The following is a 72,089-nucleotide window of genomic DNA, read 5'->3' as shown; positions in this document are numbered from 1 at the left end:
AACAAGGCAATTTTAATAATAAACATGCATGAATTTGTAAAAATATGACATAAGTATACAATTAAGAAATAACTTTTAGATGAACCGATGACTATGACGTGGCTCAAGACATTACGACCTCTCTCGCTATGGAATTTTTAGGGTCCTTCTCAAAATTATGCCCTAGTTTAATGGGTTGATATTTCTGATTGTTGCCTGCGATGATTGGCTGAAATTACTTTGGAATTTTGAGGGTCCTCCTCAAAATTCTGCCCCAGTTTCCAATTACGGGGCTAAATGAAAATTTTATTGAATTGTGACCGAACCCATAGGGCTGCCTACGTATCCCCTCTTAAACGTGAATCAGGTCAGGCGTAGTTCAATTTACACCATATAAGGAAAGCATGAAAATTACACATAGTAGCATTTGACTGCATCTGAATTAATTGGTTTTGGCCAGACTTCTCCGTCCATTTCTGCAAGTATGAGGGCTCCTCTTGTCAGAACCTGGTGAACCATGTATGGACCCTGCCAATTGGGAGAGAACTTCCCTTTGGCTTCATCTTGATGCGCGAAAATTTTCTTTAACACCAGCTGCCTCGGTGCGAACTATCTCGGCTTGACTCTTTTGTTGAAAGCTTTGGATATTCTGTTCTGATAAAGTTGACCATGGCAAACTGCATTCATTCTCTTTCCATCTATAAGAGCTAGCTGCTCGTAACGACTCTTCACCCATTCTGCATCGTCGAGCTCAGCTTCTTGTATGATCCTTAAGGAAGGAATTTCCACTTCGGCGGGAATGTCGACTTCTGTACCATAAACCATCATATAGAGGGTGACCTAGTTGACGTGCGGACTATGGTTCGATACCCCCAATAAAGCAAATGATAGCTTCTCGTGCTATTACTTATGCTTCTCTATCATTTTCCTTAGTATCTTCTTAATATTCTTATTGGCGGTTTCTACGACTCTATTCAATACTGCAAGGTAGAGTAATAAGGGTCTACCTGGCTCAGGTGGGACTAAGACAGGTGGTGTTGATAGGTATTCCTTAATTCTATCGAAAGGTTTTTGATTGTCATCAGTCCATTCAGTAGCGGCTTCCTTCTTCACATTCTTAAAGATTGGCTCACAGATAATTGTAGATTGTGCTATGAACCGGCTGATGTAGTTAAGCCTCCCCAAGAAACTCATCGCATCCTTCATGTTCTTTGGAGGCGGCAATTCTTGAATAGCTTTGACTTTTGATGGATCCAGTTCTATTCCTCGGTGACTCATAATAAACCCAAGTAATTTTCCAGTAGGAACCCCGAATACACACGTTGCAGGATTCAGTTTCAGGTTGTACCTTCGCAGTCTATTGAAGAACTTCCTCAAATCTTCCATGTGATCAGTGGCCTTCTTGGACTTGATGATAACATCATCTACGTACACCTCTATCTCCTTGTGTATCATATCGTGGAAAATGGTGGTCATGACCCTCATGTAGGTGGCCCCAGCATTCTTCAGGCCGAATGACATCATCTTGTAACAGTATGTTCCCCACGGTGTAATGAAAGCCATTTTCTCAGCATCTTCTTCATCCATCCAGATCAGATGATAATCGGCGAAACAATCTACAAATGACTGCAACTCATGCTTGACGCAATTATCGATCAGGATGTGTATATTTGGCAAAGGGAAGTCATATTTCGGACTGGCCCGGTTGAGATCCCGGTAGTCGACACAGACTCGAACCTTCCCATCCTCTTTTGGTACTGGCATGATGTTTTCTACCCACGTCGGGTATTCTATTACCCTGAGAACCTTAGTTTCGACCTGCTTAGTGACTTCTTTTTTGATTTTCAGACTCATATCAGGCTTGAACTTTTTGAGATTTTGCTTTACCGGCGAACATGTTGGATCGGTTGGCAGTTTGTGAGCCACAATAGACGTACTCAGGTCAGTCATGTCATCATATGACCAGGCAAATATGTCCTCATACTCTCTTAGGAATTTTGTGTATACCTTCTTTTCTGATGGCGATAAGTGGACGCTGATTCGTGTTTCTTTGATGGTTTCTACATCTCCCAGGTTAACAACCTCGGTATCGTCCAGGTTGGACTTGGTTCTATTTTCAAAATTCTCAACTACTTTAACAATCTCCTCTGGTATGTCATCTTCCTCTGAATCTATGTCCGTTTGTTGCGTTGTCTCGTTGCATGTCATAGTTATTTGTTCATCAAGATAAGTAATAGTAATGCTGTATAAGTAAAATAATGAGAGAAAAATAATAAGTGTTGATTCATAAGAAAAGTTAAAATGCTTTGATAAATTGCGTAACTATTTTGGAACATTGGAGATCTTATTGTAGAAATTAAAAATGCAAAAAGAAAATCATTTTATAAATAAAAACAGTGCATGGTGCTTGTTTTAGCCTTGCTACCCCGACACTCGTCGGGCTCTGGTTGTCCTGATAGTCCAGTTATTGAGGCGTGATCCTCTGCTTACAGCCTGTATGGAAGGGCCTTCCCCCCTCCTCATCGAGAACAACACAATAGTCCATGTCATTGTCTTCTAGGAACAAGTTCTTCACTATTGCGAGTGCTTCCTCTTCATCTGACCTATAAATAATATCGGCCAATTGGAAAGTCTGCTTCAAATGTGGTATTGGCTGCTCCAGCGGATAGTAAGGACCACGCCATGGTGGCGACCAGTTGTTGAATTCTTCACAGGTGTACTCATATTTCAAACCGAAAGTGGTGCCATGTTTCTTGAGTTTTATGGGCTTAGTGATTCCTTGGAGGTTCTTGCCGAGCCCTTTGCCAAGTTTATACCTACTCCAATTCAGTATGGTCTCGATCTTGTTATCCTACCATTTATTTTTGTCAACAGCATTTACCCATTCGATATGATGGTAAGTCTCTCCTCCTAGCTTCTTTCTCCCCTCTATTGATGGAATGGTCTGGCGACTGTATATAGGGTGGCTACCGTCACCATGAATGATCACTTCCTAGTGGTTCCACTCGAACTTTACTTCCTGATGCAGTGTTGATGCTACGGCTCCGGTAGCATGAATCCATGGCCGTCCCAACAGCAGATTGTAAGATACTGGCACGTCTATCACTTGGAAATTAACATCGAACTAAGTTGGCCCCATTTGCAAACACAGACTACTCTCCCCAATAATGGACCTTTGGGAACCGTCGAAGGCTTTCACGTTGATGGCTCCGCCCTTTATTTCATGCAATCCGTTGCCTAATTTCTTGAGTGTTACTAGTGGATAAATGTTGAGAATGGAACACCCATCAATCAGGATCTTGGTGATAAAGTAGTCCTCGCATTGCACAGTGATGTGCAGCGTTTATTGTGTCCCAACCCTTCAGGCGGTAGCTCATCCTCATGAAAAGTAATTTTGTGACTTTCCAATACATGTCCTACCATGTTGGCCATTTCCCTGCCAGTGATGTTGCTTGGAACTTATGCTTTACTCAACACCTTCAACAGAGCGTTTTTGTGTGCCTCAGAATTTTGTAGCAAAGAAACGATGGAAATTTGCACCGGTGTTTTGTTCAACTGGTCGATGACCGAGTATTCCTTGGCCTGTATCTTTCTCTAAAGATCGACTGGACCTATCTCAATGATGGGTGACCAATTGGAGGCCTGCTTGCTTGACTTAGCTAGGTGTTCTGGGGTATAGACCCTACCAATTCTCGTCATACCTTGTGCGACGACAGTTTCCTCGAACCTGACCTTGCCCTTCCTCCTGACCTCAGTTGTATAGTCCCATGGTATATCCTTTTTATGGTATGGCATCATGGTCGACATCACCACTAGGATCGGCGGGGCTATCTTTACTCCAAATGGAGCATGTGCCTTAAGTGATAGAACTACAACTTCAAATGGTAGGGGTGTATTTGCTGGAGGCACAAATTCGACCTCAATTGGTGGTGGTGTCTTTGCAGATGACATTGCTTCAAACTCAAGTGGCACGAACATATTTACCTCAGCGTCCCCAGAGGGATGAATCTGGACCACGATCGGATTAAGGGTAACTATTGGTTTCTTTAGGTCATCGCCTTCTGCGATTAAACCAATTGATCCCTCGGGATCCCAATCATCCTCTGCCTCAATCATGATAACACCTCTACCCTTATGGTCTGGTAGAGTGTTATTGCGGACATTCGGAGCAGGTTCCTTTGCCACAATAATCTTATTGTCAATTAAAGTCTGGATCTTGTCTCTTAGGCTTGGTAAACGTGTGCAGGTTGGGAATATCTAGGTGAAGTAGGCTGATATGTGGGAGGTGGAGGTGATTGATAAGCGGGTGGCGGAGTTTGGTAATAGGGTGAGGGTGTTTGGTAGTTCGGGGTAGGCTGATATGTGAGTGGAGGCATTGGGTAGGTTTGGTATTTGATGGGAGATTTGGTTCTTTGTGCAACCATTACGGCTCCTACGTCCCTTTTTCTTGGACACGCCACCAGACTGCCAAGCCTTGTTTCTAGCTTGCAAGGCCTCGAAGTTCGTAACCATACCGCTTTTGATGCCCTCTTCTATCCTTTCACCCAGCTTGATAATGTCAGAAAATTAATGGCTCTCAATCAACATTAGTCGTTCATAATACTGCGGGTCTTAAGCCCGAAAAAAGAATTTGTTCATTTGTTCCTCCTCTAAGGCAGGTCTGACCTTAACAGCTTCGGACCTCCAGCGAGTAGCATACTCACGAAATATTTCTGTGGGCTTCTTCTTTAGATTCTGAATGTAAAACACATCGGTCGCATTCTCTTTGTTGAACCTGAACCTGTCCATGAAGTCGAACGCTATGCCTACCCAGTTCGACCACTTCTTTGGATCTTGGCTAATGTACCGAGACAAAGCATCTCCCTTCAAACTCCTCATGAATAGCTTCATGCGGATTCTCTCATCTTTCCCTACTCCAACCAGCTTGTCACAGTAAGTTCTCAAATAGACCCTTGGATACCCTGTACCATCAAACATTTCGAACTTTAGTAGTTTGTACACCTCGGGCAGTTCAACATCGAGTTGTATGTAAAGATCTTCATAGTTCATTCCTTTACTTCCTTCAATGCCTTGAACTCGGCTAGTCAATTTCTTAAGTTCTTCAGCCATGTTCCTGATGAGCGAGTCTTTATCATCAGACTTGTGTGTGCTTGAGATGGGTTAGGTAGAGTGTGGCATAGTCTCCACATAGATGGGGTGTTATTGTGGGTGGGGAAGTGATCATTTGTTGAGTTTTAGAGTTCTGGGATGAGTAGCGGGGTGTTGTTTGAGGTATGCCAGGTGTTGCAGTGATGGTGAGGAGCGGGATGGTTTTGTTGCTTTGGGATATTTTGTGGAGGTGTAGGGTTCTGAGCATTTAGGAAATAGATATCTGGAGTGGTGAGAAAAAATAACAGATTTGCTAGTTTTCGAACCTGATCAAGTTCTTCCTAGAATTTTAGCAGCTTTTGTTTGAGTTGGGATGCATTTTCTTTTGAAACCTAACTAGCATGACCATGAGTGACCTCTACCCGTTCAGTTGAGTTCTCTTTTCTAACATTATTCAAATCTTCCATCTTCCATTTGTTCTTATATTTGACAGGACTAAGAGAAGGAGTGGGTGGAGGGCCTCTGGATCTCATGGAATAAGATGATGTTTCCAGAGTGCTCAAACTAACCTTTGGTGAGGGGAATAATAAAACAAAAAGTAAAAACAAAAAGATAACAAGTTAGTGAGGATTATAAAAAGCATGTGATATTTAAACACATAGTGCAGAATGTAAAACGTGTCCTAATTTGGGAACCTTTTTATGCTCGAGGTAGGCCTAGCGACAAATTAATTTGGAGAACTTAGAATGCTAAATGCCTCATTTTGTTGATAGAAAATAAGACGAATCCCAAATCTACACTAAATAAATAGGAAATAAATGTCACTACTAGTCATCGACCTTATTACATTTTATAAGGAAAAAAGAAGACTCCTATCTATTTGGTCCCAGAAGGACCTTCCCCAGATTCGGCATCCTTGGCTCTGTCGAACAGCTTTCCTAACTCGCGAAGTCCCAGCAATAAGTAGGATCTGGCTAGATGTCCGCCCTCGTTCCCTTATGCATTTGTGCAGTCCTCGATTCTTTTGAGGAATTTCCTTTCTAGCTCCACTATGCCCTGCTCCAAGTATTCCAGTCCCTTGTTGGCACTGGCAGCCATGTCTTTCCACTCCTTAATCAGCTTTTGGTTGGATTCTTGTATCTCACGGTGCTTACTTTCGCATTGCCGGATCCTCTTGCGTAGTTGATTGTATTTGACCTGTGCCTCGGCTCTTTCATCTATTATCCTGTGACCCCTAACAAACCCTGGCTGGCCCAGACCATTGTAATTATCTTCCAACCATCCTGAATAGTAGGGAGCACAACCGGCATGGTATCTATCTGGCTCGATGGTATCTCTCCCTATGATGATCTTGTAGTGCCATGTATGCTGAGCTTGGCACTTATAAAGACTGTCATTAGCCGGGAAGTCAGCCCGAAAATGACTCATCTTGTCGACCCTGGGTATAACCTGCTTCCTACCAGTTTGCCTCATAACCCGAAGTGGGACGTAAGGGTATGTTCCTCTCAGATCAATAAATATCAGAAATGGTGCATCCCTGGATCAAGCGATGAATTCCTCGGTCGGAAACCACTCGAACATCCATTGTACCTGACCCTCGGTTAGATTATCAAACAGCTCTACCCATCCCCTGGCATCTTCTAGCTGAGCGAACATGTCGGGCATGTAATTCATTCGCCTCGGATGATGGAAGGCTATATGATCATCCCAATCCCTTCTCCGAATCTCTTGTCGGTATTCACTCCTTTGGAGATGCTCCATGAGCTAGAGCTAAACTAGAAAATTGTAGCCTTCGATGTGTTTGTCTCCCTGTTGACACTTCTCTAGGGCTCGGTATATTTTCGCAATGATCATGGGCACAATGCTGAATGGTTGCCCGCCAATTCCTTCCATTAAGGTCTTAGTTACCATAGCCAGTCTAGTGTGGATTCTTGCTTTCTTCATTGGAAACACGATCAACCCCAGGAAAAAAACATGAATACAAAGACGCTTCGGTGAATACGCCCCAATGATGTGATGGCAAATTCATCAGGATAGGTACAGTAGGATTTGTTGTAACCGTACCTCTCATACAAATAGTCAAAGGGTATATAGGATTCTTTTAGACATGTCAGTTCTGGATTCTTCTTCAAACCCGTCATTTTAAGGAAGCCCCTGCCTTTGCGATTCTCAGGCATTAACAAACCCGAAGTTTCCTTGCTATACCGGCCAATCCTCCTATTTCTTCTAGAAAGGGTGTCATTTCAATGTCCCCGAAGCAGAATACAGACCTCCCAGAATAGAGTAGCAGCTTTTATGATCTTGTTGTTGGATTTTATTTCCAGGAGAGAAGGTAGGTTTCCCAAATATTTCCAGATAAGAGTTTGATCGCTAGAGTGAAGATCCTCCCACCAGCTTAGCAATTTTGGGTGGATGTTGGTGACCATGCCGAATCTGGGGACTTCGTGCCTCATATTTCTTCAAAACAATTAAGGTTAGGCCATTACCCTCACCAGAATCGACTATTTAATATCAACAATCGGCATAAAGCTTTTAGTTCTCCAAATAAATGCACAGAACGTGGTAATGTCCATTTAGTTTTAGGGAAACCCAGTGGACTTTGGACAAGGCTATCTTAAAGAGTCATTCTACGGACAACATAACTGACTCGTCTAGGTTTGACCATGATGCATGCACAGTTTAAACAGAGTAAAATTTCTATGGGGTTTTAGACCGGTACTCTTGAGCGGACAACTCAAGGGGGAGAGGCACGGAACCGTCCACTACACCGTTGATCGACTGGTTTTATCGCAAATATGCCATTTCCATATTTATGGGGTGATTATATCGAAAGAGCGCAACCACTCATTATAAGAGTTGCTGTGGGACTTGTTTGGCACGAGTGGAATATGTTGTTGAACATGATTATGCAATAATTAAAAACATGTTGTCACGTATTTGCACGTTTAAGAAAGCAGTAAATACAACAGTTTCATAATTTTAAGCAGTAGTAAATGAAAACAAAAAGACAAGTCAGTTTTTGCAATTGAAAAGGGAATTGAATGCTTAAAGGAATTAAGCAAGTAATTGCACACAAAGAGGTATAAATTTAAAGTAATATTTTGAAATGGTAAAAGTTTAAAAATCTTTAGCAGAGTCGCCATGCTGTCGCGCCCCCCTTTATCTCACGAAATCGGGTTTAGGACATTTGGTGTGGGACAACTCGTTCGTTTTGGGAACTGGGTTTTGCAATTGAAGAGTTGCCACCTAATGATTAAGGTGCATTAGGACACCACTTGAAATTCAATTCTAAGTTTGTTTGAACAACCAGAGATTGGGTAAGGGCTTGAAATTATCTTAAGGGGAAGGTGTTAGGCACCCCTCAGGATCCACTAGTGTGGTTCCCAGCTAGACAATTATTGTGAATTTGGGGTGCAATTAACATATAAGCAGATAAGTCTCAAAAAAAGGAGGGGATTTCAATACACAATGGTCGGAAAGTAAACCAAGTTTGAAAGAGCAATTACAAGAGCTGATTTTAAATAAGTAGTTACAATGCCCAAAAAAGAAGTGGGAAATAAAGAAAGGGGGTCCTAGGTTTAATAAAAATATGGATCATATTAATGCAATATCTGGTAATCAGTCCTCATAAAAGGGGTTACATGTGGCATTAGCGCACCGGTCATCATATCCATATCTACCCTTTCCCACCCCATTAAAGGTACTAAAGCATGGGTTGGTCTCGAACACTATTGCATGCTATTACCCGTCCCATTTTTATCAGTCCCGTAGGGACTTAGGACTACTAATCCTAAAGGGGAGGGATATTAAGATGACTTGAAGTTTCAAAGGTAAAAATCTAAGGCCACATACAAAACATATAAAAGACTGCACATTAAAGGGGAAACACATAAACACATAAGGCTCAAGTATACCTTCTCAAATAAAACACATAACTAACATGACTTGCACATACTTTTTGGGTCTGATTAAAGACCATAAAGATGAGGGAAGTTGATTATTGAGGTAGATTAGTTTATTACATAACTCAGATAAGAAGTCCGAATCAGGCCTGCCTGCTGGTTGTAGCGTTTAACAAAAAACGGATTCAATTTTACAGTTATTACTCTATGGTTTGCCTAAGTGTTTAGATGGGGTCCTATAGGCATGATATCTTATTAATTCAGAATGAGGCGAAATAATACTAACTCAAAACAAATTGTTTGAGATCCTATAGGAATACTTGCTAAACTTCACTAAATAAAGATGGAAAGTTGTTTAAAACTGGTTCAGAATCGAACTGATTTTAAATTGAACTAGTTTCAGATTCTGTAAGTGATGGTATCTAATATTGCTGATTTTAATCCCTATAGTCATGATATCTAACATTGAATGTGAATAGAAACGAACCAGGATTTTACTTGGGAATCCCTATAGGCTTGATTTCTATATGTTACTAATTTTAGACCCTTATAGACATGATACCTAAACGGTGACAAATGTGCAGAATTTCAGATAATCCCTATAGGTATGTTATCTTGATATGAATTGAACAAGCGAGTTCTATAGACATGGTTTCTAAATGTAGTGTGAATATGCAGAATTAGAGCAGTCATATAGGCATGTCTTCTAAATGTGAATTGAACAAGTAGAGAATGCAGTCCTATAGGCATGTTTTCTACCCTTAAGCATGCATAATTTCCCAACCCTTTTCACTAACCAAAGCCCCAATGTTTATTACAAAATATTACAAAGCGAATAATGAATTACATCAGAAAAGTGTAAAAGAAGAGGTTACAACCAGAAAAAGCCTGATTCTTGACTTCCTCTCTGAGTTATGAGATAAACCAACTCAAAATACCATTGATCCAAAGCCTTTGTCAGCTTTGAGTGTGTCAGAGTTTCCTAAGGGCCTCAATAGGACCCCGGGCAGTGCTCACACCGAAGTTTCATAACCATAATAGGGACAAGTGCAGTGTGGAAATGCCAGTCGTCATGTGTCCAAGTTCAGATGGAGCTCATGGGTCCCAAGACAAGGCTCGCATGAGGGGGGCAAAATTTAAGTCTAAGAAAAGAGTGAGAAGTGAAGAAACTGAGTTCTAAGAACTGAAGGAATAAAGGAGAGGGAAAGGGTGATAGGAGTCAGTCATTAACACTTCACAAAATTGATAAATTCACACAAAGGGGCAGGAGATTGGGAATCCATTGCAAGGAGCCTATATACTTAGGCAAGAGTTAATTCTGGGCATGCACAACAATAGGGAGTGCTGTCATGCTTGTAAATCAACCAGAGCACACAACATATAAGGGAAACATGGGGTTTATGATCCTAGGAGGATCAAGTTTGGGTCATGCTCAGTAATGTTCAATGCTGTCATGCCCCAAACTAACCACAAGTATTAATCACATTGGGGTAGGGATTTGGGATTCATAATACATTGATTCAGAACATGAGAAAGGAAATTACAGCATGCTGAGTAATGGTACTGAATTAACTACAAGCAGTGGGCAGACAAGAATGCAAAATCAGTAAGTAAGCATGCTGTTGTTGGTGCTGAAAAACTTAATTAGAACATACCAGTCAAAAAAGCAAAGTGCAGTAAAGAAAATTAGCAGGGATTCGAAATATGGCCTTGGCTTTCAGCCGGTTGAACAGGCCACAGTACAAGTAATAAAGTAAGAGAGAGTGTTTTGAGTGTAAGTGTGAGTTCAGAACTAAACTGTTCGTTGTTTGTGTTAATGAGAGAATATGTATATACAGTAGTTCGAAACCATGCAAAATAAGGCAAAAATTACAATTGTATAGTAATTACGGAACTCGGAACCAATTAGAAACAAAATCAGTACAAGTACTCCCTTAATTTAAGGGAATCAGTTCAAACGGTAAGAATGAGTAACAAATAAGGTAAGAAATCAATGTGTAGACAAGGAGATAATTCGAACATATTAGGCATAGAGTAAACTATTAGTGCTAGGTTCAGAAAAACTCTAATTAGGGAAATAGACAGTAATAATCAAGCAACCAAGGTAAGGGAATCAATCAGATTGAGAAGAAAAGTAGGGATCGAATGTCTAAAGGAAGGTGTTCAAATTAAACCAAGAAACGGGGGAATCAGAATCAATCAAAGAGAATGTCATGTGTCAATATTTTGCATATAAATAAAGTAAGACACAAACGATCAAGAGTCGACATACAAACCTAGCTAACATGAGAGTCAAATAATACTGATTCGATGAGAAAGAGACAAGTTTCGAATAGTCAAGATGAACACAAGCACGTAGAATCAGTGTAGGTTTTTTAGGCTAAGAAACTGAGTAGAAACAAATCAAGGCAAGATAGTCATGAAGAATCACAGAAACTCAAAAATGAGAATTGGCCAGTCATGCTGATACACAGAATCAAACAAAGAACCCCATAAAAATTAGGGCTTTCAACATAGGCGAGTTAAAGAGAAGATAGAAACCCAGAATCAGAAGAATCACTTAAAGGAAACAAGAGATTTCGAAAAGAACTTCTGCACTTAAACGAACAGTCTCAGACCCAAACCCATAAGATTTTCAACAATAGAAAGGTTTTAAAAAGAGGATAACTAGATAGATTGGACAAAACTCAGGCAAACAATCATTCATTTAATAAACAGTTAAAAGAAATTAGGGGTTTTAACATGCAAACTCAGGCAGAATGATAATACGAGCAAACAAAGCAAAACATATCAGAAATCAAAGAAAGGTTTCGAAATAACTTAACAGAACCTTAATCAAAAGGATAAGGAGTTTTAAAAGCGGAGTTTTAAAAGAAACTTCGAGAAAAATACTTAAAAGTTCAAACCAGACATAGATCTAAAACAGATCTAAGAGAAATCGAGAGAATCTTGAAGATTAGGGTTTCAAAAGAACCCCAAGTGGTGAGAAAGGCATTGAATACCATCGATCTAAGCAGGAGAGTCAAGAGTCAGACTCGAATAGCCATGGCTGGCCGGAGAAAGGTCAAAGACGACCGGAGAACAACCATAAACTGAAATCAACCAAGGTCTGGACCGAGCTCTTTCAAGATCTAGCCTTGAAACCATAACAACCGAACACATAGAAGCCATGAAAGGTGGATACACACCTCCGATGACCTTGGAGGCCATGGATTTTGGAGGTTTTAGGGTTGTACTTGAGAGCGGCGGCTAGGATTTGAGAGGGTTTGAGAGAGGATTGAGAGAGAAGGGGATTCAGAGGCGGTGAAGCGTGAATAATGAAAGGGTTTTTTTTTGGGGGGGGGGGACTTTTGGGTTTAATTAGGAAAGGAAGGACGGGAGCCGTTGATCTAAGTGATCAACGGCTGGGATTAAAGCGGTTATGTGGGGATACGGGTATGGTTGGTTTAATTGGGTTAGGGGGTCGGATGTGAATGGATTTGGGCCGGGGTAATTGGGTTTGAATTGGGTCTAAATGGGGTCCGAATTTGGCTATAATTGAAATGCAATTGGGCTAACATTTAAATAGCCAATTTTCCCTATTCGATTTATAAAAAGTAATAAATTAATTTCTGGAAATATATTAAAGGTACTAATATGATTTATAACACATAGTTAACTATTTAAAAATACCAGACCTAATTTTTATGAATATAAACGTAATTAATCCTAAAAGAGGCTAAAATTGCAATTATATGCAATTTAGCTTTAAAAATACCAAATAAATTTGTAAAAGTATGCAAATATTATCCTAGCTATATTGTAGCATAAATATGAGAATCCAATAAATGAATCACCAAAATGATAATTTTGGGAATAACTATTGGGTTTTTATGGATAAAATAGGGCAATAAATTGATTTTTTTTTAAATTAAGGAAAAATAATAAAACATTTTGACATACTTATATATGTATACATTGCTATTTTGAATGTATTTTGCATATAAAAATATACAGAAAAAATTGGGTATCAACAATACATTTACAGACATTTTTAAAAAGAAAAAAAGGATTCTAGCTAGACTAAGTGGAATCCAGTCTTCACCTAATTATCATAAAAGTCATTTCTTAAAAGATTTAGAATCAAATTGACAACTTGAGTACAATAATATTTTAAAATGGAACATGATTTCTGGAAACTAAGATCTAGAATTAATTGGCTCAATGAAGGTGATGCCAATACTAAATATTATTATATTATGGCCTCTAATTGTAAACGTCCTAATGCCATTATGTACTTCACTAATGATAATGGATATTGGATCTCTGAACCTAAAAAAATACTTGATTATACTCTCATCTTCTTTATGAAGGCCTTTAGGACATCCAAAAATTCCTCCCCTAATAACATTATCATAAGTGATCCCTCGTGACTTAATAAGGTTGACCTAAGTAGCCTTCGTAACCCTTTATATAATATGGAAATCACCAAGGCCATATTTTCTTTTAAACATTTTAAGGCTCCAGGCCCGGATGACATTCATCCTTTTTTTACCAGAAATATTGGCATATCATTGGTGACTCTATTACCGTGACGAACCGGTCAGTCGTCTCATGAGTTACCGTTCTGTTTTCCCCATTTATGCTTTTTATGCTTTGGTTATCCATGTTATGTGGTATCGGGTTGGTCTGATCGAGTTCGGAAAGGATTTGGTAAGGTTTGAGACACTTAGTCTCTTTAGAGTGAGTTTAAGTTGAAAACATCAACCGGATGTTGACTTGTGTGGTAGAGGGCTCGGGTATGAGTTCCGATGGTTCGGTTAGCTTCGGGAGGTGATTTATGACTTAGGAGCATGATCGGAATAAGTTTTGGAGGTTCGGAGTAGATTTAGGCTTGAATTGGCGAAGTTGATATTTTGGCAATTTCCGGTTGGTTGGAGAGATTGTGATATAGGGGTCGGAATGGAATTCTGAGAGTTGCAGTAGTTCCGTTGTGTCATTTGGGATGTGTGTGTAAAATTTTCAGGTCATTCGGAGGTGGTTTGGTTGGGTTTTTTATCAAAAGCGAAATTTGGAAGATTTTAAAAAGTTTGGCTTGAATCCGACGTGTTTTGGTTCATTTTATGTTGTTTGAGGTGTTTTGAAGATTGGTACATGTTTGAATAAGATATTAGGATATGTTTGTGTTTTTGGTTGAGGTCCTAGGGGCCTCGGGGTGATTTCGGATGGTTGACGAAAAGTTTGAAACTTTGTTGCAGCTGCTAAATTTGCTGCTTCTGGTATTTTCGCACCTACGGATTGGGGACCGCAGGTGCGATGCGCAGGTGCAATGCGGCAGGTGCGATAAGGGAGGTCGCAGAAGCAAAAATGTCTGGGGAAGGCAGGGACCGTAGATGCGGTTGATGGACCACACTTGCGAAGGCGCATGTGCAGAAGATTGATCGCAGATGCGAGTTTTGGTCGGGTAAGTTATTTCCGCAGAAGCGGATGAATGACCGCAAATGCGGTACCGCAGAAGCGGGTAAATGGGCTGCAGATGCAAAAATGTCTGGGCAGAAGGTATAAATTGTGGCCTTCGCGAATTTTAGCTAATTTCATCATTTTTATCTCGGCTTTGGAGCTTTTTGGACGATTTGAAGGAGGGATTCCAAGGGAACTTCATTGAGGTATGGAATTTCGACCAAAAACTCGTTTCTATGCTATTATTTCACGGATTAGAGCTAGAAATTATGGAAATTAAGGGAAAATTTTTGGGGAAACTAGGGCTTGGAAACTTAGATCTTTGCTTGAGGATTCGAAGGACCATTTGAGGTCGGATTTCAGAACATTTGATATGTATAAACTCGTGGGGAGATAAGGATTCTATTGATGTAAAAATTATCGAATTCCGAGACTGTTGATACCCAATTTTTCCCTAAGTATTTTTTACACTCACAATACTTTCAAAATAACATATATGTGCATACATAAGCATGCCCAAGTGTTTTGATATTTTTCCCAAATTTCTAAATACTTTCAAAACCAATTTATTGTCTATTTTAGCAGTGCAAAATTCAATAATTATTCCCAAAATTATCATTTTGGTGAATAATTTATTTATTTCTCATATTTACACCAAAATATAATTAAGGTGATTTTTTTTGTGCATATTTTTACAAATTTATTTGATATTTAAAAGCTAAATTGCATGTAATTGCAATTATAGCCTATTTTACAATTAACAGCATTTCATTATTATTAAATTATTTCCAGTATTTTTAAATTAATACTTAAACATTATTAATTAGTTCAATGCTTTTAATCTGTTTTAAAAATCTTTTTAATTATTTTATATAAAATAAAAAGGGAGAAATTGGTTATTTAACACATAGCCATTGTCATTTCAATTTTAGCCCAAAATTAAACCCCAATTCCACCCAATTAAACGACCCAATTTCATTTTTTTTTACCCGTCCCCTTGATCCAATTGCTAAACCCGTCCGATTTTTCTTTTAAATCCTGGTCGTTGATCATTTTTTATCAACGGCCATAACATATCATTTCCTTTTTTAATCCCTAACCCCTTAACCCTAGTTCATTTACCCAAAGACAGCTGCCTCCAAAGTCCCTTCGTCTCCCAAAACCTCTCTGGCCCTCCGAAACCCTAACCCTATTCCACCGATCTCCATCTCATTTCCACCGGAATCCATGGCAGCCCATGCCATAGGTGGCTTGTGCTCACTCTCCCTCACCACTAACTTAAGCTATTCGAAGATTGGAGGCCTGACTTCCATGGTCTCCTTTAGATCTGTCTTAGATCTGCAAGATCCATGGCCTCTCTGGCTATTTTCTGGCATGTTCGAAGCAATATGAGTCTCTCCGACTAAAGATCCGACTTTCCTCAAGACCTTCTCATCCTAGGGTCTTCTCTGCCATTTTTAAGGCTTCAAAGGTTCTGTACTCGTCTATCTCTCTCAGATCTGTGACGTGTTGGGTCTTTAATAGACATTTTAGGGCTTTTCCCCAAATTTTTCTTTTCAAAATTTGTTCGAATCAAATTTTAGGGTTTCTGGAAAAACTTCTTTAAACGTTTTCTGACTCATTCACTCTCTCCTATGTGTGTTTATGCTCGCCTGTTTATTTCTTATTATGTTCAAGATTGTTCTCTTATTTCCTTACTGATTTTGCAAGGTTCTTTTCTGTTCTTTGTTCACGTGCTAACTTAGGTCATTGCTTCTCACTCTTTGCTATGTATGTTTAAGTTCATGCTTTGATTTTGTTTCACTTTACTAAGTTTCGTTGATATTCCTGCTCAGCATGTTCTTGCCTACCTTTTGTCTTAAAACTCGTAGTTTCTCTTGCTTCTGTTTGTGTATGTCTGCCTCTCTCAATGACTTTGAACAATTTCTCACCTCTGTTTCTCTTTGAAACCCTAAAATTTGGGGGTTTCCCTTCGAGTAGATGGCACAAAGGTTTTACTTTGGAACCCTAGGTTTCAGACTCGCTGTGAGCCTGGAACTGAATTCAGAATCCTACTTGCCTGTGATTCTGAAATTTTCATTGTTAAGTTTTTCTTTTGTCTGGACTGTATGATTTATATATGAGGAAAAAACTTCCCTTTCAAAGATTTCACCCAGAATTGATTTTGAAATCTCTTTAATCATTCATAGTGATTCATCCCTAATTTCTTTCGATTAAATCCCTTTTACCCTACTAGCTGTTTATTTTGATCCTTTTGCATGTAAAATCCTAGGCTTATGATGATTTCCTTAAATACTTGGTCTTGTGTATCTCTTCTGTGATTCTATACCAACGTTTGAATTATTCTTTCCTTATTTACCTGAGGTTCTTTATGATTACAATTGGATCCGGGATCCTTTTGACTGATTTTCAAACTGATACCTTATTTTTACTTTATAAAGGACACTACTATTACATCTTTTCTTAATTAACAACTATGTACTTGACCTTATTTGTGCACTATATGGTTTCCTTACCTTAATCAAGCCTTAGTAAATTGATATTTTTTCTCCTTGTTCCATCTTGATTAGCCGTTTGACCTAGACCCCTTAATTAAAGGAGCCTAGTTGTCTTAATTGATAATAATTGATTGGTTTCTATGTTTGTGCACTCTTTGCCTGCCTTACTTGCTTTCAAAAAAACTATATAAGGACCTAGTCCTCCCTCTTTCTATCATGAATCAATGCTCAGAAATCAGAAATACACAGACACACACTGAAATACCCACGAACAAAAACACTTTCTTGCAATATTGTTTTAAATTCGGCTTTGCTTGAGATCTTTTGGAACTGCTGTTTACAACTTGGTTCTCTCAAGGCTACTTTTGCTTACTTATTTTCTTTGAAACTGGTATGTCATTTGTTTAAATATTCTGCCTCACCCCTATGTGTTTACTTCACACCTTCAGACTGTTGTTTACTCTACTGCCTATGTTCAGTAATTTGTGTTAAATATTTTTTTCTTCCTTGCTTCTATTTTTGTTATGAATCCTCTACCCCAATCCCCTTCTATGTGCCGAGTTAATTTCTTGGTCTGACAGTATCCTAATTTCTGTCCAGGCCTTGGCTTGATCCACAATGGATCCTAACTCTCAATGCTTGACCAGCAGGCTGGTCAGGGGTGTGCCAGCATCCTGATTGTTGGGCATGACCACTAGCTTGCCCTGTCTCTGTTTGATTCCCTTCCCCCCTTTTGCACTTACACATATTCCTAGAATCTTATGTTCTGCCCCTCTCTCTTGTGCCTTGCTTTGGGACCTTGAGTTCCCTCTGAACTTGGACATCTGAGAGCTAGCATTTCCACACTGCACTATAATCTAAATCTGCAATATATTTGGGGTGTAAGCACTGCCTGGAGTTCTTGAAACTCCTTGGATCTCTGAAACACCCCAGATAAGAGAAGGCTTTGGAAATCTGGATTTCGGAAGTGGTTCAATTTTATATTGTTAGACACTAAGTCTGAATTAGGCTGCTCGGATGTAGCTGATGATTTCTGATGTACTTTTAATTTCTGTCTTATTTTTCATTGGCCTGTAATAATTTGTATAAACTCATGGAGATTTAGTGAAAAGGGGAGGGGATTTACTTTTATGCACAAAGGGTAGAGATCATGCCTATATGATTTAATTTTTTGATCTATGCGATCTCACAAGTAGAAACCATGCTTATAGGATCTAACTTTTTGATTTTTGCAACTATGCGTATAGACACCATGCCTATAGGGATTTGCATTTCTGCATTTATAATGACATTAGGCAAACCGTTAGGTTTAACGATAAGCCAGCATATAGATATCATATTTGTAAGGCTGTTAACATTTGAAAGGTATTAAAATCAGTAACTTGTAGAGATCATGCCTATAGGAACTTCAAATAGGAATTGTTTCACTCGTCTAAAACAGTACCGCCCCTTTTGCTAAAACAAGCGACTTTCTGCATGTTTTCTGAACCCTTAAAACTTTTCTTGCAACCATACCAGTGCATCTTTTTCTTTCTTGATAAATATTCTCAAATTTAGTGCATATTTTCTGGAAACTTACTGCTTTCCTGATAATTTGACAAACATTTTTCAAATCAATCTGAATTCACTTCTTTATACTTATCTGATAAACCTTTTGAATCAGTCTTCAATTCAGTTCTTTTGTTAAAACTTGGCAATTCTTTTTCCTAAACAAGTATGTTATCTGAAACTCATTTTAAACCATTTTCTTTGTATCAAGTCTGCAATCTTTTCTGAAACTTATCTTATTCTCCAACTCCTTTACAATCAGTAGTTCTGTCCCACATTTAAGGTAAAGTTGACTAATTAAAGTGGTTAAGTCTTTGATGACTGCATTCGAGTAAGCCTCATGCGGACTTCCTGTCTAAAAATATGAGTTAAATCAGTCCGTTTATCGCTTTAATTTTAAAGACCAAACCAGTACATGTGAGACATGCTAAACTCTATGGCTTATCTGATTTAAGGGGGTTTACTTGAGCCTTACTTGCTTATCTGCCTCCACTTTTACTTGTATTATGTGTTTTGATTGATGCCTTAGTATTTTGTCCTTTGAAACTCTCAAAGGCCCTAAATCCCTTTCCCTTTAGGATTAGTAGTCCTAAATGCCTCCGGGACTGATAGGAGTGGGATGGGTACTAGCATGCAATAAGTAACTAAACTTTCCACGCTTTAATACCTTAACGGGGTGGGAAGGGTAGAATATGGATATGATGACCGGTGCGCCAATATCACGTGCGACCCCTCTTCTGAGGAGTGATTGCAGGATATTGCATTGATGTGATCCATATTAATTGTAAACCTAGGACCCCCTTCCTTTTATTTGCTTTCATCTTTTCTTGTAAAATTATTCAAATCTCTTTTTTAAAAATTTCTGCCCTCTCTACTTACCTTCGAAAGTTTTCAAGCTGATTGCAATGTTATATGCGAATCCTTATTTAAGCCTTGATTGTTTACTTGTAAAGTCATAATTGTAACATGGACGGGAACCACACTAGTGGATCTTGAGGGGTGCCTCAAACCTTCCCCTCGAGATAATTTCTAGCCCTTACCCGAACTCTGGTCTTCCAACTCAAACTCTTCTAATAAAAAGTGTCCTAATGCACTATAAACATTAGGTGGCGACTCTTCAAATTCCGAAACCCAATTCTCGAAAGGGAATAGAGTTGTCCTTCCCAATGTCGTATACCCGATTTCTGACCCCACGTTTTGAGAAAAAGGGGGCGTCGACAGCATGACGACTCTGCTGGGGATCTTCTTTAGGCTTTTACCATTGCATGTTGCTTGTGACTTTACTATCTCATTAATTGCTTTATTTACTGTCTTTTATTCTTTCACTACGAAACTGACTTGGCTCTTCATGTCTTTTCTTTCCTTTAGCTGCTTTCCTTTACTGCTTTATTTCAATACTGTTGTAATTACTGCAATTATTGTAATCATTTATCTTATGAACATGAAAATACATGTCAATTTGTTTCATTCCTGTAAATTGCATCTTCAACATCATATTCCACTCGTGCCAAACAAATACCATAGCAACGCTTATAATGAGTGGTTGTGCTCTTCCAATATTATCACCCTTTAAATTTGGCAAAGGTGTATTTGCGGTAAAACCAATCGATCAGCGGTGCAGTCGACGGTTCCGTGCCTTTCCCTATTGAGTTGTCCGCATAAGGGTACCTGTCTAACACCCCGATAGAAACCTTACTCTGTCTAACTGTGCATGCATCATGGTCAAACCTAGCCGAGTCAGTTATGTTGTCCACATAATGACTCTATAAGATAGCCTTGTCCAAAGTCAATCGGGTTTCCCTGAAACCCAAACAGACACCTACATGTTCTGTGCATTTATTTGGAGAACTAAATGCTTTTTATGCTAATTATTGGTTTAAATAGTTGAGTCCGGCGGGGTAAGGGTCTAACACTCTGTTTTGCAAAAAATAAGGAACGAAGTCCCCAGAATTTGCATGGTAACCAACATTCATCCAAGGCTGCTAAATTGGTGGGAATATCTCCACTCCAGTAATCAGACACTCGTCCGAAAATACTTAGGGAATCTGCCTTCTCTTCTAGAAATCCAGCCTGACAACAAAATCATAGAGGCTGCAACTCGGTTATGGGATAGTGACAGGTACGTGTTCCACTTCGTGGACCTTGAAATGACTCCTTTGCTCGAAGAAATAGGAGGCTTAACTGGTATTCCTTGGGAGACTCCAGGTTTGCTTATGCGAGAGAATCGAAAGGGTAGGGGTTTCCTTAAGATGATGGGACTGAAGAAGAACCCAGATTTGACCTATTTGAAAGACTCCTATATCCCATTCGACTATCTGTACGAGAGGTACGACCATAGCAAGTCATATCGCACCTACTCAGATGAACTTGCCCTCACCTCACTGGGGCATATTCACAGAAGGGTCTTCGTATTCATGTTTTGTTTCCTGGGGATGATAGTATTCCCTATGAAGAAGGCTAGGATCCATACCAGACTGGCCATGGTAACCAAGACTCTGATGGAAGGAATTGGCGGACAACCTTTCAGTATAGTACCCATGATTGTTGCTGAGATATACCGGGCTCTGGACAAATGTCAGTGAAGGCCAGTCATTTTGAGGGATGCAATTTATTACTTCAGCTCTGGCTCATAGAGCACCTCCAGAAAGGAGAATACCGACAAGAGATTTTACGCAGAGACTGGGATGATCACATTGCCTTCCACCATCCAAGGAGTATGAATTATATGTCTAACATGTTCGCTCAGCCAGAGGATGCTGGAAGATGGGTGGAGCTATTCGAGAATCTAAAAGAAGACCAGGTACAGTGGATGGTCGAATGGTTCCCTACGGAAGAATTCATTGTTCGATCCCGAGACGCACCATTTCTCATACTCATTGGTCTAAGAGGAACTTATCCCTACGTTCCCCTCCGAGCCATGAGGCAGGCGGGAAGAAAGAAAATCATACCAAGGGTCGACAAAATGAGTCACTTTAGGGCTGATTTCCAGGATGATGATAGCCCTCACAAATGCAAGCTCAACACATGTGGCATTGCAAGCTCATTTTGGGGAAGAATCTATTGAGCCAGACAGGTATCACGCTGGTTGCGTGCCGCACTATTCGGGTTGGTTGGAAGATAATCACAATGATATGGGTCAGCTCGGGTTCATTCACGGACACAGAATCATCGACGAGAAAGCTGAAGCACGGGTTAAGTACATTCAACTGCGCAAGAGGATTCGAGAGTGTGAAAGTGAGCGTCGGGAAATACAAGAAGCCCATCAGAAGTTGATCGAGGAATGGAAGGATATGGCTGTCAGCGCCAACAAGCGACTAGGGTATTTGGAGCGGGGTCTAGTGGAGCTAGAAGGAAAGTTCCTCAAGAGGATTTAAGATTGTCGAAATGCTGAAGGGAATGCAGGCGGACATTTGGCCCAAGCTTATCTGCTGCTAGGACTACACGAGCTGGTGAAGCTGTTCGAGGGGGATAAAGATACCAAATCTGGGGAAGGTCCTTATGGGGCCAAGTAGTTAGGAGTCTTTTATTTTGCTTTTAATGATATAATAAGGCCGATGGCCACTAGTGTCATTTTATTATTTAGCGTCGTTTTGGATTCGTCTTATTTTTATCAATAAAATGAGGCATTTAGCATTATAAGTTCTCCAAGGTAATTTGTCGCTAGGCCTACCTCGGGCACAACGAGGCACCCAAATTATGACGCGATTTATATTCTTGCACAATGTGTTTAAATATTGTAATATTTTCTTCTCATAACCCGCACTAACTTGTTACTTTTTTTTGTTTTTCTTTATTTTTTATTCCCCTCCCCAAAGGTTAGCTCGTGCATTCTGGCACCATCATCATACAGTACGAGATCCAAGGGCCCTCCACCTCCTCCTCCTCCGAGTCCTATTCGGAATAAGAACAAATGTAGAATGGGAGATTCAAGTGCCAGAAAGGAAATTGAAAGAATTGAGATTCCTCAGGGTACCCCGGTTGCTAAGGAAACTGCTGCCCAACTTGAGCAGAAACTGTTGAAGTTCCAAGAAGAACTGGATCAAGTTCGGAACATGGCAAATTTATCATTCACTCTCACCGCTCCTGATGTCAACTTTCCAAATGCTCAAAACCCCGTACCTCCACAGAACACCCCACAACCACAGATGTAACTCACTCATGCACAACACTGCAACACATGCCACACTCCACTACTCATTCCTGAACCACTGAACACCACAAACGACCACCCCCACAACACTCCTATCTACGTAGATACCATACCCCACTACACTCAACCAATCTCAAGTGCACCTGATTCTGATGATAAGGACTCTCTTATCAGAAACTTGGTAGCAGAACTCAAGAAGTTGACCAGCCGAGTCTAGGGCATGGAAGGAAATAGAGGCATAGAGGGGCTGAATTATGACCTCAGCATTCAGCCAGATGTTGAACTTCCGGAGGGATAAAAACCTCCCAAGTTCAAAATATTCGATGGCACGGGAGATCCCAGAGTCCATTTAAGGACATATTGTGATAAGCTGGTCGGAGTCGGAAGGAATGAGAAAATCCGTATGAAACTCTTCATGAAAAGCCTGAAGGGGGATGCTTTATCCTGGTACATCAGTCAGGACCCCAAGAAATGGACAAGCTAGGTAGGTATGGCATCGGATTTCATGGATAGGTTCCAATTCAATACAGAGAATGCACCGGATGTATTCTACATCCAGAATCTGAAGAAGAAGCCTATCGAGACATTACGCGAGTATGCTACTCATTGGAGGCTGCTAAGGTCAGGCCGACCTTAGAAGATGAACAAATGAACAGATTCTTCGTTCGGCCTCAGGACCCACAATATTATGAGAGGTTGATGCTGATCGAGGGCCAGAAATTCTCCGATATCATCAAGTTGGGAGAAAGAATTGAGGAAGGCATTAAGAATGGTATGGTTACTAATCTTGAAGAATTACAGGCCACCAACAAGGCTTTATAGTCTGGTGGCACGGCCAAGAAGAAGGATGTCAATGCCGTGATGGTCGCACAGGGAGCCAAATCACCACTAAAATACCACACTTACCCGTCACCTCCACTTACATATCTGCCTATCCCGAATTACCAAGCACCCGCACCCTCTTACCAAAATCCACCACCCGTTTACAAATCATCTCCACCTCCCGCATATCAACCCACTTCACCCAGATACTCTCAACCTCCACCCGTTTACCAAGCTTATAATGCCCAACCCTCTCACTACCAATCACCTCTCACTCACCAAAATTTCCCTAGACCCAGACCAAATTTTGACCGCAGACCTCCCAGACAATATACAGCCATCGCTGAGCCAATTGACCAGCTGTATGAGAAACTTAAAGCTACTGGTTACGTCTCCCCTATCCCTGCCATAACTCCAGAAAATCCTTCCCAGTGGGTCAATCCTAAAAGGACCTGTGCGTACCACTCCGACATGAAGGGACATACCATTGATGAGTGCTGTTTGTTGAAGGACAAGATTCAAACTCTGATCGATAATAAGGTTATCATAGCAAAGGAGCCTGCTCATAATGTCCGCAACAACCCTCTGCCTGATCACAGAGGTGGGGACATTCACATGATCGGGATCAAAGATGACTGGGACCCCAAGGGATCGATAAGACTGATTGCTGAGGATGATGAGCCAAAGAAACCAGCAGCCACACTTAACCCGATTGTTGTGCAGAACTAGCCTTCCTGTGGTGATGAAGTAAACATGTCTATACCTCTCGAATTTGAAGCACCTTCTTCTGCGAAGGTGGCCGGGCCAATTGAGGTTGAGTTTGGGGTTCCAAAGGCACCTATACTCTTTGAAGTTACTGTGTTACCACCAAGGGTACCCATTCCTGTAGCAATGTCAGACATAACATCGTTCCACTCAAATGACATACCATGGGATTACACAATTGAGGCAAGGAGAAAAGGAAAGACCAAGACGGGAGAAGCAATTGCTGCGCAGGGTATGACCAGAACAAGCAGGATTTACACTCAAGAGCACCTAGCTGAGTCCAGTAAGCAAGCCTCGAGACGGACAACTGAAACTTGTCCCGATGATCTTTGGAGGAAATACAAGCTAAGGAGCATTCGGTCGTTGAGCAGTTGAACAAAACACCAGCACAGATCTCCATCCTAGCTCTTCAATAGAGCTCTAACGCACACTAAAATGCCTTGATGAAGATATTGAGCGAAGCTTATGTGCCCAGCAACATAACTGGGGGCGAAATGGCAAATTTGGTAGGACTAATACTGGAAAGCCACAAAATCACCTTCCACGAAGATGAGCTGCCGCCGGAAGGACTTAGTCACAACATGGCCCTACACATCACCGTGCAATATGAGGAATACTTCATCACTAGAGTCTTGATCGATGGAGGCTCCAGCCTCAACATCTGTCCGTTGATAACTCTCAGAACATTGGGAAAGAGACTGCACGAGATCAAAGATGGGGTCATCAATGTCAAAGCCTTCGATGGGTCCCAAGGGTCTACTATCGGAGAGATCAGCCTATGCTTGAAAATGGGGCCAACCTGGTTCGACGTTGACTTTCAAGTGATAGATATCCCAACATCCTACAATTTCCTATTGGGACGACCATGGATCCATGCCGCTGGAGCTGTAGCATCGACCCTGAATCAAGCAGTGAAGTTTGAATGGAATCACCAAGAGGTGATCATTCATGGCGATGGTAGAAACCCCATATATAGTCTCCAGACCATCCCGATGATTGGAGGCAGAAGGAGAGTAGGCGGAGAAACATACCACCACATTGAAAGAGTCAACGCTGTAGACAAAGATAAATGGTGGGATAACAAGATTGAAGGTATCCTGAATTGGTGTGGATACGAACTTGGAAAGGGACTCGGCAAAAACCTCCAGGGAATCGCCAAACCCATCAAGCTGAAGAAACATGGCACTACATTTGGTTTGGGGTATGAGTACACTTGGGAGGAGTTCAATCACTAGTCGCCACCATGGCACGGTCCCTACTACCCACTCGAGCATCCGATACCTCACCTGGAGCAGACTTTCCAGCTGGCAGATACTATATATGGGTCAGAGGAAGATAAAGCATTGGCAGCCATGAAGAATCTGTTTCTGGAGGATGATGATATGGACTGCTGTGTTATTTTCGAGGAGGAAGGGGAGGAAGGCCCTTCTATACAAGTTGTGAACCGAGGAGAGCGCCTCAGCAATTGGTCAATTAAAACCACCAGGGCCCAGAAAGCTTCGGGGTAGCAAGGCTAAACAAAAGCACCATGTATCATATTTTACTTTTTACTAGCTGATTTTATTTTCGCATTGTCTTTAATTCTGAAAAGAGCTCTGATACTCAAAACAATTACGGATTTAATCGAAGCATTTCAGTTTAATATATATCTCGCTCGTATTATTTTTCCATCATTCACTTTATTTTACACAGTATTACTATTACTTGCCTTAACGATGAACCAACGATTGTAACTTGCAACGAGACAAAGCAACAAACGGATATAGGCTCAGAAGAGGATGATATACCAAAAGAGGTCGTTAGAGGAGTTGAGAATTTTGAAAATAGGCCTAAGTCTAACTTGGATGAAACTGAGGTCGCTAATCTGGGAGATGCAGAGAATGTCAAAGAAATGCGCATCAGTGTTCACCTGTCACCATCAGAAAAGAAAGAGTACACAGAATTCCTAAAGGAATATGAAGACATATTCGCCTCCTCATATGATGATATGACTGGTCTCAGCACATCCATGGTAGCTCACAAACTGCCAACAGATCCAACATGCCCGCCGGTAAAGCAGAAGCTCAGGAAATTCAAACCCAACATGAGTTTGAAAATCAAAGAAGAGGTTACCAAGCAAGTCAAAGCCAAGGTTCTCAGGGTAGTAGAATATCTGAAATAGTTAGCCAACATCATGTTAGTGCCAATAAAGGATGGGAAAGTTAGAGTTTGTGTTGACTACCGGGATCTTAATTGAGCCAGTCCCAAAGACGACTTCCCCTTGCCTAACATACACATTCTTATCGACAATTTCGCAAAGTATGAGTTGCAGTCTTTTGTTGATTGTTTCGCTGGGTATCATCAGATATGGATGGATGAGGAAGATGCAGAGAAAACGGCTTTCATCACGCCATGGGGAATGTACTGTTACAAAATGATGCCATTCAGTTTGAAGAACGCTGGTGCCACCTACATGAGAGCCATGACTACCATCTTTCATGACATGATACACAAGGAGATCGAGGTATATGTGGATGACGTCATCATCAAATCCAAGAAATCCAGGGATCACATGGATGACCTAAGAAAGTTCTTCAACAGACTGAGGAGGTACAATCTGAAACTGAATCCCGCCAAGTGTGCATTCGGGGTTCCTGCTGGAAAATTATTGGGTTTCATCGTGAGTCATCAAGGAATAGAATTGGATCCATCAAAGGTCAAAGCTATCCCAGAATTGTCACCGCCAAAGAACAAGAAGGACGTGATGAGTTTCCTGGGAAGACTCAACTATATCAGCCGGTTCATAGCTCAATCCACGATCATTTGTGAACCTATCTTCAAAATGTTGAAGAAGGGCGCTGCCACCAAATGGACTGATGATTGTCAAAAAACTTTTGACAGAATTAAGGAATACCTGTCAACGCCGCCGGTCTTGGTTCTGCATGAGCTAGGATGACCCCTAGTGCTTTACCTTGCGGTATTGGATAGAGCATTCAGTTGTGTTCTGGGACAACATGATGAAACATGGAGAAATAAGCAAGCCATCTACTATCTCAGTAAGAATTTCACACCGTACGAGGCCCGACATTCTCTTTTAGAACGCACTTGTTGTGCTCTGACTTGGGTCGCGCAGAAGTTGAGGCATTACTTCTGTGCTTACACTACTTATCTCATATCTAGAATGGACCCTCTGAAGTATATCTTCCAGAAGCCCATGCCCACTGGCAAGCTCGCCAAGTGGCAGATCCTGCTAAGTGAATTCGACATTGTTTACGTGACCCAAAAAGCAATCAAAGGGCAGGCCTTGGCGGACCATCTCGCCGAGAATCCCGTGGACGGAGAATACGAGCCCTTAAAAACGTATTTTCTTGATGAAGAGGTATCTTTCATAGGAGAAGATATTGCAGAATCCTATGATGGTTGGAGGTTGTTTTTCGACTGAGCTGCAAATTTCAAAGGACTTGGCATAGGAGCAGTCTTAGTATCAGAAATCGGCCAGCACTACCTGGTATCCGCCAAGCTCAGGTTCCCTTGCACCAACAACTGGCCGAATATGAAGCCTGCATCTTGGGGCTCAAAATGGCCATTGACATAAACGTTCTGGAGTTGCTAGTGATCGGGGATTCAGACTTGCTCATACATCAGGTTCTAGAAGAGTGGGCAACCAAGAACTCTAAGATACTTCCCTACTTGCATCACATACATGAGTTCAGGAAAAAGTTCACAAAGACAGAGTTTCAGCATGTCCCAAAGTCCAGAACGAGTTTGCTGCTGCATTAGCTACTTTATCGTCCATGATCCAGCATCCAGATACAAATTTCATTGATCTCATCCAAGTAAAGTTTCATGATCAGTCAGCTTATTGTGCCCACGTTGAGGAAGAAGCGGATTGAAAACCATGGTTCCATGACATCAAGGAGTACTTGACAACAGGGGAATATCCAGGACTTGCCAACGCTACTCAGAAGTGCACACTTCGTAGGCTATCGAGCAACTTCTTTCGCAGTGGAGGAATCCTGTACAGGAGGACTCCCGATTTGGGTTTACTAAGGTGTGTCGAAGCAAAAGAAGCATCCAGGCTATTGGACGAAGTGCATGCAGGGACCTGCGGGCCGCACATGAATGGTTTTGTCTTAGCAAAGAAGATACTCCGAGCAGGGTATTTTTGGATGACTATGGAAACAGACTGTATCCAGTATGTTCGCAAATGCCATCGCTGTCAGATACATGCAGATATGATAAAGGCACCTACAAGCGAGCTTACTGTAACAAGCTCACCGTGGACATTCGCCGCTTGGGGAATGGATGTTATCGGACTTATCGAGCCTGCCACATCAAATGGGCACAGGTTCATCTTAGTGGCAAACGATTATTTTACCAAATGGGTCAAAGCAGCATCATACAAGGCGGTCACTAAGAAGGTTGTGGCGGGTTTCATCCGCAACCACATTGTTTGTAGGTTCGGAGTTCCGGAATCAATCATCACTGATAATGGTTCTAATCTCAACAACGACTTGATGAAAGCAATGTGTGAAACATTCTAAATCAAACACAAGAACTCTACAGCCTACAGGCCTTAGATGAATGGAGCTATGGAAGTAGCTAACAAGAATATCAAGAAGATACTAACGAAGATGGTCGAAAGGCACAAACAATGGCATGAGAAATTATCATTCGCCTTATTGGGATACCGTACAACAGTCTGCACATCGACCAGAGCAGCTCCCTATATGATGGTTTATGGTACAGAGGTAGTCATCCCCGCCGAGATAGAAATTCCCTCCTTAAGGATCATACAAGAAGTAGAGTTGGACGATGCAAAATGGGTAAAAAGTCGCTACGAGCAGTTAGCCCTTATAGATGGGAAAAGAATGAATTCGGTTTGCCACGGTCAGTTGTATCAGAACAGAATATCCAGAGCCTTCAACAAAAGGGTTAAGCCAAGGAAGTTTACACCGGGGCAGCTAGTGTTGAAGAAAATATTCCCACATCAAGATGAAGCCAAGGGGAAGTTCTCTCCCAATTGGCAGGGTCCGTACATGGTTCACCGGGTTCTAACTGGAGGAGCCCTTATTCTTGCAGAGATGGATGGAGAAGTCTGGCCGAAACCAATCAATTCAGATGCAGTAAAACGATATTATGTGTAACCACTTATGTTTCCCTTAATAATGTAATTTGAACTATGCCTGACCTGATTCCCATTTAAGAGGGGATACGTAGGCAGCCCTATGGGTTCGGTCATAATTTAATAAAAATTCCATTTTTTCCCGCTATTGGAGCTGGGGCAAAATTTTGAGGAGGACCCTCAAAATTCCGAAGTTGATTTTAGTCCATGCATCGCTAGAAGCGCCAGCCCTGTAAACTGGGACGGAATTTTGAGGAGGACCCTCAAAATTCCGAAGATGATTTTTAGTCATTCAGCACAGCCGTCAGAGATGTCCGCTCAGCAAACTGGGCAGAATTTTGAGTAGGATCCTCAAAATTCCGGAGCGAAAGAGGTTGCAATGTCTGGAACCACGTCGTAGTCGTTGGTTCATCTAAAGAAAACTATTTTCGATTATATATTTGCTAAAGCATGCATAACTATTATCCAAATTGCTGTTGTTTAGTGACGCTACCCCAATGACACACAACGTCAAGAGCCCGGGGAAGATAAACTAACCTTTCCCCTCACAGAACTCACGATTTTCTTTGGATGCAGGCACTCGACTTGCAATATCGTCAGGTATATTTATGTATGCATACTTTCCCAAGAATGCAACTTCTCAGAATCATCACTTGCCCACAATTGCTATCCATACACAATCTTCCCAACAGTCATATTGTCGTAATCGGCTATCAGCAAAGAGATTTTACTACTAATCATCCTTTTACATTCTTGCACTGCATAAGGCTACTCTTCTACCTTTCGAGACTAAGCATTGTCTCCCTCCTGCATTTCTCTGCATTGCATAAGGCTACCTTTCTGCCTTCCGAGACTAAGCTCTATCTCCATCTGCATTTTGCATAAGGCTACCTTTCTGCCTTCCGAGGTTAAGCTCTACCTCCATCTGCATTTCCTACATTGCATAAGGCTACCTTTCTGCCTTCCGAGGTTAAGCTCTACCTCCATCTGCATTTTCTGCGTTGCATAAGGCTACCTTTCTGCCTTTCGAGACTAAGCTCTATCTCCATCTGCATTTTGCATAAGGCTACCTTTCTGCCTTCCGAGGTTAAGCTCTACCTCCATCTGCATTTCCTGCATTGCACAAGGCTACCTTTCTGCCTTCTGAGGTTATGATCTACCTCCATCTGCATTTTCTGCGTTGCATAAGGCTACCTTTCTGCCTTTCGAGACTAAGCTCTGTCTCCATCTGCATTTTGCATAAGGCTACCTTTCTGCCTTCCGAGGTTAAGCTCTACCTCCATCTGCATTTCCTGCATTGCATAAGGCTACCTTTCTGCCTTCCAAGGTTAAGCTTTACCTCCATCTGCATTTCCTGCATTGCATAAGGCTACCTTTCTGCCTTCCGAGGTTAAGCTTTACCTCTATCTGCATTTCTTGCGTTGCATAAGGCTACCTTTCTGCCTTTCGAGACTAAGCTTTGTCTCCATCTGTATTTTGCATAAGGCTACCTTTCTACCTTCTGAGGTTAAGCTCTACCTCCATCTGCATTTCTTGCATTGCACAAGGCTACCTTTCTACCTTCCGAGACTAAGCTCTGTTTCCATCCTGTGTGGCTGAAATATCGCCACTTTATTTTCTTGCATCGGCTGAAAGACCGCCACCTTATCTCTCTCGCATGGCTGAAATATCGCCACCTTTTACGTCTCGCATCGGCTGAAATATCGCCAAATCCTACATTTCATGGGCTGAAAGATCGCCACCTTCTACATTTCATGGGCTAAAAAATCGCCAAATTGTCCAAAGGCGTTATTGTTTGGAGGTACCATTTGCATAGCCCGAGAACGCCATGCCATGGCCTAAGGACCCCTACTTTACCTTTTGCATATCATTATTCAAAGGCATCATGGTTCGGAGGCATCATTCTCATAGCCCGAGAACATCATTTCATAGCCTGCGAATCCTTTATTATACGCTTCATGGCCCAGTACGTCATGGTCTGAGGACGACATCCTAACCGTCCAAAGACAACATTCATGGTCCGATGGGAACTTGCATCACGTTTAAATTTATGCACAATGTATGTTGGTATTTTTCATTTGCAGGTACACCGGCTATCAACATCCGCCTCAGCAGGAGCGATCCCGCTCCAGTTCTCGCAGCCTATCAGACTTCAACCACTTTTCCCAACCAAACATCATGTCCGTTCTTTTAAAAATCTCCATCGGCATATCCCGTCAATGGATCCTGAACTATACGTTGCCTGATTCCTATAAGACCAGGGATATGTAGGCAGCTCAGGAACCAGAGCTCGGTCAAAACATTTCAAATCGTTTCTTTTCGGGCAAAATTGGCCATCGTATCTTCACCCGACAATTCTTTCATCCTTCCCGGGTAAAGAGGGGCAGCTGTTGATACCCAATTTTTTCCTAAGTATTTTTTACACTCAAAATACTTTCAAAATAATATATATGTGCATACATAAGTATGCCCAAGTGTTTTGGTATTTTTCTTAAATTTCTAAAGACTTTCAAAACCAATTTATTGTTTATTTTAGCAGTGCAAAATTCAATAATTATTCCCAAAATTATCATTTTGGTGAATAATTTATTTATTTCTCATATTTACACCAAAATATAATTATGGTGATATTTGTTTTGAATATTTTTACAAATTTATTTGATATTTAAAAGATAAATTGCATGTAATTGCAATTATAACCTATTTTACAATTAACAATATTTCATTATTATTAAATTATTTCCAGTATTTTTAAATTAATACTTATACCTTATTAATTAGTTCAATGCTTTTAATCTGTTTTAAAAATCTTTTTAATTATTTTATATAAGCCATTGTCATTTCAATTTTAGTCCAAAATTAAACCCCAATACCACCCAATTAAACGACCCAATTTCATTTTTTTTACCCGACCCCTTGTCCCAATTGCTAAACCCATCCTGTTTTTCTTTTAAATCCTGGTCGTTGATCATTTTGATCAACGACCATAACGTATCATTTCCCTTTTTAATCCCTAACCCCCTAACCCTAGTTCTTTTACCCAAAGACAGCCGCCTCCAAACTCCCTTCATCTCCCAAAATCTCTCTGGCCCTCCGAAACCCTAACCCTATTCCACCGATCTTAGTCTCATTTCCACCAGAATCCATGGCAGCCCATGCCATAGGTGGCCTGCGCTCACTCTCCCTCACCACTAAGTTAATCTATTCGAATATTAGAGGCCTGACTTCCATAGTCTCCTTTAGATCTGTCTCAGATCTGCAAGATCCATGGCCTCTCCGGCTATTTTCCGGCATGTTCGAAGCAATATGAGTCTCTCCGACTAAAGATCCAACTTTCCTCAAGACCTTCTCATCCTAGGTTCTGTACTCATCTATCTCTCTCAGATCTGTGACGTGTTGGGTCTTTAATAGACGTTTTAGGGCTTTTCCCCAAATTTTTCTTTTCAAATTTTGTTCGAATCCAATTTTAGGGTTTTTGGAAAACTTTTTTAAAGGTTTTCTGACTCTTTTTCTCTCTCCTATATGTGTTTATGCTCGCCTGTTTATTTCTTATTATGTTCAAGATTGTTCTCTTATTTCCTTACTGATTTTGCAAGGTTCTTTTGTGTTCTTTGTTCACGTGCTAACTTAGGTCATTGCTTCTCACTCTTTGCTATGTATGTTTAAGTTTATGCTTTGATTTTGTTTCACTTTACTAAGTTTCATTGATATTCCTGCTCAGCATGTTCTTGCCTACCTTTGGTCTTAAAACTCGTAGTTTCTCTTGCTTCTGTTTGTGTATGGCTGCCTCTCTCAATGACTTTGAACGATTTCTCACCTCTGTTTCTATTTGAAACCCTAAAATTTGGGGGTTTCCCTTCGAGTAGATGGCACTAGGGTTTCACTTTAGAACCTTAGGTTTCAGACTCGCTGTGAGCCTAGAACTGAATTCGGAATCTTACTTGCCTGTGATTCTGAAATTTTCATTGCTAAGTTTTTCTTTTGTTTGGACTTATGATTTATATATGAGGAAAAAAATTCCCTTTCAAAGATTTCACCCAGAATTGATTTTGAAATCCCTTTAATCATGCTAGTTATTCATCCCTGATTTCTTTCGATTAAATCCCTTTTACCCTACTAGCTGTTTATTTTGATCCTTTTGTGTGCAAAATCCTAGGCTTATGATGATTTCCTTAAATACTTGGTCTTGTGTATCTCTTCTATGTTTTTGTACCAACGTTTGAATTATTCTTTCCTTATTTACCTGAGGTTCTTTATAACCTATACTTGACTGATTTTCAAACTGATACCTTATTTTTACTTTATAAAGGACACCACTATTCCATCTTTTCTTAATTACCAACTATGTACTTGACCTTCTTTGTGCACTATATGGTTTCCTTACCTTAATCAAGCCTTAGTAAATTGATTTTTTTTCTCCTTGTTCCATCTTGATTAGCTGTTTGACCTAGACCCCTTAAATAAAGGACCCTAGTTGTCTTAATTGATACTAACTGATTGGTTTCTATGTTTGTGCACTCTTTTCCTGCCTTACTTGCTTTAAAAAAAACTATATAAGGACCTAGTCCTCCCTCTTTCTATCATGAATCAATGCTCAGAAATCGGAAACACACAGACACAAACTAAAATACACACGAACAAAAACACTTTCTTGCAATACTGTTTTAAATTCGGCTTTGCTTGAGATCTTTTGGAACTGCTGTTTACAACTTGGTTCTCTCAAAGCTACTTTTGCTTACTTATTTTCTTTGAAACTGGTATGTCCTTTGTTTAAATATTCTGCCTCACCCCCTATGTGTTTAATTCACACCTTCAGACTGTTGTTTACTCTACTGCCTATGTTCAGTAATTTGTGTTAAATATTTTTTTCTTCCTTGCTTCTATTTCTGTTATGAATACTCTACCCCTATCCCCTTCTATGTGCCGAGTTAAGTTCTTGGCCTGACAGTATCCTAATTATTGTCCCGGCCTTGGCTTGATCCACAATGGATCTTAACTGTCAATGCTTGACCAGCAGGCTGGTCAGGGGTGTGCCAGCATCCCGATTGTTGGGCATGACCACTATCTTGCCCTGTCTCTCTTTGATTCCCTTCCCCCCTCATACACTTACACATATTTCTAGAATCTTAAGTTCTGCCCCTCTCTCTTGAGCCTTGCTTTGGGACCTTGAGTTCCCTTTGAACTTGGATATCTAAGAGCTGGAATTTCCACACTGCACTATAATCTAAATCTGCAATATATTTGGGGTGTAAGCACTGCCTGGAGTTCCTGAAACTCCTTGGATATCTGAAACACCCCAAATAAGAGAAGGCTTTGGAAATCTGGATTTCGGAAGTGGTTCAATTTTATATTGTTAGACACTAAGTCTGAATTAGGCTGCTCGGATGTAGCTGATGATTTCTGATGTACTTTTAATTTCTGTCTTATTTTTCATTGGCCTTTAATAATTTGTATAAACTCATGGGGATTTAGTGAAAAGGGGAGGGGATATACTTTTATGCACAAATGGTAGAGATCATGCCTATAGGATTTATGTTTTTGATCTATGCGATCTCACAAGTAGAAACCATGCTTATAGGATCTAACTTTCTGATTTTTGCAACTATGCGTATAGACACCATGCCTATAGAGATTTGCATTTCTGCATTTATAATGACATTAGGCAAACTGTTAGGTTTAACGATAAGCCATCATATAGACATCATGTTTGTAAGGCTGTTAACATTTGAAAGGTATTAAAATCAGTAACTTGTAGAGATCATGCCTATATAAACTTCAAATCAGAATTATTTCACTCATCTAAAATAGTACTGCCCCTTTTGCTAAAACAAGCGACTTTCTGCACGTTTTCGGAACCCTTAAAACTTTTCATGCGACCAAACCAGTGCATCTTTTTCCTTCTTGATAAATATTCTCAAAATCAATGCATATTTACTGGAAACTTACTGCTTTCCTGATAATTTGACAAACATTTTTCAAATCAATCTGAATTCACTTCTTTATACTTATCTGATAAACCTTTTGAATCAGTCTTCAATTCAGTTCTTTTGTTAAAACTTGGCAATTCTTTTTCTTAAACAAGTATGTTTCCTGAAAATCGTTTTAATCCATTTTCTTTGTATTAAGTATGTAATCTTTTCTGAAACTTATCTTATTCTGCAACTCCTTTACAATCAGTAGTTTTGTCCCACATTTAAGGTAAAGTTGACTAATTAAAGTGGTTCAGTCTTTGATGACTACATTCGAGTAAGTCTCATGCGGACTTCCTGTTTAAAAATATGAGTTAAATCAGTCCGTTTATCGCTTTAATTTTAAAGACCAAACCAGTACATGTGAGACATGCTAAACTCTGTGGCTTATCTGATTTAAGGAGGTTTACTTGAGCCTTAGTTGCTTATCTGCCTCCACTTTTACTTGTATTATGCGTTTTGATTGATGCCTTAGTATTTTGTCCTTTGAAACTCTCAAAAGGCCCTAAATCCCTTTCCCTTTAGGATTAGTAGTCCTAAATGCCTCCGGGACTGATAGGAGTGGGACGGGTACTAGCATGCAATAAGTAACGAAACTTTCCGTGCTTTAATACCTTAACGGGGTGGGAAGGGTAGAATATGGATATGATGACCGGTGTGCCAATATCACATGCGAACCCACTTCTGAGGAGTGATTGCTGTATATTGCATTGATGTGATCCATATTAATTGTAAACCTAGGACCCCCCCTCCCTTTATTTGCTTTCATCTTTTCGTGTAAAATTATTCAAATCTCTTTTTTAAAAATTTCTGCCCTCTCTACTTACCTTCGAAAGTTTTCAAGCTGATTGCAATGTTATATGCAAATCCTTATTTGTGACTTGATTGTTTACTTGTAAAGTCACAATTGTAACATGGCCGGGAACCACACCAGTGGATCTTGTGGGGTGCCTAACACCTTCCCCTCGAGATAATTTCTAGCCCTTACCCGAAACTATGGTTTTCCAACTCAAACTCTTCTAAAAAAGTGTCCTAATGCACTATAATCATTAGGTGGCGACTCTTCAAATTCCGAAACCCAATTCTCGAAAGGGAATAGAGTTGTCCTTCACAATATCGTATACCCGATTTCTGACCCCACGGTTAGAGGAAAAGGGGGAATCGACAGAGACGTGGTCCCGGGGGTCGGTTTTTGGCAATTTTGAGAGTTTTGGTATTATTTGATAGTTTTCGCTTGGGTTTCGTTCCCTTAGCATATTTTGACACTGTGATTCTGATTTTGGATAGATTTGACATGAGTGAAGGCCGATTCGAGGGGAAAAGGCATCGCAGAGTAGTATTTTCACTGATTTGAGGTAAGTAACCATTGTAAATCTGGAACTGAGGGTACAAACCCCGATATTTGACATGTTTTGATAAATGCGATGACGCACATGCTAGGTGACGAGCGTGTGGGCGTGAACCGGTAGGGATTGTGACTTATCCCGTCCCGTAGCGACTATGAAGCCGCGTATATGATTTGTAATCATATATTATTTCGTACTTTAGTCATTCATACTATATTATGGGCTGTATGCCATGTTTGGGGACTTGTGCCGACCTGTTGAAACCCTTAGGGGCATTTTTACTGTTTTTCCTCACTTTACTCGTTGAAAGCATATCCTTAATCATGTTTTACCTATTTAAATGTTTAAAACTGGTTTTATCAATCCACTTCTAATTGTGAGGACTATTTTGGCTGAGTTCCCTAATTTCTATTGTTGTGCCCGAGAGGCTGTGAGGTTAATGATTGAGAGAGGTTGAGAACCTAATAGTGAGGATATTATATGTATATATTATGGATGGGGCTTCACGCCACAGCGATACATATATGGATCGGGCTACACACCGCAACAATATGTATATTGGATCGGGCTCCACACTGCAGCGATAAATATATATATATATATATATATATATATATATATATATATATGGGATCGGGCTGCGCGCCACAGTGATATGACGCTTGGGCTGTAAGAGCCACTCCGGAGCCTGTACACCCCCCGTGAATGTAGTCGACTATAAATTACTGATCGAGCTACACGACGCAACAATTACTATGATTTCTATTACAATGAGATATTAATGAACTTGAGTGCTGAGAGTGAGTACTGAGTGACGAGAGTGAGTCACGAGTGACTGAGAGGCTGCCCGAGAGGCCATGTTCTGAGTGATACCTTGCCTGAGGGGCCCAATTATGATATTTTCATTGATTTCACTCTTTTTTTAAAAATAGCCTCTGTTGAAAAAATTGCTATGTATATGATATCAAGTGTTTAAACTGAAATTGATGATTTTACGATAAAACTGGTTTTAAACTGAGAAGTTGACCTGTTATCCTACTGTTCATTCAGTTATATAATTTTTAATTGCTTGTCACTACTTTCAGACCTTATTTACTCTAGTTACTTACTGAGTTGGCGTACTCACGTTACTCCCTGCACCTTGTGTGTAGATCCAGGTGCCCGAGTGACAGAGTGAGGGTCCTCAGCTGATCCAGAGGTTGCCAGAGATTTCAAGGTTGCTGCATGGCATTCGCAACCCTATTTTCTCCTTCTTATCTTGTTCTTTTCCGCATTTTTCTAGACTTTTGTTGTATCAGACAGTCAGTTATGTAGTAGAGGCTCTAGACTCGTGACACCAGATATTTGGGGCTGTGTAGTTTTCATGTTTATTTGACTTTCGCATATGTAATTGTGTTTTAAACGCTTATTATGGAAATTTTGGTATTTAAACCTGTGTAAGAAAATGGTTTTATAAAAGAAAATTGTTGTAGTTAATGGTCTGGGTTGGATTGCCTAGTAATGTGATAGGCGCCATCACGACCGCGTTTTTGGGGTCGTGATATGTTGTTATTAGAGCCTAGGTTACATAGGTCTCGCGAGTTATGAGCCGGTCTAGTAGAGTCTCACGGATCGGTACAGAGACGTCCTTATTTATCCTCAAGAGGCTACAAAACCTTTAGGAAAATCTTCATATTCCTGAAACTCTTGTCATGCGAATCTGTTGATCCGAATACTAAACTTTTGTTATTTTATTCTCTCACAAATGGTGAGGACACGTGCTACCGGGAAGGGTGGACGACCACCAGTACCACTAGTTGGGGCCAACAGAGGCCGAGGACGCGGCCGAGGCTATGGTAGGGGCAGAGCAGCTAGGGCAGCACCTGCAGATCCACCAGCTGCCCCCGTTCAGGATCATGTCCCAGTTGTGGACGCTACAACAGCACCAGCTCAGGCATCAGTTTTGGCAATTGTGATTCCAGGTCTTCAGGAGGCTTTAGCTCAAATCTTATCAGTGTGTACCGATTTGGCTTAGGCGGTTTCAGTTACTACGACCATAGCTACTTCTGAAGCCGGGGGAGACACCCAAACTCTTGCTTCTCGCACACCTGAGCAGGTTGTGCAGGGACTCCAGACATCAGGGGCACCTCCAGCCCAGCCGGTTGCACCAGCTCAAGAGTTTGTGATACTAGTTATGTCGGACTACGAGCAACATCGACTAGAGAGGTTTGGTAGACTCTAGCCTCCAACATTTAGCGGTGCAGAGGGTGAGGATGCGTATGGTTTCTTAGATATGTGATAGAGGATGCTTCATACAACGGGGATTCTAGAGACCAGTGGTGTAGCTTTTACCACCTTTCAGTTTTCTAGGGTTGCCTTCACTTGGTGGGAGGCATATGAGAGGCATAGGCTTGTTGGTGCAGCGCCCCTTAGTTGGTAGTAGTTCTCTATTCTTTTTCTAGAGTAGTATGTGCCACAGTCTCGTTGAGAGGAGCTGCATAGGCAGTTCAAGCAGTTGCATCAAGGAGAGATGATTGTGATATAGTATGAGATGCGGTTCTCTAAGTTAGCTCGTCATGCGGTCTGGTTGGTTCCGACAGATAGAGAGAGGATTATGAGGTTTGTTGACGGTCTCACAAATCAGCTTTGGATTCTCATGACTAGGGAGAGGGTGACAGGTGCTACTTTTGAGGAGATTGTTGACATCGGCTATGAGATTGAGTCGGTTCGCTGCCAAGAGCGAGAGGAGAGGGAGGACAAGAGGCCTCGGGGATCTTGTAACTTTAGTGGTGCTCCTTTGAGGGGCCAGTTCCAGCAGGGCAGAGGCCGCCCATTCAGGCAGGCTCATTTAGCTCGCCCAGGTTATTGTGGGGCATCATCGGGTCATGGATCTCACATTTCTCATCAGGGCCACTCATCACTCAGTGCCCTTCCAGCCCAGAGTTTGTCCCGTGCTCCATCAGTGCAGGGGTTCTTCCATGCCAGGTCCTTCTACTGGTCACTCTGGTGCCAGGGGCTCCCTTCAGTCCCAATCTCCAGCACCGGGGAGTTGTTATGAGTGTGGAGAGTTTGGACATATGAGGAGGCAGTGTCCTCGTCTTCATGATGGTTAGTCTTAGCAGAGGGGTCAGCCCTCGACTTTCGCTCTAGTTACTTCACCACCAGCCCAGCCAGCTAGGGTTGGAGGTCAATCAGCTATGGGTTGCCCTAGAGGGGGAGGTCGATCAGGTGGTAGTCAAGCTCGTTTCTATGCCCTCCCAAATAGACCGGATGCAGTTGCTTCAGATGTCGTGATTTCAGGTATTTTTTTAGTCTGCCACAAAGATGCCTCTGTATTATTTGATCCCGATTCCACCTTTTCTTATGTGTCATCATACTTTACCCATTGTTTGGATACGTTCCTGAGTCTTTTTTTTCACCTGTTCATGTATCTACTCCAGTGGGCGATACTGTTGTTGTAGACTGTGTGTATCGGTCATGTGTGGTGACTATTGGGGGTTTGAAGACCCGAGTGAATTTTTTTTATTGTGTATGATGTATTTCGATATCATTTTGGGCATGGACTAGTTATCTCCGTGTCGTGCTAATTTGGATTGTCATGCCAAGATAGTCAGATTGGCCATACCGGGTATTCCACAGATTGAGTGGTGAGGTTTGACCGATTATGTTCCCAGTAGAGTGATCTCATTCTTGAAGGCCCAGCGTATGTGTACGGCCCCGGAAAATTTCTCTAAGTAATCTAGGATTTCGTGGTGCCACGTAGGCTAATTATAATATTTTATGTGCTATTAACTTGGTAGTCATCAATTGGATTTGGTGAATAAGTGTACAAGTCTTATGGTAAGTAGTTTGGGGCCCAAGTAAAGGCCTAAGCCTAAGTCACATTGGAAAATTTCATAATAGGCTAAGATTCAAACTGAGTGTGCACAAGACCACACTTTGAACAAGCATATCTAAATATGTATAAGGTTTTATTTGATGAACAACCTATCAAATGAAAGGTTGTTGAGTCTAGTTTCTAACACTTCAAACCGTTTGTCATTTGGACATTCCTACACAAAGTTATGATCCAATTACCAAAAGCTGGAAAAATGCAATCCTGTGTCGAATCTGCGATCGCAAATCTGTCGCATTTTTTACTTTGCGATCGTAGATCTGTCGCAAATTGGGCCAGTGTTGCCCAGTTTTGGGCACCTATTTTGCGGTGCATTCTGCAGCCCAGATTCTTGTTTTGCAGTCCATTCTGCGATCGCAAGCCCGATTTCGTAGGGTTATTTTTCCTATTTTTATAACCCGACCCCATTTTAATATATAGGCTTTAGGGTTCATTTTGGGGTCATTTTCTACTGATTTTAGAGAGAGATGAGAGCATATAGAGAGATAAAGGAGGGACCTAACTTCATAATCATCCAAATCTTGCTCAAGTCTTCAAGAATCAAGGAAGATAATCATAGATTGTCCTTCATCCGGGTAAGTCCTACTTCCAAAACTTCATGCAATAGGTTAAAGGTTCAAGTATGTTGTGGGGTCAGAAATAGGCCATGCATGTGGGACTAAGTTGTAGTATTTGACGTTAAAGAACTAATATGGGTAGTTCATGTTAAAATTGGTTGATGGAGGAAGGAATTGCCATTTCTAAACATTGTAGTCTACTTCACATGCTAGGTGCTTGATGAAATTCCTAAGAGAGTTACACCATGGATAATCTTCCTAATTATTAATTGATTTTCTCTATTTCCTTATAGATTGTTATTACTAGAGGTGTTGGTATAATGTAGAGATTTAAGGAAAGCTCCACTGAGGTATGTATGTCTAAAACCCCGTCTCTTAGAAATTGAGCTTCCATGGTGCCTGTGTAAATGTTGTAAGTTCAAAACGTGATTGATACAATACTTGTTATGCTAAGTGGATTATTATTGTGAAAATGTATATGGTAGGTACTTCTTCATGTGTTTAATGTGTTATTATTTGTAAATGGAGGATGTGTGGAGAACATGATCTATGTGCTAAATGCCTAAATGTCATGCCAAGGTTACTTTGGGACTAATATGCCAAACTTAACCTAGCCGATCGGATCGAGATCGGACTCCGCTCAAGATAGCGATGGTATTGTGAACAAATGATGAATAGTGTGAAATACCCCAAACTAAAAGCTATGGAAAAATGATGTGAAAGTTGTATGATTCTTTTATTTGATAATGTGGTGATCGTTTACAGTTTTGAGTTATACTTGTGATTTATTATTCTTTTATGAATGTTCTTTCTAAGTAGACGGTGTTTAGTTATTCATACTAGTGCTATTCGATGGCACTAACGTCCCTTTTGCCGGGGGCGCTACGTCTTTAATGGATATAGATGTTCTATAGCAGGCAGTGTTGGTCGCAGCTAGTGCCGCATCATCCTTTCAGCTGACTTGGTGAGCCCCACTTTGTTTCGGGGTCCTGTTTCATCTGTTCATCATGTACTTTGTATTTGAGGTATAGCTGGAGCCTTGTTACTGGCATTTCCATATTACATTACTCTTCAATTGTGTTTAGAGGCTCCGTAGACATGTTGTGGGTAGTGTCGGGTATTGGAATTAAAGTAGAAATATTGATGTTTAGCAAAGATTTATAAAACTTGTAATATTTTGATAATTATGATTTAAGCTGCTAATGGAAATAAAATGGAAGTTGCTAATGAAATACTTACTAAGTATGATTAATAGAGTCCATCTCCTATTTATTCATGAGTTAGTTTGGGTAGAATGAAACTTAACAGGCTTGCTCAGTCGAGTTTACTCGGTTGAGCGTCGGTCGTGCTCCTCGGATTTTGGGGCGTGACAAACATGGTATCAGGGCCTAAGGTTTTAAAGTGTCCTAGGATGTCTCGGAGTCGTGTGTAGTAGAGTCCTTCTTATCGGTGTGTAGTCGACCACATCTATAAGTTGGAGGCTATTCGGACATTTAGGAATTTCTCCCTTCCTTGATACTCCAGTCGTGTGATATAGCTCAAGTTAGGGAGTTAGTTTCCTCTCCAAGCCTCACTCTCAAAATGAGTAATCATGATACCATAATCCGCAAATTTGAGGTCATGAGAGGGTAGTGATCCCACCATTGAATTCCAGTGGATTGCCCAAGGACTTGTTAGGAGAATGTATTGAGCTGTGGAGGGATTGGTAGAACGTATCGCTAAGAGGGGAGTGCCCTATTCCTATTAATCTCACTGCACCACTAGATAATGTAGTATATTGGTATGTTACCGACGTGTGTTAGGTATCTGGAGTCGAGGGGCATCGATTAAGTTATTGCCCTATCAACCTAAAGTCACCAAGTAAGTCACTCCCTAGTACATCATTATGAACAACACAAAAATTTTACTCATTTCATGTGTACATCTTTATTGAATAATTCTCATAACATGGTCTTAACAAGGTGTTGAATAACAAAACATTGGATGTATCGACTCTTTGAACGAGATGCATTATTTTTGAATCCACTCTATTACAAATCCTCTTATTTACATTCTTGTGGAATTAAGTTCTATAATTGTTTCCTTGAATGGAGTTATGACTCTAGGATTAGCACTTCTGACTTGCTTTCCTAAATTCTCAACAAAGGGCTATATCCGATGAATTTCTTACAAAATCTTTTTTATGGACAACGTCTGCTCATTTGTCCCTATGCCTGCACCGTCGTAAAGTTTACCTATGTGGTGTCAAGTTCCATATAAAGCATCCCAGTGTTGCGATCCTTCACTAGTCACTCCTTTACTAAGTTGTGTATATGGCTTATATGGTTTGAACAATCAATCTACTCTCTTGCGAGTATCATCATAAAACCTTTTCACTGTCTCATAATATAAGAGCATAACTTAACACCAATCACATGAGTGCATGTCAATCGAAATGGTCACCGTCTGCATAAAGTCGCTCTAAAAATTGAGATCCTCACATCCCCGACATAGGAAGATCTTGTGTCGCCATCTTAGTATAACTTTCATGACAACAAGGGACATCCTGCACTAAGTTGCTCACTTGGTCCTAGTATTGTTGTTGCTCGTGGCGTGGTCGTATATTGCAGTTGGGGGTTAATATAGCAAAAGCATGTCCAGCTTATAACAAATGTTTATTTTCTCTTTACATCTCCATAACATGTGTTAATTGTGTTCTTTAGTTAGTGAATTCATTGTGATAGTTTCCCAACACTTGTTCGATAACCATGAGAGAACATATCCTTCTATGTGTCATTGCAACACTTCCTTTCTCGTAAGGACCCTTACTAGGCTCTCCATCAAGATGAAGCGCACCTTTGGAGGTTATCTTATCATAGCACAATGTCTGTTTCTCTTGTCTTTCTGTCTTTCATTAGTATCTAGGTATTCCTCAAGTCCAAACCAATGGAGAACTCATTATGAACATCTGCAAATCTTCCATGATCAGTTTACACTATTTCGTTGGGTTCCCATCTCACTTCAAGTTCATCAAGGGTTGATAGCATGCCGCAATTGCTGAGATTGAATAATCTCCTTTCGATAATGGATTATCTATACATGTGCTAGTCCAACGATCTGGTTATCAGTCTAACTCTTGCCTTTTGGTTTTGGGTTGACCAAGGAGCAACAATATACCTAGTAACACATTCGTATGCCAAAACATTTCTCTCAGTCAAGTCTTATAGCGTTTCCCAATTTGGTTGGTAATAGTTGGTTGTGTAGAAGTGTGCTATAGTGCTTCATTGTGAAATAGAGTTGCTAAACATAATTGGATTTTTGAATTCTGGACCTATACATCACGTGACTACATACAAAGATCTTCTTTCAAAAAATGTAGATTATTATAATCGCTTTATATTATGGTCATTCCTAGTGGTTACAATGTAAAGGTTACTTCCATAAGGCTCTCTCACTTTCTTTTCATTTGTCTTGCATTGTGTGTTGTTTACCCATAATATTCAATGCAATATTATCTCAATTTCTCGACTAGTTATCCAACTATATGATCTGATTTAATTAACCGCACTTTTATCTACTCTACAAGCGCCCTGAGAGTGGGCAAATTTCCCCTTTTCTACAGACTTCTAATGTCTTCAACTCTGTTTAAGCTTGTCGATTCCAAGCGGTGCTCTTAGTTGTGCCGCCTTACTATCTATTTTCATCTAGTAACTCTCCTTGTGAATCTAATTTTATGCCTTATGGCATCAAGGGTCGAGGTATGCTCCTTTTGTTAGGATAAAAAGATATTGCTCGCACTCCTTATGAGGTTTTCTCCTAAACAATCATCTACCTGCTCTACTTGTCCATGTGACTAGATAACTTAGGTTACTCTTCTCCGATAAGTGCATCAAGACTTCTCACCCTTTCATAATTATTCATACGGTCGCTTCGAGGCCTTATTCTTTACCAGCTCGTAATGATTTTAAGTATAATCTTGCCATTGTTGACGATTCTCTAGGACTACGAGGCTTGTCTCATGGGTTTCAAAAGTAATGATTTTCCATAAAGTGCAAGCTTAAATTACCATGATTTCAAACCAAAGTGTGTCCCCTTTTCAGAAAAGTCATGAATGGGTCGGATTTGACGAGGTTACGTGGCTCTCTGCTGACTCGGCTTCTAGGAGTATTTACAACGTCATTGCCATGTATGGGAATTTTTCTACCTCTGGCATTTCACCGCCTTAGGAACGGTTAGATTGTTCGAATTATGATAATCTCATAAGTAGATGCCTTCTTTTCCATCCTCATGCACATGTGGCATAAAGTCCTTGTGTCGCTTATTGTTATGAGTTAAATCAAATTCCACGTATTTCATTTGCGGCCTCAATCACACCCATGTTGAAAGTGTCTTACCATTTGAGCTCAACTACTTACCTTACCCTCAGGGACACAACTGGTGCATCCTACTTGATCACCTCGTTAAAAATCTCAAGTTCACATACGTGGTATCCACCTTATCCAAGTATATTAGTTACCACTATGCTTTATCTATCTGATAATTGATGTAGTCTCCTGGATTAAAACATGTCATCCTCATTAATAGAAATTCTCGTGTATCTTAGTATGTAACCTCATAAAATACTCTGCTGAGGACATAAATGGATTCCTGAATAATTCCATCTCAATCTTGAACTCTGTTGCTCCTTACTGTATTAGATCTATTTGGTATTGAAGTTTCAAGCATGTCAAAGCCATCCTGTGATCACATATATTCAGTAGGTAATTTTATGGTCAATTTATTATAGCACATCTTAGAGTAATCATGAAGGTCACCACGAGTTTAGTTTAGGTGTTCGCATAGAGATTTAGAATTTAGGAGGGTGAACCGGTTATTCTCAAAATTCTCCCCTATAGAGATTATGTGAGTTGATGATGAAGGGTATGTAAGTGCATTTCCCATTAGGTCGCACTAGGAGTATGATTTTTCCCCATAGTTGTTCCTCATTAATTTGCATTCTCATATGTCTATGTCTAAGAAGGCAGGTGTAGATCATTTGTGTATCATCCTGGTGAAAATTATTGAAGGTGGATGTTAATAGATAGTTAGCTTATGCGAGGTATCTAGCTGTCATCCTTGTTAGATAAGTTGGGAGGTCGGGGTTGTTTCCGTGAATGTGTTATGGAAGAGCCTATAAGTATAACAGGCCACATTGAAGGCCAAGAGTATTGTGTAAATAAGGTATTTTCTCTTGATTGTATAACAGTTGGTTTTGATTTTAAAAGTACCTTCTAGATGTTATGATTTAAAAATGTGCAGTCCATGTCCAAGTATCATCATGATAATGTAGTGCTTGTAATGCTGACATTCATGTTATTAATATATACATTGTGGTGCTTTGTCGACTTATGTATGAGTTTTAGTATGGTTTTGGGTGATTCTCTGACAGGTGGATAGGCCTAGTTACAAAGGAGATGCTACCGAAATTTCTGAAAAATTTGGGAGTTAGTCAAAATTTAGGGACTTAAGATAGGGCAGAAAAGAGATATGTTATGTTAGGTATTTGGGTTAGGCTCTACTCCTCATTCGAGGACGAATGATACTAAGCGGGGGAGAATGTAAGGCCCCGGAAAATTTCTCTAAGTAATCTAGGATTTTGTGGTGCCATGTAGGCTAATTATAATATTTTATATTCTATTAACATGGTAAGCATCAATTGGATTTGGTGAATAAGTGTACAAGTCTTACGGTAAGTAATTTGAGGCCCAAGGAAAGGCCTAAGCCTAATTCACATTGGAAAATTTCATAATACACTAAGATTCCAACTGAGTTTGCACAAGACCACACTTTGTACAAGTATATCTAAATATGTATAAGGTTTTATTTGATTAAGATCTATAAAATGAAAGGTATTTGAGTCTAGTTTCCAACACTTCAAACCGTTCATCATTTGGACATTCCTACACAAAGTTATGATAAAAAAACCAAAGGCTGAAAAAATGTGATCCTGTGTCGAATCTGAGATCGCAAATCTGTCGCAATTTTGACTTTGCGATTGCATATCTGCCGCAAATTGGGCCAGAGTTGCCCATTTTTGGGCACCTATTTTGCGGTGCGTTCTGCGGCACAAATTCTTGTTTTGCGGTCCATTCTGCGATCGCAGACCCGGTTTTGGAGGGTTATTTTTCCTATTTTTATAACCTGACCCCATTTTAATATATAGGCTTTGGGGTTCATTTTGGGGTCATTTTATACTGATTTTAGAGAGAGATGAGAGCATATAGAGATATAAAGGAGGGGCTTAACTTCATAATCATCAAAATCTTTCTCAAGTCTTCAAGAATCAAGGAAGATAACCATAGATTGTCCTCCATCCGGGTAAGTTCTACTTCCAAAACATCATGCAATAGGTTAAAGGTTCAAATATTTTGTGGGGGTCAGAAATAGGCCATGCATGTGGGACTAAGTTATAGTATGTGATGTTAAAAAACTAATATGGGTAGTTCATGTTAAAATTGTTTGAGGGAGGAACGAATTGCCATTTCTACACCTTGTAATCTACTTCAAATGCTAGGTGTTTGATGAAATTCCTAAGAGAGTTACACCATGGAAAATCTTCCTAATTATTAATCGGTTTCCGCTCTCTCCTTATAGATTGTTATTGCTAGAGGTGTTGGTGTAGTGTAGAGATTTAAGGAAAGCACCATTGAGGTATGTATGGCTAAAACCCCGTCTCTTAGAAATTGAGCTTCCATGGTCCCCTTGTAAATGTTGTAAGTTCAAAATGTGAGTGATACAGTACTTGTTATGTTATGTGGATTATTATTGTGAAAATGTATGTGGTAGGTACTTCTTCATGTGTTTAATGTGTTATTCTTTGTAAATGGAGGATCTGTGGAGAACATGATCTATGTGCTAAATGCCTAAATGTCATGCCAAGGTTACTTTGGGACTAATATGTCAAACATGACGAATTCCTCTCTATGCTTATGATTTAAATTGCCTTCGTATGCGCTTATGATCTTAAGTGGCAAAGTAAATGTTGAAAATAGGAACAATGTGAAACGTGAATTATGGAATATGAATCATGTATTGAAATGCTTAGACCTTAAATTTAGATTGAAATTGCATTGTTGTGCCATCTATGTGAAGTCTTGTCTATGCTTATGATTTAAACTGCTCTGGTGTGCACCTACTGTCCTAAGTGGCAAAGCTAATGTTAAATATAGGAACGATGTAAAAATGTGGCCTAGTGCCAAGGATAATGTGATAAGTTGTGGCCCCAAGTGCCTATGAAATGATATATGTGAAACGAAGTGACTAATGCGAAGGGAAAAATGCCTTGGAAAGGCGGTCTAACCGATCAGGCTGAGATCGGACTCCGCTCAAGATAGCTGTGGTATTGTGAATGAATTCCGGAAAAGAAGGAAAATGAGATTGTGATTGAAGCATATGTCTCAAATGAGGCAACCTAGCCGATCGGGTCGAGATCGGACTCCGCTCAAGATAGCGGTGTTATTGTGAACAAATGATGAATAGTGTTAAATGCCCATAACTAAAAGCTATGGGAAAATGATGTGAAAGTTTTATGATTCTTTTATTTGATAATGTGGTGATCGTGTAAAGTTTTGAGTTATACTTGTGATTTCTTATTCTTGTATGAAAGTTCTTTCTAAGTAGATGGTGTTCAGTTATACATACTAGTGCTATTCGATGGCACTAACGTCCCTTTTACCGGGGGCTCTACGTCTTTAATGGATGTAGGTGTTCTATAGCAGGCATTGTTGGTCACAGCTAGTGCCGCATCATCCTTTCAGTTGACTTGGTGAGTCCTACTTTGCTTCGGGGTCCTGTTTCATCTGTTCACCATGTACTTTGTATTTGAGGTATAGCCGGAGCCTTGTTACTGGTATTTCCATATTACATTACTCTTCAGTTGTGTTTAAAGGGTCCGTAGATAGGTTGTGGGTAGTGTCGGGTATTGGAATTAAAGTAGAAATATTGATGTTTAGCAAAGATTTATAAAACTTGTAATATTTTGATAATTATGATTTTAGCTGCTAATGGAAATGAAATGGAAGTTGTTAATGAAATACTTACTAAGTATGATTAATGGAGTCCATCTCCTATTTATTCATGAATTAGTTTGGCTAGAATGAAACCTAACAGGCTTGCTCCATCGGGTTTAGTTGGTTGAGCGCCGGTCGTGCTCCTCGGATTTTGGGGTGTGACAGTATGGTTGGGAAAGGATGTATTTTGTATATAGCCTTTGTGAGGGATTTTAGAGCTGAGACTCTCAGTATTGATTTTGTCTCAGTTGTGAGGAATTTTCCTGATATGTTTACTGTAGACCTGTTGAGCATGCCTCCCGACAGGGATATTGATTTTGGTATTGACCTGGTGCCGGGCACTCAACCCTTTTCTATTCTGCCGTATCGTACGGCAAAAACAGAGTTGAAGGAATTAAAAGAGCAGCTTCAGGAACTCCTCAATAAGGGGTTCATTCGACCTAGTGTGTCACCTTAGGGTGTGCCAGTTCTATTTGTGAAGAAGAAGGATGGCACTATGAGGATGTGCATTGATTATAGGCAATTGAATAAAGTAACAATTAAGAACAAGTATCCTTTGCCTCGCATTGATGATTTATTCGACCAGCTTCAGGGAGCGAGAGTGTTCTCCAAGATTGATCTCTGTTCAGGTTATCACAAGTTGAAGATCAGGGACTCGGATATTCTCAAGACAACTTTCAGGACCCGATATGGTCATTATGAGTTCTTGGTGATGTCTTTTGGGCTGACCAATGCCCCAGCAGCATTCATGCATTTGATGAACAGAGTGTTCCAACCTTATCTCGATTCGTTTGTCATAGTCTTCATTGATGATATTCTGGTGTATTCGCGTAGTTAGGGGGAGCATGCGGAGCATTTGAGAGTTGTGTTGTAGAGATTGAGGGAGTAGAAGCTTTATGCAAAATTCTCCAAGTGTGAGTTTTGGCTCAGTTCAGTGGCTTTCTTGGGGCACGTGGTGTCTAGCGAGGTATTCAGGTTGATCCGAAGAAGATAGAGGCGGTTCAGAGTTGGCCCAAACTGTCCTCAACCAGAGAGATTTGTAGCTTTCTTGGTTTGGCAGGCTATTATCGCCGGTTTGTTCAGGGGTTCTCATCTATCGCAACGCCCTTGACAAAGTTGACTCAGAAGGGTGCTTTATTTGTTTGGTTGTACGAGTGTGAGGAGAGCTTTCAGAAGCTCAACACAGTTTTGACCACAACTCTAGTGTTAGTTTTGCCATCAGCTTTAGGTTCATATACCGTGTATTGTGATGCTTAGAGAGTTGGTATTGGTTGTGTATTAATGCAGGAGGATAGAGTTATTGCTTATGCTTCTCGTTAGTTGAAGCCCCATGAGAAGAACTACCCCGTTCATCATTTGGAGTTGGCTGCCACAGTTCACGTGTTGAAAATTTGGAGGCATTACTTGTATGGTGTGTCTTGTAAGGTGTTTATTGATCATCGTATCCTCCAACACTTGTTCAAGCATAAGGATCTGAATTTGAGGCAATGGAGGTGGTTGGAGTTGCTTAAGGATTATGATATCACTATATTGTACCATCCGGGAAAGCCCAATGTGGTGGCCGATGCTTTGAGCCGAAAGGCGGTGAGTATAGAGAGTTTGGCATATATTCCAGTTAGGGAGAGACCTCTTGCGGTTGATGTTCAGGCCTTGGTCAATCGTTTCGTAAGGTTAGACATTTCGGAGCCCAGTCGGGTATTGGCTTTTGTGGATTCTCGGTCTTCCTTATATGATTGTCACACATCCTTTTTCACCTACACCCGCAAGGGCGTAAAGGAGTTTTTCCAATTAAAGGACAATCGGAATGAGATTTATTTATTAAAGATTCAGAGTCGCCACTTGGAAAATTAATGGTGTCCCAGGTCACCGGTTTTGAATCCCGAACCGAGGAAAATTTGACTCTGTATTACAATCCGCGAACCGGAAATCCGGATAAGGAATTTTGTTAACACAAGAGAAGGTGTCAGGCATTCCCGGGTTCCGTGGTTTTAGCACGGTCACTTAACTGTTGTATTTGTTTTTATCTGATTTTAATACATGCTAGCTTATGTGCCTTTTATTTATAAACCGCTTTTATCATTATTTTAAAAGAATTGCAACGTCACGAAAATGCATCTCGAACCACGTCGCAATCAATGCACCCGTGGTTGTTAACACATTTTGACTCCGTTGAGATTTGGATTTGGGTCGCATCAATGCGCACCCGAGTTTAAGAAGGTAATTTTATTAAAATCGTGCTTAAAGAGTCTAACGTAATATTATTTTGAGGAAGGCCGTGAAATTCGCTAAATGGCCCATCCCGAAGTCTAAGTTAATACAATATCTATTGAGGCCCCCGCAATTTGTGGTTTTATTCGGCGAGGCTCGTCTCATCAATTTAAAGATATCCTGAAGTGAACTATATTTCCATTTTTGTTTGTCTCTAAAAATAAAGAAAAGATACTACCTAATTAGCACATCCATATATCCTTACTAAGATGCCCAACTAATGGTTTAATGAAAACAACTTAGCCTCATTGAGGCTTGCAGCGTCTGTGCCTTTGGCACCTCATCATTCAATTCTGCCTGTGCTAGAAGGCATTGCCCAGACATGGGCCGCATTCAGACGAGAAGCAAGCCCCAAGTAGCTCAATTAATGTGAGGCCCAACTCGGCTTACTACACGATTGTTGAAATCTACTGAAATGAATTAAGCCAACACAGTTCACAATTCAATTGATGCTCAAATCACTAAATCCCACTACAACTCAGCAAATAGGCTAGCATGTACAAAGATTATTTAAAAAAAACAAAACTTGTTTAACTCCTAATCTCCAATTAATACTTATTATCATGATCGAATTTGAACATACTTTGAATCTAATTTCAGCTATCAGTTTGGTTTGGACTTAAGGTCACTTTAACAGCGTATTTCAATCTGGTTTTGTACGAACGCAGTCAGTCACTAACGTGAATGCACATCACAGGTCAAATTAAATTTCCAATTCAAACTAATCATCAGTTTAAGCTACTTCTGATTTTCAAAATCTAAACAGAGAAATGCTCACATAAATCAAATGCTAACTACAGCTGATAACTATAAATTAATAGTCCATTACAAATATAAATTCAGTCAATTCAAAGCACTCTTAGCAAAACAGCACTCCAAATTACCACAGTTGATTACAAAAGCAAATGTTCAAATAACTGAAGATGCAACTGAAATTAAGCCTCCATTTCATTTCATTTCAATTGGATGTTAACACGCATCAAGTTCAGGGCATGTACCTGGAATCAGAACAAACAATGAAGCAAAATGGAGGTCAGCTGAAGCAAAAATACTCGAGCAGCAGCTCAGAAATCAATTTGAATCCCCAGCAGCAATCAATGGAGTGTAAAAAAACAATCCAACACAGATTCAAAATCCAAAAGTGCTTGAAAATTATGCATAACTATCAGATCTCTTTGAAACCAACTCAAATGAAACCAAAACCATTTAAAAATCAACCAGAACTCCAGAATCCAAAGCACTCAAGCTCAAACTAGAAGATGCATTGTATTTACTAACAAAAACTCGAAATCAGCCTAATACTCCATGGGACGGTATTGGTTTTTTTGGTTTTTTGTATTTTTGTCTGTTTTTGTATTTTTGTATATTTGAATTCAAATGCTAATCTGAAATTTTGAGAAAGGGAGAGAGATGTAGGTGGGAATCTTTATCGTTGAACCTCCCCCAGCCCAGAATCACCTCTAAAAGCATGAGAATGCCAATTTATAGGCAACACAAGAGTGAATAATCAGATTTTGGTTTTCTTTTTAGTCCTTCTTCATTTCCAGTTTGATCCTCCTATTTCTGCCTTGTTACTCAAGTTACTGCTTGTAAAAAGATGAAACTTATACCAAGACTCCCTTCTAGAAGGCCCTAGGGTGTTCTTCTACCTATAGAATACCTATACTACCCTTATTTTGGTTTAGAAATTACTATTCTTAACAAAACATCCCTTTTCCATGCCTAAACTACCCCTGAACTTAAACTAAAATTACATTTCTAACCAAACATTTTCCTAAATTCTGCATCTATCCCGATTTAAACTCTCATTGAGTCTAGCAATTGAACTCAGAATTAATGACCAAATTAAACTATCAACTATAACCAAATTCAACAAATCATGACGATTAATTAAACTGAAACTGAACCAACTAATAATTAACCTAAACTAAAGGAATACCAGAAATTAATTCAAACAAAACTTAATAAAACTAGTTACCAAATTATCAAAAGCTTAACTAAAAATCAAACTAAAATCCGGAATTGGAACAGATTAAAAACAAACAACTAGGATTAATCGAAACAAATCAGGACACAATATTAGAGCAACATTGACAAAAAATTAAAACGCAAATTAAACTAAACGTCAACCAATATGAGAACAAAACCGAAAGCAAGGATTTAAAACGAAGAAAGGGAAAACTCAAAAGCTCACTGATTCAACTTCCAAAATCCGGCTAACTCTCAGAGTCCAGATTCGATCATCTCTAGTGGGAATTGGGTGCTCTGGACTGCAGATTCTTCAAGAGGGAAGCCCAGGGACCATGTGGTGTCAATTTGGGGTAATTTGGTGCAACTAGGGTTTTGGCCGGAAAAGTTCAAACTAATATTCGAACATATCTAGTGAGATTCGAAGGACGAGGTTTGGGGGGTTTGAAAGAGGAGGCCAAGTCGGTTCCAGGATGTTAATTTGGTTGGATTTGGAGAGGGTGGTGTTCTGGCCGGAAAACTTCAATCGAAGATTCGAAGCTTTCGGAGTGGATTCGAAGGAAGCCATTTGCATATTCGAAAAGAGGGTGAAAAAGGGAGTTTGGGGTGTTAATTTGGTGGCCATTGGCGTAATTGGCGTCGTCGCCGCCGGCGAGTTCCGACGAGAGGATATGGGGGCGGCTGGTTTTTAGGGTTTAGGTTAGAGATGGATGGGGGGTCTGAGAGACGAGATAGGGGGGTAACGTTTGGACATTAATATACTCAACGACCCACACTTCTCATCCGTTCGATCAAGAGACCTCGACGGTCCTGATATGACGCCCCTCGAAACGACGTCGTTTCGTTTAGCTGAGGGAATGGACCGGGTCAAGGGGTTTGGGCCTAGGTGAATCAATTGGGCATGGCCCAAATCGTGGGCAGCCCTTTCTCTATTCTTTTTGTTTTCTTTTTTTCATTTGTTTCTTTTATCTAATTTTCATCTTGTATATTTTCTAATTTTATAAAATTGCAACAATTAAAATAAAGTCCTAATATATTTCAAAATTAAACTAATTGATTTCTAAAATTATTTTAAAAACTATTTCGGGACGAATTCACAATTAAAAAATGCAAAAGTGAACTATTTTTGTTATTTTCTTCATATTTTGTTCTAAAACAAATTAACCCCTAATTAATACTAAAATATGAAATTAAATCCTAAATGCAAATGCATATTTTGTATTTTTCATATGAATTAAAATGCACAGATAAAAATGCAACAATTAACAGAAAATGACACCAAAATTCACAAAAATTGTAAAATAATAAAGAAATTGTTTTGTTTGAATTTCTGGGAATAATTTGCTTTGGGAAAAAATCACGTGCTCACAATGATCGCATCAGAGAGCGCCAATATGATGATCCGCTTTGCTTTCCTTAAGGATAGAGTTCAGCATGATGATGCCAGAGATGTGACCATTGGCGATGATGGGATGTTGAGGATGCAGGCCGGATTTATGTTCCAAATGTGGATGGGCTTCGGGAGTTGACTCTAGAGGAGGACCATAGCTAACGGTATTCAATTCATCTGGGTGCCACGAAGATGTATCAGGATTTGAGGCACCACTATTGGTGGAGGAGAATGAAGAAAGACATTGTGGGATTTGTAGCTCGGGGTCTCAATTGTCAGCAGGTGAAATATAAGCATCAGAGACTGGATGGCTTGCTTCAGCGGATAGATATTCCAGAGTAGAAGTGTGAGAGGATCACTATGGACTTTGTAGTTGGACTTCCACGGACTTTGAGGAAATTGGATGCTATTTGGGTGATTATGGATCGGCAGACCAAGTCCGCGCACTTCATTCCTGTGTGTACTACTTATTCGTCAGAGCGGTTGGTAGAGATCTATATCCGGGAGATTGTTCGGTTGCATGGTGTCCCAGTTTCCATCATTTCACATAGGGGCACTTAATTTACTTCGCAGTTTTGGAGGTATGTGCAGCGAGAGTTGGGTACTCAGGTTGAGTTGAGCACAACGTTTCACCCTCAAACGGATGGGCAGTCCAAGCGCACTATCCAGATATTGGAGGATATGTTCCGTGCTTGTGTCATTGATTTCGGAGGGTCATGAGATTAGTTCCTGCCGCTTGCAGAGTTTTCTTATAACAACAACTACTAGTTAAGTATTCAGATGGCTCCGTATGAGGCTTTTGTATGGGAGGCGGTGTAGATCTTCAATTGGATGGTTCGAGCCTAGTGAGTCTAGGCTATTGGGGACAGTCCTGGTACAGGATGCTCTAGAAAAAGTGAAGGTAATTCAGGAGAAGCTTTGTACAGCGCAGTCGAGGCAAAAGAGCTATGCTGATAGGGAGGTTGGGGATGTGTCCTACATTGTTGGTGAGAAGGTTCTGTTGAAGGTTTCACTCATGAAAGGTGTTATGAGATTTGGGAAGTAAGAAAAATTGAGTCCTCGGTTCATTGGGCCTTCTGAGGTGCTTCGGAGGATTGGGGAAGTGGCTTATGAGCTTGCTTCGCCACCCATCATGTCGAGTATGCTTCCGGTATTTCACGTTTCTATGCTCCGGAAGTATATTGGGGATACGTCTCATGTTCTGGATTTCAGCACGGTCCAGTTGGATGATGATTTGACCTACGATGTGGAGCTAGTAGCTATTTTGGGTCGTCAAGTTTGAAAGTTGAGGTCTAAGGATATAGCTTCAGTTAAAGTGCATTGGAGAGGTCGGCCCGTGGAGGAGGCTACTTGGGAGACCTAGCGAGAGATACGGAGCAGATATCCTCCCCTATTTGAGGCTTTAGGTATGTTTCTTGACTCGTTCGAGGACAAACGTTTGTTTAAGTTGGGGAGGATGTGACGACCCGGTCAGTCATCTCATGAGTTACCGCTCTGTTTTCCCCATTTCTTCTTCTTTATGCTTTGGTTATCCGTGTTATGTGGTATCGGGTTGGTCGGATTGAGTTCGGAAAGGATTTGGTAAAGTTTGAGACACTTAGTCTCTTTAGAGAGAGTTTAAGTTGGAAAAGTCAATCAGATGTTGACTTGTGTGTTATAGGGCTCGGATGTGAGTTCCGATGGTTCGGTTAGCTTTGGAAGGTGATTTATGACTTAGGAGCGTGATCAGAATGAGTTTTGGAGGTTCGGAGTAGATTTAGGCTTGAATTGACGAAGTTGATATTTTGGCAATTTTTTGTTGGTAGGCGATATTGTTATATAGGGGTCGGAATGGAATTTCGAGAGTTGCAGTAGCTCCGTTGTGTCATTTAGGATGTGTGTGCAAAATTTCAGGTTATTCGGAGGTGGTTTGGTTGGATTTTTGATCAAAAGCGGAATTTGGAAGATTTTAGAAAGTTTGGCTTGAATCCAACGTGTTTTGGTGGATTTGATGTTGTTTGAGGTATTTTGAAGATTGGTATAAGTTCGAATAAGGTACTATGATATATTTGTGTTTTTGGTTGAGGTCCCGGGGGCCTCGGGGTGATTTCGGATGGTTGACGGGAAGTTTGAAACTTTGTTACAGCTGCTAAATTTGCTGTTTCTGGTATTTCCGCACCTGCGGATTGGGGACTGCAAATGCGGTGCCGCAGGTGCGATAAGGGAGGTCGCAGAAGCGGAAATACCTAGGGAAGGTAGGGACCGCATATGCAGTTGATGGACCGCACCTGCGAAGGCGCAGGTGTGGAAGATTGATCGCAGATGCGAGTTTTGGCCGGGTAAGTGATTTTCGTAGACGCGGATGAATCACCGCAAATGCGGTACTGCAGAAGCAGGAAAAGGGTCCGCATATGCGAAAATGTCTGGGCAAAAGGTATAAATTGTAGCCTTCGCAAATTTTAACTAATTTCACCATTTTTATCTCGGCTTTGGAGCTTTTTGGACGATTTGAAGAAGGGATTCCAAGGGAACTTCATTGAGGTAAGGAATTTGGACCAAAAACTCGTTCCTATGCTATTATTTCATGGATTAGAGCTAGAAATTATGGAAATTAAAGGCAAAAACTTGGGGAAACTAGGGCTTGGAAACTTAGACCTTTTCTTGAGGATTCGAAGGACCATTTGAGGTCGGATTTCAGAACTTTTGATATGTATGTCCGAGGGTCGGGTTGTGGCAATTTGGGGATTTTTTGTATTATGTGATTGTTTTTGGTTAGGCTTCATTCCCATAGCATATTATGACGCCGTGATTTTGATTTTGGATAAATTTGACGCGAGTGGAGGCCGATTCGAGGGGAAAAGGCATCGCGAAGTAGTATTTTCACCGGTTTGAGGTAAGTAACCATTGTAAATTTTGAACTGAGGCTACAAACCCCGGTATTTGACTTGTTTTGATAAATGCGGTGACGCACATTCTAGGTGACGAGCGTGTGGGCGTGCACCGGTAGGGATTGTGACTTGGTTCGTCCTGTAGCGACTATTAAGTCGCGTATATGATTTGGAATCTTATATTATTCCGTACTTTAGTCATTTATACTATATTATGGGCTATGCTATGTTTGGGGCCTTGTGCCGACATGTTGAGACCCTTAGGGGCATTATAACTATTTTTCCTCACTTTACCTGTTGAAAGCATATCCTCAGTCATGTTTTACCTGTTTAAATGTTTAAAACTAGTTTTATCACTCCACTTCTAATTGTGAGGACTGTTTGGGCTGAGTTCCCTAATTTCTATTGTTGTGCCCGAGAGGTTGTGAGGCTAATGATTGAGAGAGGTTGAGAACCTAATAGTGAGGATATTATATGTATATATTATGGATCGGGCTGCACGCCGAAGCAATACTTATATGGATCGGGCTGCACGCCACAGCAATATGTATATTGGATAGGGCTGCATGCCACATCGATATATATATATATATATATGGGATCGGGCTGCGCGCCGCAGTGATATGATGCTTGGGTTGTAGGAGCCCCTCTAGAGTCTGTACACCCCCAATGAGCGTAGTCGACTATAAATTATGGATCGGGCTGCACGCCGCAGCGGTTACTATAATTTCTATTACTATGAGATATTAATTAGCCTGAGTGCTAAGAGTGAGTACTGGGTGACGAGAGTGAGTCACAAGTGACTGAGAGGCTGTCCGAGAGGCCATATTCTGAGTGATACCTTGCTCGAGGGGCCCAGTTATGGTATTTTCATTGATTTCACTTTTCTTTCAAAAATAGCCTCTGTTGGAAAAATTGCTAAGTATATGATTTCAAGTGTTTAAACTAAAATTGTTGATTTTACCACGAAACTGATTTTAAACTGAAAAGCTGACTTGTTCTCCTGTTGTTCATTCAATTATATGATTTTTAACTGCTCGTCACTGCTTTCAGACCTTATTTACTCTAGTTACTTACTGAGTTAGCGTACTCATGTTACTCCCTGCACCTTGTGTGCAGATCCAGGTGCCCGAGTGGCAGAGTGAGGGTCCTCAGCTGATCCAGAGGTTGCCATAGATTTCAAGGTTGCTGCATGGTGTCCGCAGCACTGTTTTCTCCTTCTTATTTTTTTTCCGCAGTTTTCTAGAATTTTGTTGTATCAGACAGTCAGTTATGTAGTAGAGGCTCTAGACTCGTGACAACAGATATTTGGGGTTGTGTAGTCTTCATGTTTATTTGACTTCCGCATATGTAATTGTGTTTTAAACGCTTATTATGGAAATTTTGGTATTTAAACCTGTGTTAGAAAATGGTTTTATAAAAGGAAATTATGGTAGTTAACGGTTTGGGTTGGCTTGCCTAGTAATGTAATAGGCGCCATCACCACCAGGTATTTGGGTCATGACAATTACAAACAACTGTCACAAAGCATTCAAAACCCAATCCTTGCCTAGTGGTATCAATGATACCTTTATTTGTCTCATACCTAAATTTCCAAATGCAAACAACCTTAAAAACTTTAGACCTATTGGTCTTTGTAACACTTCTTACAAAATTATCACTAATATTATTGCCAATACGATAAAACCTTTCCTCCCTCACCTTATCAGTCCTATGCAATCCAGCTTTATTAAGAATAGAATTCTGTGATAATGCCATTATTATTCAAGAAATTATGGATAACCTTCGTAGATCAAAAAAATCTAACTTTGATATGATAATCAAATTAGATTTGGAGAAGCCTTTTGATAGACTAGAATGGTCTTTTGTGTATAAGACCCTAAAATATTTCAAGTTTACCCAACATTTATCTCGTCTAATTATGCATTTCATAAGTACAAGATCTATGGGGATCCTAGTGAATGGTGCTAGAATAAAAATTTCCAACATAGTCGGGGTATTCGTCAAGGAGATCATATATCCTCCTATATTCATTATTTGCCTTGAACTCTTATCTAGATAAATAAATAACCAAGTGGACATAATAAGATAGGATCCTATTAACATTAGACAAAAAGGACCCTCCTTCTCCCACATTCTTTTTGATGATGATATAACTGTCACGACCTAAACCGATGGGCCACGACGGCACCCGGTACCTTACTCAATCGAGTACCAACGTAATGTGTTTTTCTTATTACATCATCATATACACGTAACATACGGGCCTAATAGGCCAACATAATCATTTATAAACTCACAACATATGCCGACAAGGAAGTACAATCTTTCACGTACACGACATATGTATACAAGCCTCTAAGATTACATAAATGTCATAAAGGTCGGGATAGGGCCCCTCCATACCAATCAGTACATATCCTAATTATACTGACTACATAAGCAACTCCGGAGCAAATGGAGCACACCAACACCTTCTGGTGAGCTGATAGCCTACACGGAGGACTCTCGACCTGTCTATCAAGACCTGCGGGCATGAAACGTAGTGTCCCCAAGCAAAAGGGACGTTAGTACGAATAATGCACCGAGTATGTAAGGCACATAAATAAGTACATAATAAACATGGAAGAAATAGAGAGTAAATGATTCAACATGTAAGTCTGGATAACTCTGTAAATCATGAAATACTCATAGTGTCATGCATATGCGTATGAATGTCATGTCGTGCATAGGTACATATTTCATAACATCATCAGGCCTCTGAGGGCATACCACCATATCATCTCGGCCACTGTGGGCAAAATCATCAACATATACCAGCTGATCAGGTGGTGGTGCGTATATAACACCGTAACCTTTTCCCATATCCCATATAAATATAATATACATATATACATGTATATAACACTATTTGGTCATGGGTCAATGTGCATGTATAAATGAATGCAATGCATGAGAATTACATCTATAAAATCAATCGAAACGTCATAAGACCATTATGCCTTTGAATAATATCTTGAAGTAAACTTTATCAACTTACATATTTTCTGAGATCCATGAACTGACGATAGAACAATAAGACATATGGGAATTCAAGAACATAGGCACTTCTAATACTCCTATGAAAGGAGTCACTTATGGAAGTTGTGCATTTACTCGTTTCGTTCGTGTCATATAGATCATGCCAAAAGGAAAGAATGGATAGCCTTAATATACCTGGATGGATTCTCTTGACAATTCCTCTGACACATGTCTATTATGACATCATGTAACGGCGGATCGAAGTAGTGGAAAATCTGTATGATATTGTTGGTAAGATTGCACCGTACTTCCTTATAATCGCAAATCTCACGTTGCTATAACATTGTAAAGGTTTTATACGAATTCTTGTTGAAGCATGTTACTATCATGTATAACCTTGGATAAAACTTTCTTGCTGATCCTTTTCAATGATTTGTATAGATACAAAAATGAATTAGAATGGTTTGTATTATTTTTTTTAAGTCTTTAGGTGGGGGCCCCATGCTTTTGATGACTAAGCTACATAACCCTTTAGTTGTGACACCTTGCCATATGATTCAAGAGTCACCAATTGATTCTTTATCCAATCTCATGGGCTGCCACGTTGGTGTTTATAAGGTTTTGTCCAAACATTATCCACTTAACTCATTAATTAATTTGTTAATCCCGCATTAATTAATAATTACCCAATTATCCATATAATTAGGAATTATCTCAAATTACGTAAGACTACTCACTTTACCTTATACACCTTACTATCATGGTCACGTGGTACCTTTTATGGTACTATTTCATAAGTACAGGGTATTTTAGCTTGGACCGTATTTTATCCCAAAATGTCAAACTTCGACGAAAATTCATTTTCTTGGATTTGCTTACCCTCTCACCTTCACGAAGTTACTCATTACTTGTTTGAAATAACATAATGCTTATAATCTCCAAATAATCTTGTCCTTGAACTTGAGGTCAAAAAATTTATGATAATTCCACGTGCAATACTACAGGGTGTAATATCATCTTAATATAATACTACAAAACGTAACATCATCGTAATATTGCTGGGCATAACATCATTCCCCCCTTTGGAACATTCATCTTCAAATGTTTACTGATGCTCTTATCATTTTCACAACTTATAGCTCTGCCATTTAAGCAATTGCTCTGTGAATAAATCCAAAGGCCAAGGCAATCCCCCCTTTAGGCATCTTTCTCACGCCACGACTTGTGGCCGGAATCCTTTCAATCTTATAACTGTTGCTACTTTCTTTCATGCAACCTGTACGATTCTGTCCTTTTAAGTGTGCCTATGCGACTCTTCTCTCCCTTTTCCTCCAGTGTTTAACCAATCTCTAGGCCTTACTTTGTGAGCATATACAGAGCTTGACAAGATGTCCCTCGGGGCATCTATAGGTATACTAAGGTTCTTCATTCGATACGTTGTTGAACTTAAAAATATTGCTATGCCTTATTCCATAGATCCATTTATCAATCTGTATGACTTTACTGCATCAAGATAGGTCATACTATACAGTAACTCTTACTTCGATTTATCGTTACTGAGGTCTGCTACAAAATTCCAGCTTACTCTCGTTGCTTATCCTACATATATAAATCTAAGTCCTTTAATGTTTCTTCGTCATTGCTTATCTCAAGAATGATGTCCTATTCTCATCTCATACTTCGTAACTTTTATCCATCCATTGTTGATTAACCTCAATGTTGATCTGCAATACACTACTGATAACTTGGCCTCTTATGTAACACTACTGCTAGGGCTCACGCTGCAAAGAGGAACATCTGGAGTAATTTCCATAACCATATTTCATAGCATCCCAATGTGATTCACCTTACGTGGGTGTTTTAATCCTGTAAAATTTATGAAATTTCCCTTTTTTCCTCAAATCATTACTCAATCGAAGGCCAAACGTCATCCCTTATTTATCATAATTACATCCTCATTCTATTACCAGGGCAGCATTCCATTTCTTCTAGATGCTATTAGTCTTAGACTCATTTGAGTTCATTCAGGCTATACTGAACTTCCTATAACTTAGAGAAATCATTAGCTCTCTTATTTTCATGGGCTTAATCACGAGGACTTATCCCTTCTTGTCACTTTCTCAGTCGCCCTTTCTTATCCTTACGCCTATTCTTTAGAACCTTGTCGCTTCACCATACAATAGCTTGCGACCTGCACATATCTATTTATATTACTCGTAACATTTTAACTTGCTTGCATCATAGATTTTCTTATGCCATTCTAGAACATCACGAGAGATATCACATCTTCTCTAACTCTTTTTTACTCTCTTAATCAGGCTTCTCGATACCTAGAAACCATAGGCTGAAAAACATGCCACTAATGACTCTACTATCGTTCATGGATATTGAATCCCCACACATCTAGCCTTCTATCCGAAGTAAGGACTATACACAACCTTCTGCCTTTGAGTGTCTTGTACATTGTCCACCTTTACCTTACTCATCTTAAAGTCTCACATCATATCTTCTATCTCTTTCATAACTCCCTTCAATATAGGTATAATTCACATCGACGGCTTGAAGCTATCTTATAGTACTTGCACCTATGATATTTACGAGTGATCCTGAGGTTTATAATTCCCTTGGTCCACTCCTATTTTACTTAGTCGATGTAAATCTTTAGTTTCCTCTTCTTTCAGATCAGCCTTTTTGTAGGCTTAAGCTATCTTCCGGTCTGCGGCTCCTGGTATTAGTTATTACTTTAGCCTTTCATAAGCGCTGAGGGATATTCATGATAAAATCCTTAAAATTTCAATTTTGTTTATGACCTGGGCTCAATTCTTTCTTTTAAAGTATACTAGAATCTTCTACGGCTGTATATGTTGTATGTATAAAACTCCAAACCCTTAAGTGTGTTCATAACGTTACCAACTCGGGATCATTGATCGAATAATTCCTTTCGTTTCTTCTTAGCTTTCTTTAACGTAAGCTATTACTTTTCTTGGTCTTTCTGTCCCTTGTTGCATGCACACTTAGCTTATCTTAGCTACGCATGCCAGAGTTTTCGTGCAATTCATATGATCTCGAATATTACTTTTAATTTTACTTCCTGTTCATTAGTCATGGTAGATGTCACTTTCCTTTGGAGTGCTTACAATGTTGTTGTGAGACTATTGTTACACAACCATTTCCTCTTTAGGTCATTGTGCTTATGTTGAAACCTTCTTCCTTATTTCTTCAGCTAGTCTTTCGTTGTAGTACTTAGGGAGAACCCTTGACTCTTGTAAAGCTGTGAGCTTATTACAGACCTTTTGATGTCCTTCCTTGCCTATAATTATCCGTATTTGCTTACCTCCATGCCCTTGTGCTTGTAGGGTTGCTTCTGAACTGATATTTTGACTGTCTCCCTAGTGGCACTCTCTTTTATTCCTATAACTATCATACGGTACCTTTAACTACCCTGACTCCTATTTGAATATATCTCAAGTATTATAATGACATTACTACAAGGCTAAACTCTCCATGTTGGGGTTCACTATATTTAACTTGCATGATCTGCTGATTTGTCTATAACCTCTTGTCTAGTCATGACTAGGCTCTTCCTGAATCAACTACTAACTGCTCATCGGCCCATTCTCATATCCATATTCCTCATAATCATTCTTGGGTTATTTCCTTGTCTTAACTTACCTCACATACTGGCCCCTTATCTATCAATAACATTCCGGGCAGGAACCCTAACTTCCTCTTTTTGTTTTTGACGTCGTGCTAACATAACATTCTGAAATCGTAGCATATCTGTAATATTTGGATAAGTGCAATATCATCCCTTTCTCATTTTTATCGCATTCTTCCTTTATCATTCTATATTCCCCTTTTAGGGGAGTACTAAGACTTAGAGCTACGACGACCTGTCTATAGATATTTTCCTCTCCATCTTTGGCGTCCTTCCGCACAATGACCCTTACTTGCCTTGCGGTAATCCTTCTGTACCAAAGATAACAACTTTCCTTACTCGTGAGGGTGACATTTAGTATAATTGGCACATACAGTCCCTTAAACTTAACTTTGCTTACATTGCTTGTTTTAGGGAAGCGTCTTCCTGAATGACCATTCTCTGAATTTCTCATGAATCTTCTTCTATTGTCCATTCTATTATAGCCGAAACGAAATCTGAAATTCTTATGGTGCCGACTATTATCAAAGCACTCGGTCCCTAAATCATGTTTAGTATATCTTGTTCACCAGTCCATATTGATGTCTATTACTTTGTGGTTTAATTTTCCCTTCTGTTAATCACATTAGAGTTGTGAACTTATTTCTCAAAATAAGGATATGATTGTATGGCCTATACTCTTTTGGTGTCTCTAGGCCTGGCACCTCTTTTTTTTTTTCCTTCCCTCGATTATCGACTATGTAATACTGTCATTTTATTTTATTTTTCCATCGTTGACATCCATATATCACATCATACTCATAATGCTTCATTAACTCTCTTCTTTCCCTACTAACATTTACACATATCACTTTATTCGGAAAATTCGAACAATACATTTTTTTACTTCTAGTTCCCCTTGCTCCATTCATCGGCTCTTCAAGTTCTCAACGTCCTCGCTCTACTAGGGACGAGAGTCATACTTAAGGTAATATTTTCCCTTCCAGGCTTTTAGTGCCTATCTTTGTATTACTCATATCTAGGTGTACTATTTTAGAGTGCACCATCTGGGTGTCTCACAGGGAGATCTATTAGCACATTTGCAATATCCTTCAGCAATGCCAACTAACGCAAACAATTCATCCACCATTTTGGGTAACTCTAACCCCAATCGAATCGTGATATTATGTCCTTTTCTTAAACCATATTTTTTAGCTCCCAGAGAGCATAACTTAGATTGGTGTGGCCAATTGTATATACCTATGTTACTGTTGAAGGTAACTCAAAATGCTTATATCTCTCTTCCTAACTGGTAAATAAAGATAATCTTCATTAGCTGGATACCTCGTACCCTTTTTCACCTTGCTTCCTTCACTTGTTGAAACTTGTATTTACCTTCTAAATCTCTCATTGTCTTTCACCATGAGGGTGGATAGATATTCTTGCCTTAATGCTCCTTTTCCAGAAGCTCACCAGGGTTTTCTGACTCAACTCTTTCACAACCGCATTCAATCCCTTACCAACCATCTTTCTAGATGTAGGCATCGTCGTACTATGAATAAGGTCGAGTTTAGGAAATTGTGTTCTTACAACTGGGCTCTACCACACGATTTACAACAAGAAGAAAGATTGACAAACTTAAATGCCATGTAGCCTCCTACTTATAAGTGCGGTGCACGACACACCCATAAACAAGACTCTACTAGACACGGCTTGTAGAATCCTTAAGACAGAACTGCTCTGATACCACTTTTGTCATGACCCAAAACGATGGGCCGCGATGGGCACCCAGTACCTTACTCAACCGAGTACCAATGTAACATATCTTTCTTATTACATCTTCATATACATGTGACATACAGGCCTAATAGGCCAACATAGGCCGACAAGGCCGCACAATCTTTCACGTACACGACATATGTCTATAAGCCTCTAAGAGTACATAAATGTCAAAAAGGTCAGGATAGGGCCCCACCATACTATTCAATACATGTCCTAATCATACTGACCATATAAGCAACTCCGGAGCAAATGGAGGGCTCCAACACCTTCCGGTGAGCCTATAGCCTACTTGAAGGACTCTCGACCTGTCTATCAGGACCTGCTGGCATGAAACGCAGCATCCCTGGGCAAAAGGGACGTCAGTACGACTAATGTACCGAGTATGTAAGGCACATAAATAAGTACATAACAGACATGGAAGAAATATAGAGTAATGACTCAACATGTAAGTCTGGATAACTCTGTAAATCATGAAATACTCATAATGTCATGCATATGCGTATGAATGTCATGTCGTGCATAGGTACATATTTCATAATATTATCAGGCCTCTGAGAGCATTCCACCATATCATCTTGGCCACTTGATCAGGTAGTGGTGTGTATATAACGCTCTAACCTTTTCCCATATACCATATACATATAATAGACATATATAAGTGTATATAATGCCGTTTGGTCATGGGTCAATGTGCATGTGTAAATCAATGCAATGCATGAGAATTACATCAATAAAATCTATCGGAACATCATAAGACCATTATGCCTTTGAATAATATAATGAAGTACACTTTATCAACTTACATATTTTCTAAGACCCATGAACAGACGATAGAACAATAAGACATATAGGAATTCAAGATTATAGGCACCTCTAATACTCCTATGAATAGAGTTATTTATGGAAGTTGTGCATTTGCTCGTTTTTTTCGTATCGTATAGATCATGCCAAAAGGAAAGAAGGGATAGCCTTAATATACCTGGAACGATTTTCTTAACAATTCCTCTAACACACGTCTATTCGACATCACATAACAACGGATCGAAGTAGGGGGAAAATCCATATGATATTCTTGGGAAAGATTGCACTGTACTTCATTAGAATTACAAATCTCACGTTGCTATAGCATTATAAAGGTTTCATATGAATTCTTGTTGAAGCGCGTTACTATCATGTATAACATTGGATGAAACTTTCTTGCTGATCCTTTTCAATGATTTGTATAGTCACAAAAATGAGTTAGAATGGTTTGTTTTTGTGTTTTAAATTCTTTAGGTGTAGGCCCCACACTTTTGATGACTAAGCCACATAACCATTTAGTTGTGACACCTTGCCATATAATTCAAGAGTCACCAATTGATTCTTTACCCAATCTCATGGGCTGCCACATTGGTGTTTATAAGGTTTATCCAAAAATTATCCATTTAACTCATTAATTAATTTGTTAACCCCTCATTAACTAATAATTATCCAATTATTCACATAATTAGAAATTATCTCAAATTACATAAAATACTACTCACTTTACCTTAAACACCTTACTATCATGGTCATGTGGTACCTTGTATGGTACTAATTCATAAGTACCGAGCATTTTAGCTTGGGCCGTATTTTATCCTAAAATGTCAAACTTTGACGAAAATTCATTTTTTCGATTTGCTTACCCTCTCACCTTCACGAATTTACTCATCACTTGTTTGAAGTAGCATAATGCTTATAATCTCCAAATAATCTTGTCCTTGAACTGAGGTCAATTATCTTACTACAATTTCACGTATAATACTACAGGGTGTAACATCTTCTTAATATAATACTTCGAAGCGTAACATCATTGTAATATTACAGGACGTAACAATAACCCTAATGGGGAAGCAAACAAAAAAGGGGGCTTTGCATAAAATCTCGTATGGACTTTTTTGTGATGAATCTGGGTTAGCCATAAACACTTCTAAATCAAAAATTATCCTACCTAAATATTGCCCCAAGGATTTCACCTTATATCTAACAAACCTTTTTGGTATAAAATCCACCTATAAATTTGGTAAATGCCTTGGGTTTCCAATCCTAAATCACTCACACACTACCAAAGACTTCCAATTTATCATAGATAAATTGCATACCAAATTGTCTCACTAGAAATGCTCTTTCCTAAACATGGCTGGAAGGACTACTCTATCTTCTAGTACTTTAGGTTCCATTCCTACTCACTCTATGCAATACACCCCTGCTCCCCCCTAAAATCATAAAGAAAATAGATAAAATTCAAAGGGATTTTATGTGGGGATCCACTAGCTTAGCTAAAAAAAATCATCTCATTAGCTGGCAAAAGGTGACTAGTGATAGGAATGGGGGGGGGCTAGGTATTCGTCCTGCTAAAGCTAAAAATTTGGTTTTACTTTCTAGTCCTGCATGGAGACTATTGACGTCACAACCCAATTTCCCCTCTGTTGGGTTTCGCGATGGAACCTAGTGTTAGGGACTAGGTAAACCTAACTTACACTGAAATACCACAGTAATAAATGAAATTTAACAATCTTGAAGCAAAAATTTATAAATTCCCAAACCTGGTAGTACAAGTCATAAGCTCTACAGAGTGTCGCTACAACTTCTAAACACAATTGTATGGAAATAAGTACAACAGTGTGAATATAAAATAGGAAGGTGACACCGAAGCCTGCGAACACAGCACCAAGACTACCTTTAGTTTCCTCGACAAGAATCCGCACAGCTACTAGCGAACAATACCTAGATCTGCACACAAAAAATGTGCAGAAGTGTAGTATGAGCACACCATAGCGGTGCCCAGTAAGTAAATAGACAACCTCGGTAGAGTAGTGACGAGGAACAGTCAAGACACCTACTGGTCTAATAAATAGATCATGATATTTATATAGAGACTACACAATACGGCTAACAATACAGTAATTGCAACAAGGAAAGAAAACAACAAGCACTCAGCGAAACACATAAGGAAAACACGGAAAGGTAAGTGAGGATACCACTCAAATCCGAAATCACAAATACAGTAACGACAAGTCATAACTCAACAACTCAGATAGTTTGCACCTTAAGTCTTAACCAGCAAGCGTCAATCAAATAGTCAAACCTTTCATGTGATAAAACTGTTCCAAAATGTACTTCCTTCAAATAAATGTTCTTTTCAAAAGAGTTGTTTCAAAATAAATGCTTTACGAATATAATCTTTTCAAACAAATATTCATCGAATATATGTTACCCTGTGACATTTCAAAATTGTCAATTAAAAATAAGTACCTTCTAATATAATCTTTTCAAATAGATAACCTTCGAATATAAGTCACCCTGTGACACCTCATCTCGTAATCATACAATACGGGTCTCAATACCTGTACCCTAACACTTGGCATCCTGTGCCCTAATCACACCTCCTAATCATACTGACAACTCATATGCCCAAAGGAGTCATTTTCGAATGGAAGTCAAATAACAAGGGTGTGCGTCTACACTCAGAAATCTCAAGGAGCCTCCTATCCGATAAAGGTGCTTAGCAACCTGTATGCTTGTGCAAGTGTCCTAACATAGTTCATACCAGCTAGTAAGTATAAGGAATAGAACGGACATCACATATAATGTAGACACATGGATATGATCAATGAAAAACAATAGCTCAGAACATAGTGATTTTAATAGGGGATCTCCTAGGATATCGTCCTGCAGTCCCAAACTTAAATGTGCAGAGGATCTCCCAGAATATCGTCCCGTTGTAACGACCCAGCCGATCGTTTTGAGATATTAAACACTTTTCGGCGGTGTAAGGTCTAGAATAGCTTCATAATATGATTATCGACTTGTGTGCATGGTTGAATTCAGTTAACGGATGATTCAGAGTCAAATTGGAAGAAGGAATCTAGTTTTGGAAGTTTAAACAGTGAGAATTTGATTGGAATTGGACTTTTGATTAAACAGCCTCGAATTGGTTTTGGGTGATCCCAATAGCTTCATATGGTGATTTTGGATTTAGGCATGCGTCCGGATTCAGATTTGGAGGTTCATAGGGTAATTTGAGGTGATTCGGCGAAAGTTAGAAAAGTTGAAGTTTAGAAAGTGGAGAAGTTTGACCCTTAGTTGACTTTTGTGATATCGGGGTCGGAATGAGATTTCGAGAGTTGGAGCAGCTCTATTATGTCATTTTAGACTTGTCTGCAAAATTTGGCGTCATTCCGGTATGATTTGATAGGTTTCGACACAAATTTTCGAAGTTGGAAGATTTGGAAGTTCATAGTTCGTCATGGCGTGATTCGTTGTTTCGGCATTGTTTGATATTATTTTATACCTCGAGCGAGTCCGTGTTAGGTTATATGACTTGTTTGTGTGTTTAGACAGGGTCTCAGAGGACTCGGGTATGTTTCGGATCATTTTGTGCTACTTTGGATGCTTATTATCTAATATCTGGTGTTGTTTTTTGCATTCGCGAGGAGCCTCTCGCGTTCAGGAAGAAGAATTTGTCTGTGGAAGTTTGTTCCACGCGTTCTCAAAGAGACTCTCGTGTTCGCGAAGAAGGAAATCTCGATTGCACAGGTCTGACTTCGAAGGCTCATATCTCACAATCTATAAGGAATTTGGAGAGGATCCAGAAATGAAATTGTATTCCTCTATGTCTAGTTTTCAGAAATGTACACTAATTGGAACTTAGATTTGTGTACAAAAAGTTATGGTAGTTATACTACAGGCTGTCCCGAGAGAGTTCGAAAATCTCTGCTGCACAGGGTTGACTTTGGAAGCTTATATCTTGCAATATATAATGACTCAGGAAATGAGAAACCTATTCAACTATAGCCCTTGGTGTCTAGTTTTCAGAACATCAAACCATTTTTCATTTGGAGTTGTGCAAACCGTTATGTCCATTATACTAAAGGCTGTCTCGAATAAGTTTGGAAATTGCTGACGAGGAATTTAGTCATTGCGAACGCGAGAGAAGGGTCATGAACACGAAGAACAACCCCTGGGCAGGCAGAATATATTCGCAAATCGAGGGTTAGACCATTTTATTCATATCTTGACTTGTGGAGCTCGGTTTTGAGCGATTCTTTGAGGGTTTTTCAGTCAAATCGATTGGGTAAGTGTTATTCACCTAGAACCTAACATATTCCTTGATTTTATATTCATTTTCATCATTTAATTTGTATTTTGGGTTGGGAAAAATCTTTGTTTTTGAAGAAAATTCCTAAAATGAAAAATCATGATTTAAGGGACCAAATGGTATCGGATTTTGATAAATTTTGCATAGTTGAACTCGTATCGGAATGAGTATTCAGTTTTTGTAAAATTTGTCAGGTTCTGAGGTGCGGGCTCGGGGGCTCGACTATTGAACCGATTTTTGAATTGTTAAAGATTGAGACTTTATGATCCAGAATAGTTTTTATGTGTTTTATTTGTGCTTTGAAGTTAATTTGGTTAGATTTGAGCTGTTTGGAGGTCCTTTGACCCGAGAAGTGCATTTAGAGTATCAATTTGCCCTCTTTGAGGTAAGTATCTTGCCTAACCTTGTGTGGGGGACTTCCCCTTAGGATTTGAGTCTGTTATGTTGATTGTAGTTCGTGTGCGCGAGGTGACGAGTGCGTGCTCGGACTTATTTGTGGAAAATTGGATTTTTACGGTTCTTAGGTCCTTATATTCACTGTGTATGAATGTGTACTTGATATGCTTGAGTTTTCCACTAACTAGTTTCACCTCTACATGCTCTAATTGGAATGAATTGCTTATGATTCATTCTTATTGCCTATTTGACTCTTATTTTGCTTAACTGAAGATTTTTACCTCTTCTATTGTCATTCTATCTTTCATAACTGCTCCTCTTTATTGTAAATTATTATTATCTCCCCTGTAATTGTTTAGTCTTAATTGAGGTTATGATTATCTTTCCGCTACTTATCCTTAATTGAAATTATTGTATATTCTTAATAAATTGCCCAACATTTAAAGAAGTTTAGATATCCTATATTTAGTTGACATTTCCTTATTTGGAATTATTTGATTCTTGTTAGCTTCCTTGTTGTTGAATTACATATTGTGGGTTCGTTGCTTCATATTATTTTCTCCCTTGTTGAGT

General features: G+C 39.8%; 1 protein-coding gene across 1 annotated transcript; it reads right to left on the bottom strand.

Moving 5' to 3' along the window:
• Positions 1-882: 882 nt before the first annotated feature.
• Positions 883-1,365, bottom strand: LOC138871125 (uncharacterized mitochondrial protein AtMg00860-like). Its single transcript, XM_070148981.1, has one exon. It carries the CDS (start codon positions 1,363-1,365, stop codon positions 883-885), a length of 483 nt encoding a protein of 160 aa, XP_070005082.1.
• Between the last annotated feature and the right edge of the window lie 70,724 nt (positions 1,366-72,089).

This window comes from Nicotiana sylvestris, chromosome 6, assembly GCF_000393655.2.
Source record: "Nicotiana sylvestris chromosome 6, ASM39365v2, whole genome shotgun sequence".
Lineage (NCBI taxonomy): Eukaryota > Viridiplantae > Streptophyta > Magnoliopsida > Solanales > Solanaceae > Nicotiana > Nicotiana sylvestris.
This window is presented reverse-complemented; position numbering and strand designations above follow the sequence as displayed.

Excerpts from the sequence above, each read along its gene's own strand:
- LOC138871125 (XM_070148981.1), bottom strand. The coding sequence starts at position 1,365 with ATGGAAGATTTGAGGAAGTTCTTCAATAGACTGCGAAGGTACAACCTG.